The sequence below is a fragment of the Papaver somniferum genome, chromosome 3 (assembly GCF_003573695.1).
Source record: "Papaver somniferum cultivar HN1 chromosome 3, ASM357369v1, whole genome shotgun sequence".
NCBI lineage: Eukaryota > Viridiplantae > Streptophyta > Magnoliopsida > Ranunculales > Papaveraceae > Papaver > Papaver somniferum.
Genome location: NC_039360.1, coordinates 66,206,655 through 66,278,743, shown reverse-complemented (window position 1 = coordinate 66,278,743; position 72,089 = coordinate 66,206,655). Strand labels below are relative to the sequence as shown.

General features: G+C 35.7%; 1 protein-coding gene and 1 non-coding gene across 2 annotated transcripts; both read left to right on the top strand.

The window, feature by feature from the left end:
- Window positions 1–26,748: 26,748 nt before the first annotated feature.
- On the top strand, window positions 26,749–35,078 carry LOC113356367 (probable LRR receptor-like serine/threonine-protein kinase At1g53430). Its single transcript, XM_026599481.1, has 24 exons — window positions 26,749–27,073; window positions 28,357–28,531; window positions 28,624–28,695; window positions 29,186–29,254; window positions 29,350–29,421; window positions 29,513–29,584; window positions 29,748–29,819; window positions 29,916–29,987; window positions 30,078–30,149; window positions 30,268–30,342; window positions 30,460–30,534; window positions 30,854–30,925; window positions 31,042–31,107; window positions 31,198–31,257; window positions 31,353–31,391; window positions 31,478–31,527; window positions 31,645–32,006; window positions 32,168–32,363; window positions 32,447–32,590; window positions 33,004–33,125; window positions 33,206–33,416; window positions 33,641–33,878; window positions 34,131–34,281; window positions 34,446–35,078. The coding sequence occupies exons 1-24, from the start codon at window positions 26,965–26,967 to the stop codon at window positions 34,890–34,892; spliced, it is 3,093 nt and encodes a 1,030-aa protein (XP_026455266.1). The 5' UTR covers window positions 26,749–26,964; the 3' UTR covers window positions 34,893–35,078.
- Window positions 35,079–58,934: 23,856 nt separating this feature from the next.
- Window positions 58,935–59,007, top strand: TRNAD-AUC. The gene has a single exon. It is a non-coding gene; the product is annotated as a tRNA-Asp (tRNA).
- The last annotated feature ends 13,082 nt before the right edge of the window (window positions 59,008–72,089 follow it).

Genomic DNA, 72,089 nt, shown 5'->3' with positions numbered 1-72,089 from the left:
TATAATAATAATTTATGTGAAAAATTATTAAAATCAAGCTAAGATAACAATTATAAAGATAGATTATCAAAAAAAATAGTTGAATTTAGAGGACCTGATAAAGTATTTAAGGTTTTTATCTCCGGTTTTGGGTCCATCAATTTATGAACCGGACCCGGAACCGACTAATATTAGCGGTTCTGGTTCCGTGTAGTATATTACCCGGACTTGATAGGACCCGTTGACACTCTTACCATTGATAGCATCACTGTGTAAAATATACATGATTCCTACAAATAGATTAATCTATATCCATTAATCACTTTGAATCACGATATCTATCGGAAACTTGGAATATTGATCTTTGTTACAAATTTGTTGCCATTTTTGCACTATTTTTAGAAGTTGTGGAGAAAGTTTAATTCGAAATGGATGAAATGTATATTTATAGAGGATTCAAAGAGAGTCGTTGTCTCTAGCGTCGGACAACACAACTTGTATTAGGCAACTTACCCTTAACGACACAACTCGTGTTGCCGATAGAAATTTTGTTTCGTGATAAATCTTTTATCCTGGTGTTCAAACCCCAAAATTCAACAAGGCTGCTAATGAGGGTACCATATTGCTTGGATGTACCAATATGCATATAGGACAAAAAATCAATTGCCTTTGGGTTGGTAGTACCTCCAAGCAAAATGGTACCCCCATTAGCAGTCTTGCAAATTTAAGAGTTTGGCCAACCGATTTAGCCATTTGTGGATCAAGGGAGTAAAAAACTCATACTCAACTCGGTGATTTATGAAAAAGATAAATTTCAGTATTTTGGGACCAAAATGTCCTTAAACCTAACTCATCAGATGTTTATGCGAACTCATACAATTTTTGTTATAGAGAGGAGTTCTTATTTAGGGAGCTGAAGAATCAGAATTAACTAAGTACCCTTAATACTCCCATTTCTGATTCAAAATTAAGAAAACTCAATTTGCTAATCTCTATCATCAAATGTACGTAAGTTACGGAAACAGAGAATGACCCATTTTCATGAGCATGATTCTTCCTTGGTCAGTGTTGTTGTATTTATGTGGTTCCAAACCAATGCAATGAAGTGTACTGAGATATTTTTAGTTCAAGTACTGTTTCTCTACAATTGGAGTTGTTAAGTTCTCGTTGTTTTGCCTTCCTGCTTCTCTTTTGTTCCTTTTTTCATTTCATTAGGTAACCTCATAAGGGGGGTCTTATGTGTGCATAGCTATCTGATGCAGAACTAAGATTTTAGGCAGTATATGGTATGTTAGCTGCTAAATGAATAAAATCAGTATGTATGACCTTAGTTCAGCCGAACCAGAGGTGGTGAAATAAAGCATTGGCGTTCACATCTCGGAAAGGGAACACTTAGTTTCTCTACTAGAGAAGTCGCGGTGAAAACCAACGGTTCATTTTCACTAAGAGCTTCTCCAATGAAATGTATGTGAAGGTAGATGTGTAAGCTCACATAGGATAGACATTCATTTTTCCTAAAATTCTTCTCCAACCCCAATTTCTTAACCAATGTGAAGATGACATGGCTTAACTTTTATTAGACATTGTCAAGATGAGTGTCAAGTTTTAGACATTCACATTGACAATGTTGAGGTATCCTAGTAAGTTTTTGCTTACTAAAATTAATTCTAATATATTAAATAACCTTTTTTAGTTTTAGTAAAATCTAAAAATTTCTAAAAATAAAAAATGCATTTAATTCATAAAAATTCACAGACAACATCATTGGAGATAAACTATTTTCCCCCCCTAAATTTAAGAAAAAAATGGTATGAAGATGTCTTGTTTGTGTTGCCACATAGGAAACACACACAATCACCATTGGAGAAGCTCTAAGGTAAGGTGAAATACGACATTTCCCTTCCACTCAACTGATGGTGAAATACAATATTTCATTACACATTTTTGTTGTTTTTTTAGTTTTGGTGGATTAGTCTTACTAATTTTACATTTAATATGAATGTTAAGGTTGTTCCATTTACAACTCTCACTCGCAAAAAATAAACTCATCCTATGCCCTGCAGCCAATTGCATTGCCAAGCTAGCGCGATCAACGTTCAAAAGACGAAAGTACCAGCAGCCGAAAAAAAGACGGAAAGAGACTTTGACAATTCATAGTGTTGTTAAATGACTTTTGTTTATAAAGAGTAAGATCAGTTATGGTGTTGTATTGTTGCGATTGAAGATTTAAACCCTTAAATTGCTGAAGTAATTTATAGTTGTAGTTTAATTCTCAGTAATACGACACTGATTAATAGAGTGGTAGTGAGATTTTGTATTTCACCATCACCTACGTAATAGAGAAATATGATATTCACGTTCCTTACTGTAAAGGTGATTGCTTCTTTCTCTTTTACTGGTACGAAGGAACCAATGTTTTATAAATTGATTTTTTTTTATAAAGATAAATAGAAAAAAAGAAGAGAGAATCATGATATAATCACTCGGGTGCTTAGGATTTTTCGTTTCCAGCAAACTCTTCTTTATATTTGAAACCACATATTCATAAAATGTTTCATTTGATTTTCCTGTCTTTGAAAGTTGATCCCAACCTTCATAGTCTAGACAGATATTCACCCATGAATTGTTATCGTTGTACCTTTTTGGAAGATATAATTTGTATAGATGATATTTAATTGGGTTTTAGGGTTTATAAGTGTTGTTCACATGTAACAGGAAGAAGAAGTACTGAAGTCTCGTGTTTTGAAACACAGGTTTTGTGTAAGGGTAGTTTAACCAGACTCATAGGAAAATACTGAATAGGTAAAATTAGGGAGTCATACACGAATTTTCCACTCCCTTGATCCGAAAGCCCTCTCCATATAACAAAAGTGTTGTTGATTCCCGACTCAAAATTGACGAAATCCCACACTTGCCGATGCCATCCGAATTGCCCTTCCAATTAGATGTACATACAATGGATTACTTGAGAGCTTTGGAGTTCAGGGTCCTACGACACCTATTATGACATCCTGGTGGTTCACGGGCGACATAAGCCCACAGTACGCATGGCTTTTTCTTTTTTTCTTTTCTTTTCCTAAAAAGCAATAGGGGATAGACCCCTACTTTTCAACATTGTACATAACCAGATTTACGCAAGTGTGTTCAGGTAAAGTGTATCTTGTGCCTATGACGTAGTTCAGTGACTTCTTGTGGCTCGGTTCGTGACGCCATAAGAATTTTATTAGTTACCTTTGGCAGGTTATAAAGAACGTTTACAGTAACTTTGAATAATTAACGGCTTCAAATGCTTTTAGATCATCGTTCAAAATAGATGAAACAAGAAAAGGAAAATTCTAATCAATAGTCTTATTGTTAAGAAAACGTGGAGCCACCTTTAAGAATCGTTGCACTTTTTACTGTGCTACTAACGAGCCGTGTAAGAATTGTTCGTGTGTTCTTCTGCGAAGCTTTGTAACTGTAGATTTTGTCCATTTTAACTTAGTGGCAAAATTTACACGGTACCAGCCCCTGATCTTCGTCAAAGTAGGTTTCTTTATAAAATTTTTAGATGTTTGACCACGAAATCCAGGAAATCTGCAGACAAAATCTACTTTTTGCACAATAATGCTTGGTGTACCTGGAGTGAATCCCCAAGCCACCACCGTGTGAGAGAAAAAAAATGGTGGCCCCCACCTTAAATCCCATCCCGTACAAATCTTCCTCAGGGCTCCCCCTTTTCCAGCCGTTGGATCATCCTGCGGGATTTCTCACGGTTTTTTTGACGTCAACGTAGCACTACTCCTTTTTGCATGGGTTCTGTGTAGAGCTGGCAAACAAGCCAAAATCCGCAGGTTTGCCCGTCCCGGGCCGTAAAAAAACCCGCACCCGGCTCGACTGGTGTCTAAACAAGCCGAGTTAGGGTTGGAGAAATGCCGGCTTGTGAGTAAACGGGTTAACCCGTCCCGGCCCGTAAAACCGCGGGTACAACCCCTGAGCCCGTTAACCTCCCACACATGTCCCTCCAAAATCCAAATACCCCCACTTGTCTCTTCGTCTCTTATTTTCTTTCATTACAGTACCAGTCAAATATTTAATGAAGTAAGAAAGGAGAAAGAGACGAGTTTGTTCAGAGATTTTAAGAAAAAGAAGAAAGGTGCAACTGTGTAATTTATTTCTCACAAGTTTAGGTCTTCTCTATGTGAACCAAGTCTCAATACCGGCGAAAGCAATGGGTCTGTTTGAATTGATTTTCACCTGATGCAATTGTTGATCTGAGAGAAGGGTTACAGGGAAGAAGATGAGAGAGCTGTATATACTCAAAACAAGTTACAGGGAATTGATTTCATCTGATGCTACTCAAAACAAGAAAGTAAAATCGAACCCACCTTGTTTTTGCCAAAATTACATGTTTAATTGTGTTAATTTTGATATCGGAAGGCAATTTTATTTCTAGGGTTCATAAGATATAGGGGTTTTTCTGTTTTGTATATTAATTAGGGTTTATAATCCAAATTGAAGATTTTGAATGATTAATTTGATGTGGCAATGGTTCAATTAGGGTATACCGAGATTGGGTATTTCTTCCTGATTGAGTGAAATTGATGAGTTAACATGATATGAATTATAATTACATCGTGAATGAACCAAAATTGATGCCTCTGTATGAACTCAGTTGTTGGTGGCGGTGGTTTGCAGTGATGTTTGTGTACTTGTGTTGTTGGTGTTTGAACTCAGGATTTGATGGATGATGGTTGATGTTGAAGAAGATAGGAGAGAAATAGATGAGTTATTCAGATAAGAAGAGATGGGGGTTTGATTTGAATGGGTTTATGTCGGTGTTACCAGCCAGAAATGGAGGAGGAAATAAAGGTTAAGATTGGGTTTGTGCTGAATTGGGATTTCGCAACAGAGTGTATGGTGGTTCTTGTAAGGGTTTAGAACGAAAGATATTGTCGAGATTTGGATGATTGGTGGAGGTGGAGGTGGAGATGCTATGTATTCCGGTGGTGTGTGTAGTCGAGATTACCAAGGGGTTTTGGTGATGTGAATCTGAGAAGCCGAGATGGGAAAATGGTGGTGTTGCAGGTGATTATTGTTGGTTAAATCTTAAACATGAATCCTTGTAAATTTGTCATAAATTAAGTAAATTAATTTTTAGTTAAACAAGCCGGGTAACCCGTAAACCCGCAAGCTTTATCCGTTACGGGCGCGGATTGAAGAAATGACGACCCGTGAAGAAAATCAACCCGCAAGCTTTGGCCCGTGTTAACCCGTACCCGTATAACCCGTAACAAGCCAGCCCCGGCCCGCCCGTTTGCCAGCTCTAGTTCTGTGGATCTAAGACCGATTTAAAGTAGATTTCTAAGCATAAGTAAGATTTGCGTTCCATTTAATTTTAATTTGCACACCAAGAAAGTCTTGTAATTTGCGAAGGGAATAATCTGGCTTTGCAACATTTTTGTTTTTTCCTTTTAAAAAAACAAAAGTAAACTAGATTATTGTTGCAGCAGTGAAGGCCGACGATGAAAGGAACTGCTTTTTAATAAAACGATACTGAAATTGATCGATTTCAATCGATCTGCTGGCTATTTTAAAGAAATTTGAACTGTGAATCTGTTTGTTTAATGGTGTTTGACTGAAATCTGTAATCAATTTGATTGATGACCCCAAGTTTGAGCTTAATTTCATGAAATTGTGATTTTCAAAAAGCCAATTTCAGCTTCTCTGCACAAACATTGTGACGGACAAACTCACCATTTTTTCATCACTAAAGGACTCCTCCCTTTGGTCGTCGTCCAAATAGTCAATGTTGTCATGGTGCCTGTGTCCAAGAACTGTTTTAATTATTTTTGAACTTTACATGGTGACGTCTAGTCTCTTTTCCTGGCCAAATAGTTGTTGTGAGTCTTGCGAAAGAGCGGTAGGGTCGACGTTGAATTCAATCCTTTCACCCATGACCCATCCATTGCTGTTGGCACTCTCTGCTGTCATGTACGGATCCTTGAATGATTTTTGTCTAGAAAGGAAATTTTGGCCAAGACTTTTCTCCTTTTCATTTCGAGCTGAAAAATTCTTATCCAAACCACATTATGCATGTAGGGCAACTACGAACCTTGGTAAAAAAAGAAACTCTTTTGAGGAGAAGATAAAATTTAGAACATGTCGGTCCTATCGAGCCTCTGGTGTACATTCAATTCATTACAGTTCTCGATCTGTCTCCAAATGTCCTTGAATCCTTCGCTTTCCTTAGGGTCTGGATAATAGCATATGGTAGGGGAGAGTCGGAGACTATATCTCTCCATTTCTTCCCCTAAACCCGATTGATTTTCAGGATTTATAGCGCGTTTGGATACAAATTTGTTTCTAGCTTCTGCTTCTCTAAAAGTAGAAGTCAGAAGCAGAACTATTTTGCTTAACAAAAAGTTGACTTTTCTGTTTCTAAAAGTTATTCTGAAATATTATTGTCAAACTGACTTTTGACCTTTTGACTTCCAGAAATTGAAAAGTAACTTCTGAATGTGCATCCAAACGCGCTATTAAGTTGGGAGTGAAGAATTTATGCATGCACCCCAAATTTTCGAAAGCCTCAAAATTGTTTAGGTTAGTGAATTGGCGACTGCATACTGAATTTGTTGAAAAAGATGAAATCGAGAACATTATTTAACTTAGCACCAAACTCCTTTACCGTTCAACCTTTTGAACATACATTCACGTAAAAGCCCCCCTTAATCAGCAGCCTTGGCTGAAATGATTGAAGGGACTTCATTTACGTGCATGGTATGAATGAAAATCATTTCTTCCTAATTGCCTTTTCCTTGTTTTGATTAAGTCCAATTTATTGATTAGACTAATGGAGACAAAAGGTGTTTCCCACTGTATTTTTTCCAAACCACTATATTTATAACAAAGTTCTGGTTGAGCGATTTGACCAAAGTGGATACAAGCACCATTTAGCTAAAGCGATTGCTTTAAAGCATCACCCTACTATTTATAACGATTTTGTTGAAAAATGTATCCATGCTGAACTGTTCATACTAACAACTTGGCTATATTGCCATCCCAAGCTACTACTACATTTTCCCGTTTTAGATGCATGACAAATGACAATCGATACATGTAACTAGGCGTGAGGATGTTGAAAAGGGTTTTTCAAAACTGCTTTTCTTGTCCAGTACAGAGTACAGACATCGAATCTCTTCTTCGTCAATACCGATATTGGAATGGGTATGAATGATTGTGCCTAGTTGGACTCATTTTTTACACCGGTTTCAACTTTCAAGCTTAATTTCAAACCGTGTACCATAACCGTAACACAAAATTGGTTAAAAAGATCAAAATTAATAATTTATGGGTGAAAACGACATATAAAATTTGATACTGTTTAAATGGATGAGAATGTAAAAATAGCAAGGATGTAGGCTTAGTTTGGTATTGCTGCAGCTTTTGTGAAAGTACTTTTCTGTTGTGCGTTGTTGTGTTGTGCTGTGAGAAAAAAACAGTTAGATGTTTGGTAAAAAAATTAATAAAATTAAAGCTGATTAAAAAAAAATATTCAAAGTGTGTTTGGTAAAATATGAGATTCAACCATTGTTGTTGTAGCAAATGACATAAACAGACATTTCACTGAAAATAGTTTTATTCAATTTTATTTGGTTTAAAAATAATTAATTTTTAACTATTAAATATAAATATATATAATGTCAAATTTACTAATTGTCACTATTATTATGATTGTTAAAAAAATAGTTTATTTAACCCACTTTTTAATATATATATATATATAATTTTCAAACAAAAAACCAAACTAAAATAAAATGATTATTTAATATTTGTCTTCATTTTTATTATTGACAAATTAAATGAAATGGTATATAAAACAGTTTGAAAATAAATATAATAATATTTATAAAAATTATAATAAATAAAAAATTGATTGTATATAAATTTAAGGGTAACTTTTGCCATTTAAAAATAAGGTAGGGATAAAAAAGATAAATCAAGTATTAAGTTTAGGTGGGACCAAAGCTTATGCTTTTAAAAGCTCCTCCTCCCCAGCTTTTAAAAGTTGAGGGATTTAGGAAGTGCTTTGGATAAAAAACGCTTTTAATTTTTTTTATCAAACACTAATTTCAAAAAATATTGACATATATAGATTTTGAAAGTGCTTTTGGAAAAATAAAAGCATTACCAAACCCAGTCGTAAACAGTTTCATCCTACCCATTTTCAAATACTTTTTCTTATTTTTAATTTACATCAGGATGCATCCAGTTTCATCCTCACTCTTTTTTAAGTTTAAGTCAGGATGAATCCAGTTTCATTCTTGCTATTTTTTTGGTGTCCATTTCACCCATATTAATTTTTACTCGTCCATTAGAACCATGTTTTAAAATACTAGATTTGTGCCCGTGCTACGCACCCGGCATTCTATTTCTTTTAATTTGATGTGCGTGAGGCTTCGCCCCGCCCAGTTTCGTGGGGATGCATATTTGATTTGGTGTCAGCAAGGATTCGCCTCGTCCCGTGGAGATGCATTTTTGATTTGGGGTGCGCGGGGCTTGGCCCTGCCCCGCCCCGCCCCGTGGGGATGCATTTTAAATTTTGAGTGCGCGGGGATTCGCCCCGCCCCGTGGAGATGCATTTTTTAATTTGGTGTGCGCGGGGCTTCGCCTTGCCCCGCGGAGATGCATTTTTGATTCGGTGTGTGCGGGTTTTCGCCCCGCCCCGTGGAGATGCATTTTTGATTTGGTGTGTGCGGGGCTTCGCCCCGTCCCGTGGGGATGCATTTTTGATTTAGTGTGTGCGGGGCTTTGCTGCCCTGTGGGAATGCATTTTTGATTTGGTGTGCGCGGAGCTTCTCCCATCCTCGTGACGATGTATTTTTGATTTGGTGTTGCGGGAAAACACGTTAAATAGGTGGAGAATATGTGTATATGTATATTTTATTTATTTATTCATTTTATTTTCGCAGAAAATATGTGGATTTTTTCCCATTTATATATTAATTTGAAAAAAAGAGTCCTTATACGGTAGATACTCGATTTCCAAATTGAATTTGTACTTCCATAAAATTCCAAACACGGTAGGTTAGGTTTTTCTTTTGAGTTTGTAATTTTTAAACCAATCATACGTTGCCAAGTGTCCTCGCGAATTCTAAATTGAATTTGGTTTCCTTTTTATTTATCTTTTCCTATTTTTTTTAAATCAATCATACGTTGTCAAATGTCCTTATCAAAACACTCGTTTCACAAAACTAAAAAAGACCTATTTCCACCAATAGAAAGTGAGGGTTTCTTCACCATTCAACATGTGAGCTTTATTTGTCTAGACCTTTAAGCCTTTAGATTTGGACAAATGATCCATTTTGCGTAACCATAACATACGAGTACTACTTATTGTCCAAGTCTGAGACTGAGTAAACGCGCACAACGAATATGAACCAATATCTCTCGTGCACAATTTTACTTATACAAGTTGGGCTTGCCGCAAGGAGGACAAGCTGTTTGTGCCGTTTTTTTTTGTTTGTTTGATTGTAATAAGTATGTATTAAGCACAAACTAAGTGAGCCTGGGTGTGGCACATTTTTAAAGAGCCACCAAATGTTCCAATTTACTTTTGCCGGAAGAAAATAGGAAATACTGCTCCTACAGAAACGATTTTAAATATATCAAAAAAGTGCATGACAGCATAATACTAATAAGCAATTTTGTTTAGCGGGAAATGTCAAACTAGATTAAAATAATAAGGCATTGCATTAAGAATTTAAAGCTTCTAACGAGTCAAAATTACACCCTAGTGGAGCCATTTAATATGGAGATATGTGGGACTCTCCTAATATTGGATTTATTTACTGCAAGTTTATGATGAATACAATAAGGTGCGGATAGTTCTCGGTCTTTTATTGTTTATTTCCCAGTTGAATAAGGTATGAAGTGTTTTCAGATACACTTCAGTAAGTTATTTTCGACTTGATCAAATCTAAAAACCAGAAATTAGTTTAGAAATACAATTTCATAATAAGTTTAAAAGTAAAAATTTTAACTTTTTTACCAAGCAAATTGGTTTTTCTTTAAAATCTAGGATTAATTTCTGCTTCAGGAAAAACGAAAGCATTCCTGCTCACGATATTCAAACACCTTCTCAACAACAGTAATACCTGGCCTATGGTTCTCCTTTTACTAGCAAACTTACGTTAGTTCTTTCCTTTCACAAGTTGCACCAGATAACATTTTCCAAATACACTCTTAACCTTTTATTGTTATTTTTTTTGTTTCATCCCGAAAATTAGACTTCTCAATTATAATATTATGAAGTTGATGTTAATAGACTAGTTTTTAGTCCAAAATACAAAATAAGAAGATGAATACCTATACATGGACTACATTGATTGAACAATTACAAATATTAACAATTATTAGTGACCGGTAAAAAATCTTCTTAGTTAAACCGATTGATTTAAGTTTACTCTCCAAACCCGGTAAAGAAATTGATGCTAGCGAGTTTCGAACTCAAATCATTGGTATCATCACCTAGTGACTTTACCAATGTGAAAAGGCAGGGGTACAACAACCACACCCAATATTTCGCTTAACAATCTGTACGGACAAACTCCAATATACTTTTAAGAGAATCAATAAGACTCAATTTATAAAAAGTATATCAAAGAGTTTTATCTCTCTTTCTTGATTCAATTCTTTCTCAAGCAAACAGAAATCTGCGAGTCTAATTGAATACAAGAGAAATCACTTGAACGGTACCAAAGACCAATGTTCAAGGATCAATCAATTTCAATCAACAACCAAAGGTCGGATTTCCAATTGATTGATTCAAACGCACAACCTGTGATATTTCAATTATATAACAAAATATAATGCGGAATAAAAATAACACAGACACCAGAATTTTGTTAACGAGGAAACCGCAAATGCAGAAAAACCCTGGGACCTAGTCCAGATTGAACACCACACTGTATTAAGCCGCTACAGACACTAACCTACTACAAACTAACTTCGGTCTGGACTGTAGTTGAACCCCAATCAATATCACACTGATTCAACGTACAGTTTCACTCCATACGTCTCTGATCCCAGCAGGATACTACGCACTTAATTCCCTTAGCTGATCTCACCCACAACTAAGAGTTGTTACGACCCAAAGTCGAAGACTTTAATAAACAAATCTGTATCACACAGAAAAGTCTACAAAATAGATAAATCTGTCTCTCATAGATAAACTTACAAGTTTTGTTCCATCTTTTGATAAATCAAGGTGAACAGGAACCAATTGATAAACCGAACTTATATTCTCGAAGAAAAGCCTAGTATTATCAATCACCTCACAATAATCTTAATCGATGCGGCGAAAGAAGATATTGTGGAATCACAAACGATGTGACGAAGATGTTTGTGACTACTTTTATATCTTGCTTATCGGAGATATAGATCTCAAGCCAATCGTTATGATTGTACTCAAAACGATAGAATCAGCAAGATCAGATCACACAACTACGAGAAAGTAGTATCGTCCTGGCTTCAAAATCCCAATGAAGTCTTTAAATCGTTAACCTAGTTTAAGAAGAAAACCTAAGGTTAAAGGAGAAGCGACTCTAGATAATACAACTAGTATCACACGAAAGGTGTGGGAATTAGGTTTCCCAGTTGCAAGAGTTCTCCCTTATATAGTCTTTCAAATCAGGGTTTGCAATCAATGTTAGCTTGGTAACAAAGCATTCAATATTCACCGTTAGATGAAAACTTAGCTTGTTACACACAAATAAAATGTACTATTTTGGGTTTATGTAACCGTACCCAAACATGAACATTTGTTGGTTCAACAATAGTTAACCAAATGGTTATCCATACGAGCACTTTCATATCAACCATGTTCTTCTTCACCATAACTAGTTCAAATGACTCAAATGAACTAGTTAAAGAGTTGTTCAATTGCAAGGAAATCTTATGTACTACGCAAGACACAATCGAAGCAAAAATGATTTGATTCACTCGAATAGGTTTATGAACTATATAGCCACGGTTTGCATTTAGCATTCCTTAAATAGTATGAATAAGTTCACAAACAATCGTTTTTAGATATAATCAACTCAAGTTCTCAAACTTAGTTCGCAGACTTAAGTTCCCGGAAGGAGTTCTCAAACTCCAGCAGAAATTCTCGGGTCGAGAATTTCCGCCAGTTCGCGGACTGGGTTCGCGGACTTAGCTCACGCCACTTATTCCGGTTCTCTTGATCAACAAAGTTCGCAAACTTCGGCTCAAGGAAAAAGGACTTATACATATATGTGTTACCACACAATGCTTATATCCATCATTGGTTATATAATCTAAACTCTCATTTCAATCATTGAAACATTCTTAGAGGACGTTATATAGTTGTTATTCAGAAACCATTTTTCGTCAAAGCAATTTTCAAAGTGATTGAAACATAACACGACTTTCGTCACTAGGTAAAGATGAACTTGGCCAAAGCAAAAGTTTACCAACACATATTTCAAGAAATAGATAAGCGAGATAAACTCGGCTCGAAATAGCAAATGTGTATAATCAAAATCTATATAGCAAAACGACTTTTGTCTCAGAATAGGAGATAGAGTAGATAGACTTTTGAGTGATAGATAAGTTCAAGTCTCCACATACCTTTTAGTCGATGAAGATCCACCAGTTCCTTGAGTAGTCCTTCATCTTGTATGATGATTACCATGGAGTTCTAGAGCTCAACTACACTTTCTATCCTAGTCCAAGACTTAGCTATAGTAGACTAGAAATCAAGACTTATAGTTTTGATCACTAACATTGACAAACATGCTTGAGATAGCAACACATGCGAGTTCGACCGAGCAATGTTCTAACAATGTCCCCCTTTGTCAATTTTAGTGACAAAACTATCAATACATATGGAATACAAAAATAAATGAAATAACTTTTATAACTCCTATTCCACATGCCTAATCTTCAACATTACTCGAAATCTTCGTCACTTCCAAGTACTCCAATGATCCCAAAGGTTGTAAGTTCAGCCTCATCGTTGTTGAAAATCCGTAGCTATAACAACGAGAAAACAAGAGTTCTCAATCATTATTATACAGTGTCATAGTATCATTATATAGTATCAAAGTTCAATTGTATCACAACTTCGACAACAATACTATGGTGATATGTATTACTCCCCCTTATTCAATACTCCATCTCACATGGAAACCACTCCCCCTTACATAATGATCCGAAAACCATATGTATTTGTAGTGTGAACTACATATTAATTCTCCCCCTTTTTGTCAATAAAATTGGCAAAGGTACGAAAACGAGATCCTAATAAAATTTCTGGAAGAGAAATTTCATGACCAAAAGAAAGCACATATCATCTTATTTAGATGCAATCATATAGCCGAATCTAAATGCATTCATCAAGGAGTTTATAAAGATACAAGATTCCGGACAAAGATTTGGCAATTAAGCACAAGTTCAATTAAGAACTCTCCCCCATAATATGTCATTCCCGAAAGAACAACAAGAGCGACCTTAGTTTCAAAAGAAAAGAAGAATTTCTTTGGACGTAACAAATCACATACAAGTATGAATTTGAATCCAAAAAACTCAATTAAATTAACCACAAGAGGACCCCATGATTAATTTAATCGGAAACGCTCAACATAAGGGAACTTATGGAGACTTCAAAAGTACATAATTAGATTAATCACAAGACAACCCATAATTAATCTAATCAAAATACACAACCAAATTAATCACAAAAAGTAATCAATTTAATTGGTCATGCTCGACATAAGAGAACTTACAGAGCAACAACTAAATAACCAAACGAGAATGATTAATTTAGTTGAACATGCTTAACATAAAGTACCTCACGGAGCAACAACTAAGCTAAAAATAAATCAGTCGATTGTGCTCAACATAAGACACTTTATGGAACAACACAGTATGGACACAAAAATTATGGATCGGAGATCGACCTTATACCTTGGAATAAGCAAGGATTCATTCTATTTTCCATCACCATTTGCACAATGACATACAATAGACATAATCCTTGAAAACAAAAGATTTTAACCTATCTTCCATCTATAATTGACATAATAGGCTTAACTTTTGTAATTGTCAAAAGTTCATTCCTTCTTTTATCAACACATGCATATCGACATACAAAGGACTTAACTTTCGACAAGGTATGGGACAATCACAGTTCACGGACGCAAACACACATATCCCATAATAATTTGCAATATATAAAATCATAAAGATTAATACTGCAAAAATCATCTTCCAAACAATTTTAGAATTTAAACCAATAAATCTAAAACACATGAAGATGAAAACGTTGGACATAGTTATGTGTAATCACAATAATGGCTATTCCAAACTCTAGTTATTCTTCTAAACAAAACAGGAAGGTAGAAGATTTACTGGACAAAATAAACTCCTATAAAGCAATTCACTTACTTTGAATACTCTTCTCATATTCTCTGTATTCATCAAGCTCATCTTCAATCAGATCAATTCCAGACTCCAGATGATCCATCTTTTCTTCAAGTTTCTTGGAAGAGGTTTCAAGTTCACTTTTTAGGGCACGAACTTGTTCCAAAACGAGATTCATGGTTAAAGAGAGCTTATCAAAATGAGAAACAGAGATGTTCCCGTCCAGAGAAGAGCCGTGAAGATCAGGGCTCATCGCATTATCAGAAGAATCAAACCGTATCTTCTTAGATGGAAAGAGAACAGTCCAAACATCACTTTCTTTGCTTGAAAGACTTGAAGAGGACATGATCGAAGAGATAGATGAAATGTTTACGCAAAGGAGAAAAACTTCATTTTAAGAGGAACTGAGGATAAGGGATAAATATTCAAAATAACCTTTGACCAAAACCGTAAGGCCTTGTTTGGTAAAATTTATGATTATCTATTTATGATTATAGATAATCATAAATTGATAAATGATTTTGATATAATCATTTTAAAAATAAATTTTTCCAAGCATTTTGATATAATCATTTTAAAAGGAGAGGAAAGAACAATGATCTAGGATATTCTTTTAGTCCTATGTTGTTTTTTTGTCTCTCTCTTGATAGTTTAGAGAAAATAAGAAGAAAAAAATTCAATTTGAGTTCCTTAGAAAAATAATTGATTATAATAAATTTTCAAAACAACTTTTTCCAGTTTATAATGGATTTTTTTCAATTATGACTAAAATAAGCAATTATTATAATGGTTACCAAACGCATATAGAATCCATTATAATCTGCTCAATGGATTATAAGCCGATAATCCATTAAAATAATGGTCACCAAACAGCCCCTAAAAGGGTTATCCTCAAAATAGGTGTTAAGAAGAAAACTGTTTGAAAACAAAGGAAAACAGCTCCAGACTAAAACAATAACAGAAATAACACAACCCTCTTGAAGATTATGATTTTTGTCTAAGAGGGATAGACAAGAATCATTAAAACAGTTTTACAAACTGTAGTTGTTCCAATCCTCTGTAGGACTGGGAACCTTCTTTCGAGGGGATAAAGTATTTGTTATACTTTGTTTCTGTCTTGTCTTTAAGAAAGAAGAGTTAAGTACATCATTCTTTCTTTCTTTTAGCACATATTTGAATACCTTGATTGTTGATTTTCGTAAACTATGCATTCTTTTTGAAATCTCTTTTACAAAAGATGAGGATTTTGTATGAGATTTCTTTTTCTTCTTCTCCAAACAACGTTTGACAGAGGAGAACTTTTCCTGTTTCAAAGTGCCACGGGTTTTAGGATGATCCTGATGATCACATGAGGAAATCTTGAGATTAGATAAATCCTTGTGATCTTCTATATGATTCTTGTCGTCAAGATGACTTACGAATGATAAAGAATCAGGATAAATTTGCTGGCAATACAAGGATGTCTTGTAAGAATCACGATTAATTATCTCCAATTTTAAGTTATACAGTTGTCATTCCAGGTTTTCAATCCTTTTAGTTAAGACTTCCTTTTCCAGTTGAAGTAATATGAGGAAGTAAGATTGTTTATCATGGAATGATCATGACTGTTAGGAGGACACACGTGATTATCAACAAATAGATTAAGAGAACCATCATAGATTTCATCCTCAGGACAGTAGTCAAGAGTAGCCATCCATGCTTTAGTTATCTCGCTTGTCTCCGTATCAGGACAAATAGAAGTATTGTGAACACTTCTATATCACTTGAAACTAGAATTGTTGACATGGTTTTTTTGAACCTTGTTATTGATTGACTGAGCTTTCTTTTGAGACTTTCTTTTTCTCTGTCTAAGAGATTTCTTGAGTTGTTGTATAAACAGATCTAAGATTGAATTAAAGCAATTCTCATTTCTATTGTCAGTCAATTTAGAACGTCGAGACTTACAATCAGATGCAGCGGCAAGATTGTTATCCAGATGATGTTTCTCTCTTTGTTCAAGTTCAAGATCGAAAATTTTCAAATTTCCAGCAAGGGAACTTCTGGAAAGTGTATCAAGGTTATTTCCCTCAACGATGGCATGCTTCTTAGAATCGTATCTAGATGGCAGCGATCTGAGAATTTTTATCACAATGTGCTTTTCAGAAATAGTCTTACCTAATGCAAAAGATGCTTTAACAATTTCAGACACTTTGTGATTAAACTCATCAAATGTTTCTTCATCTTCCATACGAAGGTTTTCCCAGTCGGAGTTAAGGTTTTGAAGCCTAGCTTCCTTTTCACTGGTATTTTTTTCAAATACGGTTTCTAAGATATCCCAAGATTCTTTAGACTTAGTGCAATTTGACACATGGTGCTGAAGATTTGGGGTAATGGCATGTAAGATGGCATTCAAACTGACAGAATTTTGCTTTACAACAAGTATCTCGGCAGGAATGTATTCACCAATATTCTTGGGAACGTTTACATTTCCAACTTCCACAACGGGAGCATCATAGCCATTAACAACATATACCCATCATTGTAAATCACGTGCTTGAAGAAAAGCTCGCATATCAATTTTCCACCATAAGTAATTAGAGCCATCGAAGACTGGTGGTACGTTGATAGAGGTAGCACCTTTGTCCATAGAGTCAGATCGCTACAAACACAGACTTGTAAGGTCTTGAACGTGTTTGCCTGCTCTGATACCAATTGAAAAAGTGGGGGTACAACAACCACACCCAATAGCTATCTGTACGGACAAACTCCAATATACTTTTAAGAGAATCAACAAGACTCAATCTATAAAAAGTATATCAAAGAGTTTTATATCTCTTTCTTGATTCAATTCTTTCTCAAGCAAATAGAAATATGCGAGTCTAATTGAATACAAGAGAAATCACTTGAACGGTACCAAATACCAATATTCAAGGATCAATCAATTTCAATCAACAACCAAAGGTCGGATTTCCAATTGATTGATTCAAACGCACAACCTGTGATATTTCAATTATATAACAAAATATAATGCGAAATAGAAATAACACAGACACCAGAATTTTGTTAATGAGGAAATCGCAAATGCAGAAAAACCCCGGGACATAGTCCAGATTGGACACCACACTGTATTAAGACGCTACAGACATTATCCTACTACAAACTAATTTCGGTCTGGACTGTAGTTGAACCCAAATCAATCTCACACTGATTCAAGGTACAGTTATGCTCCTACGTCTCTGATCCTAGCAGGATACTACGCACTTGATTCCCTTAGCTGATCTCACCCATAACTAAGAGTTGCTATGACCCAAAGTCGAAGACTTTAATAAACAAATCTGTATCACACAAAAAAAACTACAAAATAGATAAATCTGTCTCCCACAGATAAACCTACAAGTTTTGTTCCGTCTTTTGATAAATCAAGGAGAACATGAACCAATTGATAACCCGGACTTATATTCCCGAAGAAAAGCCTAGTATTATCAATCACCTCACAATAATCTTAATCGACGCGGCGAAAGAAGATATTGTGGAATCACAAACGATGAGACGAAGATGTTTGTGACTACTTTTATATCTTGCCTATCGGAGATATAGATCTCAATCCAATCGTTACGATTGTACTCAAAACGATAGAATCAACAAGATCAGATCACACAACTACGAGAAAGTAGTATCGGTCTGGCTTCACAATCCCAATGAAGTCTTTAAGTCGTTAACCTGGTTTAAGAAGAAAACCTAAGGTTAAATGAGAATCGACTCTAGCTAATACAACTAGTATCACACGGAAGGTGTGGGCATTAGGTTTCCCAGTTGCTAGAGTTCTCCCTTATATAGTCTTTCAAATCAGGGTTTGCAATCAATGTTAGCTTGGTAACAAAGCATTCAATATTCACCGTTAGATGAAAACCTGATTAGATTCAAGCTAATATCTATCAACCGTTAGATCGAAAACTTAGCTTGTTACACACAAATGAAATGTACTATTTTGGGTTTATGTAACCGTACCCAAACATGAACATTTGTTGGTTCAACAATAGTTAACCAAATAGTTAGCCATATAAGCACTTTCATGTCAACCATGTTCTTCTTTACCATAACTAGTTCAAATGACTCAAATGAACTAGTTAGAGAGTTGTTCAATTGCAAGGAAATCTTATGTACTACACAAGACACAATCGAAGCAAAAACGATTTGATTCACTCGAATCGGTTCATGAACTATATAGCCACGGTTTGCATTTAGCATTCCTTAGGTAATATGAATAAGTTCACAAACAATCGTTTTTAGATATAACCAACTCAAGTTCGCAAACTTAGTTCGCGGACTTAAGTTCCCGGAAGGAGTTCTCAAACTCCAGCAGATATTCTCGGGTCGAGAACTTCCGCCAGTTCACGGACTGGGTTCGCGGACTTAGCTCACGCCACTTATTCCGGTTCTCTTGATCAACAAATTTCACAAACTTCGGTTCAAGGAAAAAAGGACTTATACATATATGTGTTACCACACAATGCTTATATCCATCATTGGTTATATAAACAATCATTGAAACATTCTTAGAGGACGTTATATAATTGTTATTCACAAACCATTTTTCGTCAAAACAATTTTCAAAGTGATTGAAACATAACATGACTTTCGTCACTAGATAAAGATGAACTTGGCCAAAGGAAAATCTTACCAACACATATTTCGAGAAATAGATAGGCGAGATAAACTCGGCTCGAAATAGAAAATGTGTATAATCAAAATCTATATAGCAAAACGACTTTTGTCTCAGAATAGGAGATAAAGTAGATAGACTTTTGAGTGATAGATAAGTTCAAGTCTCCACATACCTTTTAGTCGATGAAGATCCACCAGTTCCTTGAGTAGTCCTTCGTCTTGTATGATGATTTCCATGGAGTTATAGAGCTCAACTACACTTTCTATCCTAGTCCAATACTTAGCTATAGTAGACTAGAAATCAAGACTTATAGTTTTGATCACTAACATTGACAAACATGCTTGAGATAGCAACGCATGCGAGTTCGACCGAGCAATGCTCTAACACAATGTACTACAGTGGCACCGACCTTTCCAAGCTACATTATAATTGTAACGATATGATTTTTCCAAAGTGGTTATATATTTCTGTTTTCATCAAAATTTAAAAATCAAATTCGACATCATAATCTGACTAGGGAAGATGATTACTGATAATGAACTACGTCGGTTGAACAATTACAAAATCAATAATTACTAGCTAGTGTGTAAGCAATATGTGCACTAGTTTAACAGTTGATTTTGATTTTAGTCTCTTAATTGCAATGTAGCCACACGAGTTTTAAAAGCCTATTTCATATTTAAAAAAGTTAAAATCAAATTAATATGTCGTGGTAATCTAAAACAACTCTCAACACTCGAAAATCTAGTTTATGAATCAAAATACAAATCGTTGCCAACATGTGATCCAAAATTTATATTTATGACCTGAAATTTACTTCATGATCCAAGATGTTTGTTAACTTATAAGGGTTCATAACATTACGAAATTTCAGAATCTCTCACCAAGCCCAAAATCTACAATTATAACCAACAATCTATTTATATAACCAAAATACCTCCCTATCCAAATTTTACTAGGTGAGTCAATTTATGTCTTGATGTAAAATTTGCTTTGTAACCTCAAATCTGTGTAATTTATAATGTAAGCCGAAATCAAAATCAGCTTATAACCCAGATTTGTTTGGTAACCTGAAATCCTCACGGTTGTCCAGAATATACCACTTAGACATAAAATGTATACCATGCCCAAAAATTTGTAGGATAACCCAGAATATGTCTCATGACTTGAATTTTCCTAAAGATTTTTGACGAAAAAACATAAATTGCTCCCAAAATCGAGATCTAAAAACATTCCCCTTGACCTCGAATCTACTTTGTGACCATAACTTAACATGTGAAGGAGTACCTCATTAACCAAATGAATCCCTCGACCTAATATCTGCTTTAGAACCCCAAAATCACTCTTAAACCCCAAAATTATCACATGCCCCAACATTGTCGATTATAAGATGTTTCGTGGCTCTCGTAGTCCAAAATTTGTACCATGATCTTAAACTTTTTACTGTGACTATAACAGTGACGAATTTAGATGAGATGAAAATAAATATGTTTCCCGGCTAGTTTTTAAATTATAAATCAAAAAATTTAGTTAGTGGACTAGACGGCTAACACGGGCTTGAGCCTGGTTCAACCCATTCATAGGTCCGTCGTTAAACTAGAGTATGGCGCGTGATCTAAATTTTGCTTAGTAACTCAAAGTTTATTATTTTGTTACAAACCTAAAACTTGTCAACATGATTGAAAATTTTCCATATGACCTAGAATTTGTTAAGTGAGAAAATTTTTCTTAGTGACCTGAAATTTGCATGTATAAACTAACTTTCGAAGCATCATATCTCTTGGCATAGAAATTCATCTATTACCCAAAATTAAAATGTGTTCCAAAATCTACATTGTAAGCCAGAATGTGCAACTGCGACATATTTTTTTTTTGTGACCAATAGTCTTCCACCATTACACAAGATATGCCTTGATATCCCAAATTTGTTATTATGACCCAATATCTCTAGGAAATATAAGAGTTGAGCATCCTGCTTTAAGACCTAGCTAGGGTATTGAAGCAAGTTTGCATCGTGACCGAAATCTCAACATTATCTCAAAATCTAACGACAACTCAAAATTGACAACATGACACAAAATTTGATGTAATACATGTGATCCAATATTGCAGTCTACTAATATGTCCCATAAGTTTCTTGGGAATATAAATTTGCTAAATAACATCTAATATCATTCATAATGTGCTACCTTATCCAAAGTTTACATCTTAACTCAAAAACATTGAGATCGAGTACCACCTCGTGAACCACATCTTTCCATTACAATTTAAATACACCTCATGATCTAAAATCTGATTAGAATAAAAAAGAAACATGTTATGCGAATTATAGCACCGACTATCTAGATGATCAACATTTGTAGGATTCAATTTGAGATATTTTTTCTTTTTGAGGTATAAATGAATTAAATTTTTATAAAATTTATAAAGTTGTGCTCCTTTAGTTTTTTAAATGTATATTAGAAAAGAAAAGTATTACTTTTTTAAAAGAGAATTTTGGTAGTTATCAGTGTCGTAACAAGTCAAAATTAATTAAGTTTCCGGCTTCACAAATATGGATTAAAATATAGTTGTATGGACAAGTTTATTCTTCAGGGGATATAGGTTATAAACTATATTCGACCACTTATGTCACCGGGGTCATTGTTTTTGTTTTAAGCTAAATTATACTAAAGCAGAAAAGTTATGTAAACAAGCAGAAAAGGTGTATTAAAGAGAGGGTATTGGTTAGAGGTTTCATTTTCCATCGTTAAAAATGTTATCAATCATAACTATACCGACATTCATATCTTCATATTGATAACCCTAGGGGATCCTCTCGCGAGATTACTCAGGTAAAAATTCATAATATCATCAAGGGTACGTGCAAGAGCCATTACTACTCGAATCATTTACACTGAATAACTTGGCGCAAGAGCAACTCCAGTTTAACCCAGTGAGATCAATGGTTATTGTGAATTGATGTTATTCTAAGCAAACTGGCGGAAGAGTCATATAGTTTTAATTTACACATAATTACATGACAATACCACGTTGTCCATTATTATTATTTGCTAGTCGTGACTAGATTTTTGATAATTCTAGATTTCAAAGTTTAGTTAAGTGATACATATGAACGCGTGTTCACTTAATTGGTTACTTAACTAAACAAACATTCAATCATACATGGCGATCATAAACATTACGATTATATAACTTTAATTAATAAGCAGTCCGAGACTTTAAGTTACATCCCTAACCAATATGGTGAATTTAACTCGTACTAGATACATTAGAATTCATAAAAAATTGTACAATAAAAAACAATGCAAACACTTAGTAGGAAATAGTGAAAACCTCGAAAAATAAGCCCTCGGTCCTTGTTGTCTGCGTATACTTCTGTAAAATTTCTCTTCAGAATATATGTAAAGAGGTGTCCTTGCACGAGTTCATGTATCGAAACTTTTGGTACCACAACTAGGGAAAAATCTCGTCCATATATATACAACAACTAACTCAATAGAATTTCATTAAGTTTATTATTCAATAGGTCACGCGTAGATGAAACACACATCTCGGCTTCCCGTTGCACAATTGTCACTCTTAACGAATTGACTAGCACACCTCCTTCATGGGCTCATATGGGACTGAACAGTTCATCCCAGTTTCCTTCGTTGGCATGTCGGACGCAAAGAGATGATAGACCCAATATCTCTTCCACTTCAGGATTCACTTGAATGGAAATCCCATGAAGCCCGTGTTTAGCTAGATGAGCTCATTTGTGAAATCTCGACAACGCGAGTATGCAAGATCGGTCTACCTAGTCGGAGACCATATTATACTCGCTTTTCTTCATTTTGCGAACTCTAACTTGTTTTATTTGGTTTTAGGTCGGTTCACACTTGTAGTACTTCACTTTCTTAGAAATTTATATTCATATTATTTTAGTGATCTAACATAATGTTAAGAGTCGCTCCAATGTTATGAGTGTGAAGAAAAAAGTCTTAATCCACATAAGATACACAACCATATTTATAATAAAAAGATCATCTTCAACCCATTGATGTGGAAAAAAAAGTTAGATATCCTCTAGGCGTACTTCTAGGTCTAAAGATTCACCTAGAGGGTGTCTTCACACTTTTATTACTAAAAATCATTTAAAAACAAAAATGAAAATAATTTTAACCAATTGAATACCTACAAATAAGTAAAAGAATGATTTAAAACTTTATGGGTTGGAGGTAAAAAATCCGCACCCCCCCCACCCCCCAACATTTTGGATTTTATACCTAAAGGATGTCTTAAAAGTGATGCTACGTATGAAAAATCCCCATTCACCATTGGAAAAGCTCTATATGTAAAAGAAAACAAACAATGATATAATGCGCAATTTACGGAAAAACCAACAAACAAATTTTTAATACGAAAACAAGGTAAATTATGTGCTTATCATATATTATTTATGATTATAAAACCTAATTTTGGAGTCCTTTATGTCGAATAATTTGTTAAAACAGTTACATTGTCGTATGTCATCGAGGGTGTTATTCGTATCATTCTCAAGCTGCTTTGTAGATATTAGAATCCTATCGTCAGTTGATTAATAAGTTAAAAAGATCATCAATCAACAATAATAACTTTCCCTAAAATATCAATTTCTCTTCAGAAACTTAAAATAACAAGAGAGAAAGAGAGAGGTTGTTATAAGTTCTTCATTTTTCTTCTCTTCAGGTGAAGTAAGTTCTGAATAGTCATAAAGAAGCAGTAACAAACGTAAATCTTAAGAGCATCTTCAGTGGTTAAAAGAATGTCTTGGTTTTAATTTCCAAATATGATCCAACACCCCGTATTTGTAAAATTTTATATCTCCAATGCTATATTCTTAAGTTTAGGAGTGATAGTATGTTTTAAAAAAAGTCTAACAGAAAGTCTTGACTAGACTTTTGGGTTTCGACCACCATGTCATTTTTTTCTTTCATATTTTAAGTTTAATAATTATTAAAAGCAAGATAACAAATTGACACATAACAAAAAATTTATTTATATCCACCTATAATTTTCTTTTTAAACTAAACTGTGCACCAATCAAGATGGCTTATTACCCAAAAGGATCTAACATTGCCACATGTGCAAACACTTGTAAATTAAGGGCTAAATAAGACCTCCATGTAGGAATTTGAGACCCACAGTTGAAGAGATACTCTAATCTACATAACCTAAAGGAATATCAAGAATGCATGAGAATTATTTACTTTGACCAGTCTAGTAGCACTTAAAGCTTGAGCAATTGAAGAAATAAACTCAACTAGCTTGATCCAACACTGAATCCGTGGTAAATCTTCTTCATAATCTTTGTAGTGTTTTTTTTTTCGTACTTCTTTAGTACCAAATTAAATTAAATCTTTTTAATCGAGTAGGTTTGACTCTCAAAAACTAGAATTTATTTGGTCCAAGTCGTAGACCAAGTCTCCGATAGTGAAAAAGGAACGTGAGGCGAAGACCCTTTTCTTTGTATTGTTACTTTCCAATTTTTACTACATTGTTTTTGACAAATTTTATTTCTTATATCAATAATATTTCTAAACAAATTATCCCCACAAAGTTTATAATAATTGTCCAAAACGAGTCCGACTTTGTGCACCCGTGGGTGCACATTCCTCCCCACATGATTGGTTGGATTTAACAGAGGTTTCACTCAGTTTAGAAATTTATATTCTTTCGAATTTTTTTTTGTATACTTCGTATGTGTAGTTAGAAAAAGGAAATACACAATTGTGGAGAATATATCCTCTCTTTTCTTTGTTTTTTCTCTTTCTTCTTCGTCTTCAATACTTCTCAGTTTCTCTCTATCCCAATCTCCAGTGAACCTTCTTCATTGACAATGAAGAACTGAATATCACAATTCACAGATTTTGATCAGAACTAAATGGGAAAAACATATACAACTAATATTGATATGATAATTTCCATTCCTGCGTTAATTTTCTGTATTTATCAGTTCTATGGATTCTGATCATCTTCTGACAATTTGTTATTGGTTTTGATCATGTATTCACCAGTCAACGCGATTTAGTTCAACTATTTGATATCATTCAAAGGTTAGAGAATGCATGAGAATATATATATATATATATATCAGTGGTCCTACCGATGATGCATACATAATAGCAATGACATCCATATAACATATACCACAACACTTTAGAAAGAGATGATTCTGTTATTTTAAGATATCGACAAGCAAAAAATTTGTGGATGATTAATCTGAAGGTGTAACTCTTTGGATTCCAATTCATATTTCTTTACCCTATTGAATCTTCTCAACCCATGTTTATTATCTGGAGTCTTACACAATATCTCCTATCAATTTTTCACAGAATCATATCGCTATTTCATTTTTCTCAACACCCACTCGCCCATAAATTATAATATCAATGATAGGCGCTGAGAATTTCAGAGAATCATACATTATTAGGAATATGTTAAATCCTAATCATTATTTGATTAAGTTTACATCCGTATCAAAAGTTTGTGATTTAGTGACAATACTTGCATCTTTGACAACTGTCATTCTCGGTCACAGAGGTTTTGAGTTTGTAAGTTGTGATTTAGTTTTCGAATTTCGATTCTTCTAAGATTTTAATACACTCATTGAATTCCTTAATCAAAAAATCGCATGAGTTTACTCTTGGATGCGTTTAAAGTATCTATGATGAGGAAAATGGACGATGGTTGAAATTTTTAAAACCAGACCTTAGACAAACAAGATATCGAAAATAAAAATATATCAAAAATTAAAACAAAATGGCAATATAAATTCCATCAATTGAGGCATCTTATCAAGAAAGGAGGAATGTGCGCTCCGGTTAAAGCTGGGTGCACAAAGTCGGACTCGTCCAAAACTTTACATGCAAAATATTTTGGTCGGCCACGATAGTTTTTATGTGGATCAATAACTCCCAGTGGGTTCGTCATCTCAATTCATTGGGGGTTCCAACTTTCGAGAGAGCTTGGGGGTGGTTTGTCTAGAAAGAATGCCCTAGAAAGTGTTGGATATTTATGTCAACGTTTGAAAACATAATTCAGTTTACCAGAGAATATTACAAACTTGTCTCTTTCCATAAGGTGTTTCTTCCGTGAGACACTACTATTGGATGTATTTCGAAGGCGTTTGTTGTAGATGATAAATTGGAGATGCTTTTTCCCATTTCAACACATCAAAATCTCTGATTTTTTTTTCTCTCCAAGCATCACCAAAATCTGATATGTGTGTGTTATTGGTTGGGTCAAAGGAGATTGCATATGCTTTTTCCCATTAATGCTGTTATGGCTTCATTTTATCCTGAAAACATTGTTTCATTGATCGATTTTATTCCCCAAATTATTCAGGAAAGGTCTAAATATTGCTTAAATGAATCACATGGCCTTTTACAACATTTTTTTTTCTTATGTTCTTTAACTTTTTTCATCATCTGATACCCAAATTTCAACGGAGAAATCCCTCTTAATATAACCAGTAGAAAGTAAAATGATAACATGCATTGAAAAGAAAAGAAGGTAAAATGATAAGCCCTTTTGTAAATGAGGAAAAGAATCATGTGGTGGGGGGTGCCCACCGTTGTTCAATAATTCTGATCCTTTATTACCGAGAGTTAGCTAAAATCAAAATGTACTTCCTGCGCTTTATTAACTTTAATTTTAGCTAGATGTATTTAAGACTACGCGTTTGACAAAATCAAAACAGGAGATGCAGACAGAGCAAGAGAAAAGGATAGATATATTGAACTGTAATTCTTATTAGCCAAAGCCAGCAGCAGCCAACCACGATTCTCTTACTCTTTCAAGTTTCGAATGCTGCAATCCGCACCACTTAATTTCTCTTGCCTAAGTTAATTAGAACAGAAAGAAATAGTTTACTACTGTTTTTGAAGGACAAAATGGAATTAGCAGTTCCAAAAATCTCAGCTCTTCTAGTTCTTCTGTTTCTTTTGTTAAATTTCTATGGAGAATTCGGATCTGAAGCTCAAGTAATTCCTGATGATGAAGGTAACGTAGTCATTACTAATTTCCTTGTTGTTTTTGATTAATTAACCATTTCCCATATCGACTGCTAGTGCCTCGGTTCAATGAAAACATAACTAAAATATTTAGAAAATCAGAGCTTTATTCTTCTTCTTATTACCACATTAATTTCAATAATTGACAACTTCACAAAGAAAATCAGGGGCACTCATGACTGTATCTTGTGATAATTTTTTTCTTTCAAAATTTTGATGTTTGCTTTTGAGATGGCAAACTTAATTAGCTGTACGTTCAGTCCCGTTGGGTCTTAGATATCAGGATAGGAGGTTGAGATTGAGAGTTGAGTTTTCAGCTCAACCTTTCTCTGTTTTTGTATCATGCTTTGATCAATCCAATTCTTTTCTTTGTTGGAAAAAAACTTAGCAGTTCAGATTTTCAGAGGTTCTGATACCACAGTAGCATAATACAGTATGTTCCGAGTCAAAGACAGTAGTGATACTAGTAGTTAGTTAGTACGTCATCTATCCATGCCTTAATTAGTTGAATATAGGGTTTAAGTATAATAAGATAATGTTATCATCTTCATCTGATTCAGAGATTGTGGGTCCCACAGAAACTCCGTAAAAACATTGGATGAACAAGAAAGAACAAAAGATATCAGTTCATCGGTAGTGGTACAAGCATCAGTTCTGAAGAACAGACACGTTTGGTCTTCTAGCTAGATCCCATCATATGAACTGTGGCTGTCGAGCAATTTGCTATCTTTGAATTTTTGGTACACGTCGCTATTCTCATTTTTCTTTTGGGCAATAGAGAAGAGAGATAGAAAAGATTTCTACGCTGGTATTTCTTCTTTTTCGGTGCATTTAAGAATTTCCTATTGATCGAGCGACCGAGCACAAGAAAATCAATAATTTTATAGCCCTGAAAATATTAAAATTTCAAAATACAGTTGGAGGTTAGAGTTGCTAAGTGGATGTTGAACAACTGTAGATGGCTACGTTGCCTCCTCTGACCTTTGACTTGCATTGAATCTCCTCAGCTAAGAATCGATGGTTTCTACAGTAGAATCTTTGACCGACCTTTATTCCCCCCACTCCCCATGTGTTAGGTAGGTTTGTGTATGTAACTATTTAGAGCAAGCAGCACCGTTTAATGATGGCTTTCAAAGTTTGAAAGTCGTTATACCCTTGGTAAATAATGACTTAGTAAAAAAAAAGGTTTGCTTTACCTAACCGAATGTTAAAAGAAACCTAATACTAACTTTTATCAATATTGTGTTGCTAACCCAAAAACTTCAATTGCAGTGCAAGCACTAAAGAATATCTCTACAAAGATAAACGTTACATATTGGAAGAATGTCAACAAAAATTCATGCACTCGAAGTGGAGTTCTTAATGTGACCTTTACTAAAGATATCTTAAGTAATGTTACCTGCAATTGTAGTTACAACTCTTCTTCAATTTGCCATATCACAAACATGTAATATCCCTTTGCCTCGTGACTCAACTCTTCATCTCTTTATAATTATTATTGTGTATAATTTCTGAAAGGGGTCTTCTTTTCATTTCAAGTCAACTCAAAGGTCTCGACTTAACTGGAATTCTACCTCAAGAATTCGGCAATCTTCCTTTTCTCCAGGAAATGTAAGTTGTGACACTATAAGTGTCTATTTTTTTCATGCACAAGAACTGTTTGATGAGATGCCTCATAAAGACTGTTTGCTCTCAAGGTGGATGTTATGATAGAGCGTACCTTTAGTTCACTCAAATGCTTTGCGAACGAAGTTTGCCTAATGAAGTTTGTTCATGGATAATGTGCTGCGGCTTGGTTGGTAAATTGCCGTCCGTCTGAGCCAACTGCACCTATGTCAGTGCAAATCTGTGATTCTTGTAGAGAACATGGAGTTCAGACCTGTCTCCACTTCAGTTCAAAATCCTCTCAGAAAAAAATATCGCATACGCAGTAGCTCTCGTAATCCTAGGCATAGTAATAAACTGTAACTTGATTAAACTCAGTTCCAAATTTTCAATCATATAGTGGGTTATCATTTTTTTTCCATTGCCATGATCATCTCTCTTTCTGTGTCTTGTTGATGTCAGTGACTAATATGGTTCATTTCTCTCTGTTTAACAGCGATTTAAGTCGTAACTATCTGAATGGAACCATTCCCAAGAGTTGGTCTACCCTTCCTCTCACAATCGTGTAAGATTTTAATGTATTACATTGTTTGGATTCTTCACTTACTCTGGATACTAATCATTTATATTTATACATCCTAAACTATTTGTTGGTTGCAGGTCTCTATTGGCAAACAGCATTAGTGGATCAATTCCGAAGGAAATTGGTGACATTATCACACTGCATGAGCTGTAAGATGTGATTAAATTTTGATTGTATTCGGAAATTAAATATTTATTTTTATTTTTATAATTTGTACTTAACAAGATTTGTCTGCAATAGGAACTTACAAGATAATCAGCTTGATGGACCTCTTCCTCCAGCTCTTAGCAATCTGAAAAGTTTGCGAAGATTGTAAGAGTACTTTCGTTCACTTACAACATTGATCATAAATTCTAGAAGTTACAGTCTCATTTACCTATTTGATTAGTTATGTTGCTCCAAATAGTCGAGCTAATTAGAGTAGTTACACCTTTAAATGTTGAACTCACTTGGTATGCTCTTCGTATTTCCGCAGACTTTTATCGGGGAACAATTTCACGGGAACCTTACCACAAAAATTTGGTGATTTGAAGAACTTGAGAGATTTGTATGTAAACTCAATTGACATATAGAGTTTTATGGGTTTGTTTAAGCTGTATCTTTCATTTAAATTAAGTACATTGAATTCAGTTGCTTTTTGCAGTAGGATAGATGGGACTAGTATCTCTGGCAATATACCTGAGTTTATTGGGAATTGGACACAACTCAGCCGGCTGTGAGTATAATACTTACGAATTATGTTTTGATTCGTAAAAGCAAAAGCTCCTAGCTTGAAGTCTGATTTGATTTATGATAAGCTTTCCAGAGAAATGCAAGGCACATCCATGGAGGGACCCATTCCTTCTGCCGTATCCCTTTTGAAGAACTTAACTATACTGTAAGCCCACTTTCACCCTTTTAAGACTTCCAAATGTTTACTCAAATGATCTTCCTTTTGACTGTCGAATTCAAGAATGATGAGCTCATCCTTTTAAGTCGATGCAAATTTATTTCAGGAGAATCTCTGATTTGAAGGGACCCAGTACGCAAAAATTCCCAGATTTGAAGGATTTGACAGTCATGAGAGATTTGTGAGTTTAATTGTGGTTAACGCAGATGCTTCACTGCATGTCTTTATCGTTTATACTAACCAATCTTTTGTAGTTTCAGCGAATTAAAATAAAAAAACTTTTTCAAATGAATGACAGGGTCTTGAGAAATTGCTTGATTAGTGGTTCTATCCCACAATATATTGGACTGATGATGACAAATCTCGACAACATGTAAGTTTCTTTGGCAGTTCGGAATTTTGGATAGAATACCAATTATTCATATTTCACTTCAAAATATCTGTATTAGATTTTTCTTTACACCTTGATTTAACAAAAACATCAAAGATTTCTCTCATATCTCCCAGTTTTGAGTGATCACGCATTAAGACATGATTTTATATGTACCGACTGTGTCTTTTATTATATCAATTACCTTCCTTTTTTGTGATTATTTTCACCTAATATCTGAAAAAAGTAATCAGTTTCTGGTTGGGGTAGGAAGTTGAATATCTTGTCTGCCATCGTCACTATAGAGAGTTTCATATTACAGGGATTTGAGCTTTAACAGATTGGATGGCACTATCCCTGACAATCTTCAACAGCTTGAAAAACTGCGGTTCGTGTAAGTAAATTTGCTCTAAGAAATCCTTCCAAAAAAATCTTATACTCAATAAAGTCGACTCAAATTTTGGGTCCTTATGATTGGTGAGTTGAAAATGATATTGTTCTTGAATGTAGGTATCTCACCAATAACTCACTGACTGGACCCATACCGTCGTGGATAGTTAACACAAAGAGGAACTTGTATGTATTTATCTGCTCCTAATCTGTGTGTGCGGTAAAACATTTTGTGCACTTCATAAATACGACTGGGTGTGTCAATCTGTCTTGCAGTGATATATCTTACAACAATTTCACAGGATCTGCTCAATCCAGCTGTCAGGAATCGAACTTGTAAGTCCAATTTCAATTAATTATTTGTCACTGGAAAGTTAGTTTTGTATAAAATATTAAAATGTAATACCATTCTTTATTTGATGATCTAACAGGAATAAAATATCTAGTTTTTCATCACGGCAAGACAAGTCGTAAGTTTTTTGACTACACATGGTTCTTGTTTTTGTACATACTTACTAACCAGAAGAAATAAAATAACCAAATCTTTATTTCGCAGAACTCCTTGGTGCTTGAAGAAGGATCTACCCTGTTCCTTAAAACCCAAATGTAGGTAGATAAGCTTGTTACTAATGTCTGACTGATCTGAGCTCTTCGAAAAAAGAAAAGCGTTATGTTTTTCCACATCAACACATGCAAATTATCACATTATCATTATCCTTGCAGATTTTTCATTGTTCATCAATTGTGGTGGACCAGCTGTGAATTTTGAAGGCAACGAATATGAAGCAGACTTATCAACAATGGGTCCATCAACATTTTTCTGGTCTAATGGTAAATGGGCTTCTAGCACTATGGGGAACTACATAGGAAATGAGACGGCAATATATTCTGCTCAATCTAGCCCAAACATGACAGCAGCAGACTTGTATACGACAGCTCGCCTTGCCCCTGTCTCTCTGAAGTACTACGGCTTGTGTTTGCGCCCAGGAAATTATAATGTGACACTTCACTTTGCTGAAATAATGTTCCCTGCTAACCAACCAAATAACATTCCTGGGAAACGCATTTTTGATGTATCAATCCAAGTGAGTGTTGGCAAGTCTGCGTCATTCTTTTGAATGGATCATCCTTTTATCACTGGATCAAATTCTTTGCTGAGACTGTTTGACAATTGGTTCCAAATCAATCCTTTTTTTGATTGTTCAATCGGGCTTTACGAGACATTGTTTTGATATACTACTTGTAGGGAAAAAGTTTCTTGAAGGACTTTAATATTGCAGAGGAGGCTAAAGGGGTCGGTAAGAGAGTAACTAAAGAACTTAACATTGATGTTACTAATGGCACTCTTGAGATTCACTTATTCTGGAGAGGGAAAGGAACTTCTTCCATTCCATTCAGAAGTGTTTATGGACCTTTAATTTCAGCAATAACAGTCAAACCAAGTAAGTTAATCCAGAAATTTGGCTCTGTCCTCCATATTCTTTGTTATCTTGGATCAATACTTGATGGTTTCTTCTTTTGTTAGACTTCGATCCCGGAACGGACACAGGTCGCATGTCTATTGGAGTTATTCTTGGCATTGTAGCTGCTGCGTGTGTACTAGTGTTACTAATATTGGCAGCTCTCCGGAAGAAAGGTTACCTAGGAGGAAAGGACCTTGAGAACAAAGGTTAGTGAAAATGATAAAGAACTTATTCGTTCACTATACCTTCACTTGTATGAAAATTTCAAGGTTGCAGTTGAGTTGTTCTAGTTTTTTTTTTCCTGCTTAGTGTGGCGCTAGTTTGCGTTATACAAGATATTTGAAGTTGAAATAGAATGAATACTGTGAAAGTTTATGCGGTCGCCTTCAATTGTATGAAGATAGTCTTCACTTTAGTATAACATTGTATAATTTATCTGGGGACAGTAACAAACAGGAAGATTATATATTGCTTTAAAAGAGAAAAACAAAAGTTTTTTTCCTTTTTCTACTTTTTCCTGTAACTGTGGTCTGATATACAGATTAGAATGGTATTAAGAAATAGAGATGCTAGGTTCTTGGCTAAATTGTATTTCATTCTCTTTTTTCTCATCTGGCAGAACTCAGAGCAGGAATAGAATCACAAACGGGTTACTTCAGTTTAAGACAGATTAAAGCAGCAACTGGCAACTTTGACCCAGCTAACAAAATAGGTGAAGGTGGATTTGGCCCGGTTTATAAGGTAATTAAGAATTTTATTTCCAGGTTCTACGTTGCTGTTTTGTCAAAGAATCTTATCAAAACTCATTTTTCTTATATCAGGGTCAATTGCATGATGGTTCAATAATTGCTGTGAAGCAGCTTTCTTCTAAATCCAAGCAAGGCAATCGCGAGTTTATCAATGAGATTGGCATGATTTCTGCTTTACAACACCAGAACCTTGTGAAGCTTTTTGGATGTTGTATTGAAGGAAACCAGCTATTGCTAATTTATGAGTACATGGAAAATAATAGCCTTGCACGTGCACTATTTGGTAAGCACCTTGACTCCCTATTTTAATACCGTAGTAAAAACACTTTTCAGAGTCGGTACCATGTTCAACCATTAACATGTGCTCATTGCTGATGTCCATTTATGCCTTTTTAGGCGGTTTCTACAACATAATGTTCAAAGGGGCATTACAAAACAGTCTCTGGATTTCCAGAATGTCCATACCACAATTTATAACCTAATTTATTAGAAATGTCACCATCTTAGGTAAAGAAGAACAGCGACTGAATTTGAACTGGCCAACAAGGCATAAGATTTGCCTGGAGATAGCAAAAGGTTTAGCTTATCTTCATGAAGAATCAAGACTGAAGATAGTTCACAGGGACATAAAGGCAACAAACGTGCTGCTTGATAAAGATCTCACTGCTAAAATATCTGACTTTGGTTTGGCTAAACTTGACGAGGACGAGAACACTCATATCAGTACACGAATAGCAGGAACTATGTAAGTCGATTTTCCCTCCCCCTACCTTTCTTTTTTATCCTATGTTAGTTATCGTTAGTTCATTTAGTGTGTCTGTTGTTTGTTAGAGTGGTCATTAGCTTGAATATGAAAAAAAAATGGGTCGTAAAAGTTTGAACTTCAGGAGGTAGAAATGAGGGGGTAATTTGCCTCATCATTACAGGCCAAGAGTTGGACTGCTTAATTCACCTATAATCTACTCATCATGTGATTTATGCTGTCTATTACTTGTAGAGGTTATATGGCTCCAGAATATGCAATGAGGGGTTACTTGACGTACAAAGCAGATGTATACAGCTTTGGAATCATTGCTTTAGAAATCGTCAGTGGGAAGAGCAACACAAATTACAGGCCAAAGGAGGAGTTCGTCTATCTTCTTGACTGGGTAAGATTATATATGCGTTATAGCACTTGCATGTCATGAAAGCATTAAAGATTTTAGGGCTATTGTTATTTCAACTATTTTAATCATAATCCTTAGCATAGACAAATAGAATGATGACAGGAAAGTGACAGCGAAATTAACCATCTTCTCTTGGATATTTGCAGGCTTATGTACTACAAGAGCAGGGAAATCTACTCGACCTTGTAGACCCGGTTCTGGGATCAAAGTACTCGAAAAAAGAGGCTCTGAAAATGTTGAACATAGCTTTGTTATGCACCAACCCATCCCCAAGTCTTCGGCCTCTTATGTCTTCCGTTGTAAGCATGCTGGAAGGCCGTATTCCAGTCCAAGCACCAATAGTGGGGCGAAACTCAAAGGCTGACGAAATGAGACTAAGGGCATTTGAGAGGCGCTCATATGATAGCGAGACACAAGCTTCAAGTGCTTCTCAAGAGACTCATACAGAGAGTAGATCCAATGATGGTCCGTTGGTTAATTCCTCATTGTTATACAACCAAGACGAAGAAGATGACGAAGATGATGAATATGATGGTGATGACGATGATACTAGAGAATATTCCTCCCAAGGCAAACTTCTCCCTGATCCATGAGACGAAAACTGAAGTAATTGATAGAGTCTATAGCACAGAATATTAGGAAAATCTGTTAGTAACAAAGAAGATATATAAAGCCATATGTGTGTTTTGGTTTTGCCGGTTATGAAGTGTTATTTTGACCACATTATTGTACCCTGTTTTGGTTTGTAAATGATCCAATGTCGAATGACATTTTCTATATAGGGAGCGTGAAATTCCCTATGAAAAGTCCCACTATTATCAGCACAAAAATAGACTGAAAAAGAAGTTTTCTGCAAAATGCTGGAATTGACATTGTCAGCACGACGAAATGACTGGCCTAGCTAAGGTGTATAAGGGCTGTCCAGCTGCATGTAAATGACCAAGTTACCCTTATATAGTTTAAGGTACAAAAACGTCCTTCTGTTAAATCAAAAATATAAACTTAAAATGGTCAAAACCAAAACCAAAAACAAAATCAGCCGATAGGAAGAAAATAATTCCGTTGTCGATCAATCGTTCAGTGACAAATTTTTGATCGTCGATTAAAATCACAACTATAGAATGATGAGTAGAACGAAGCTTTGCGTTAGAAATTTACTTCATGATCCACATGTTTGAATCCAATTCAATCAAGCAAGTAATCAAGCAAGTGAATCCCAAATCAAAGTGAGCGACGTTGGAGAGCGAAATGCAAATCCCGATTGCTCGAGAATTTATATTAGAAGGTATTTCTAACAAACCCTTCTTGTTTTTATTTTGTTTGATCGATAAAAATGGTATACATGGATGAAATTAAGGTTTTTATAGTGTGATTCGGCTCAGAATGTCACAAATAGTATATGCCGAACCTACCTTCGTTCTCATTATTTTATATATTTCAGAAGAACAACTCGGCTGATATAGAACATCAATTTGTCAATCGAACTTAGTTATTAGTGTAGAAGATCGTTAAATTAAATACATAATCTTCAACCGAAGTTTATGTATATAGGAATAAACTAAAGTTCACTGATTCAATTGTTGCTAAAGTTCAGCCGAACTTCTGACTTGAGTTTCATAAAAATACTAGGCATAGGTTTGTCCAATAACTGATCTCCCGTTATTAGTCGAACACTCTTCTGTTATTCACATATTAATTTAGGGTTATCAACCGAATCATGTAGGCGAACTTTTATCAATTGTTCATCTGAACCCTTGTTTTATTAGCCGAAGCTAGTTTTTTTGGCTGGATGTTTAATATTAATTACATTTTCTACTTTGTGTTATGAATCAAACCAAAGATGGAGGTAGAGTTGTAACTCAAAAGAGTAAGAAGAGGTTTATGAGAGTAACTCCTTTTAATGCTAAAACTCCCCAACCTCGAGCATGCCACAAAAAATTGGGTGTAGGTAACAAGGGGACCACAACCTCCGACACAGAGAACAGAGAGACAAAGATACAAAGAGAAGGAGAAGGTCAAGGAAATGAAGGTAACAAGGGAAATACTTCTGCTGTTAGAGCACTGCTCGGTCGAACTCGCAAGCGTTGCTATCTCAAGCTTGTTTGTCAATGTTAGTGATCAAAACTATAAGTTTTGATTTATAATCTACTAATAGTAATGTCTCGGACTAGGATAGATTGTGTAATTGAGCATTAGACTTCACGGCGTTCATCAATTGAAGATGAAGGACTACTAAGGAGAGCTTGTGGAACTTCAGAAACAAAAGGTATGTGGAGACTAAAACTCATCTATCACTTGAAAAGTCTATTTCTACTCTATCTCCTATATTGAAACAAAATTCGTATTACTATATAGTATTCGATTATGCACATTTGAGATTTCGAGTTGAGTTTAACTCGCTTACATATTTCTCGAAATATGTGTTGGTAAGATTTCGCTTCAACCAAGTTCATCTTATATTCTTGACGAAAGTCAAAGGATGATCATGTGAAAATCGTCGAGTAACATCTTACATGGTTTGTGTGATACAATCATTTGGTGTAGACTTGGAATGTTTCGTTATGATTATTTCAATAACTTGAAAATTGCTTTGATGCTAATAGTGTGTGAAAACGGCTATTGTCATCCTCTAAGAAAGTTTCAATGATTGAAATAGAGTTTAGAACTATTGGATTATGAACATAGTATGCCTTTTTGCATGTATGTAATCCATGACCGGAACTATAGTATGCATACTCGTATGCATACTTGTAGTTGTGCAATTTCGGGTACCAAGTACACGTACCGGTACGCATACTTGCGTAAGGTATATGTACGGGAATTTCTGCTGGGTTTTGGAAGTGTACTAAGGTATGCATTCCCGTTCGCATACTGGGGAACTCAAACTCAGACTGACTACTTAGGTATGCATACCCGTATGCATACTTGAGTGGTTGAAGTTCTAAAATCGGTTTGTTCATGAACTAATACATTTATATATTACGGAATGCATTCTTTGCAAACCGTGGCTATAATGTTCATGAATTGATTCGAGTGAATCAAACCGATTTTGCTTCAATTGTGTTCTTGTATACTTCTATGAGAATATAACAATTGAACAACTCTTTAACTATTTTCATTAAGCGCAAGTTCAAGTTAGAACTCTCCCACATTGTGTTGTCATCCTCTCGCAAGGACAAAAGAACAACAACAAAAGCAATCTTTACCAGAGAAAGGTTCAATCGGTTTTAACTAATGCGTGTCAATATCAAAAGTTGGAAACCCGAAACACATATGCTTTTATGTTAAACAAAAATCGTTTCAACATATTGTGACTTCTTTACATATGAGTTACAATCGGAACACCTTATGATCCTTTGATAAAGCCTACCAACATGGGCTAGAACTTAATCCCGCTAAATCAAAAAGCCACACAAACCATAAGGGTTAACACATCATATGAGATCGAATATTTAGGTTAAGAAAACCGAAATCAAACATCCTATAAACACATAGCAATAATATAAAGCATTCAAGCACATGCTATGTAATCGAAAAACTATCACAAGAAAAATTATAAAATAATAATTTATTCATAAATAATACTAGATAGTTTTATTCATAAATAGACCTTACACAATAATTGAAATAATCAAAAACTGATGTTTATTTTGTTGGATTGATCTTCAAACAGATTTTTCAAAGATCATCTTCAATTTCCTCAAATTTTTCAGGATCTTCATCAACAACATCTCAACTGATTTCTCGGATTCTGCATAAAGTACCTTGATTATGCTCACGGGCTAAAGCATTAACCTTACGATTAATATTCCGAGCATACTCCCTATTACCGATTCCAAGTTTGATCAGCTTTCTTTGGTTACGGATAACAGTTCTTAGTAATGCTGCCTGTCTATGATGTGTTTCAATAGTACTAAGGAGGACTTGTCGTAGATTGAGAATATCAATCTTAGCATCCAAACTGTTTTGGACAAGGAGATGAGTCACATCTTCCTTTTCTTTTTCTTCACACCCAGATTTCTTGAAGGAATCATCAAGATTAATAGTTTCATAAGAAGCCATTTCACTCAAAGCTTTTAGCATTTTAGCTTGAGATCTGGTTCGAGGATACATTCTTTAGTATAAGTTCTCAAACAGGATGAGTACATATACTTGAGAATTCTTTAACACAAAACAAACATAGGTGCCAGCCTTAAATAAATTATTTTGACCAGATTTGAAAAGATTTTCGCATCTAATGTGTTATTGCATTTCAAAGATTCATTGGAAGGAATCGATCTTCTAGATCAAGTATCAGAAGATACTTTAGACGAGTAAACTTATCCTGTTTACACAAGTTGTTGTAAGACAAATTCTCTACACACGAAGACAATAAAATATCTTTAGGTAGATTGTGTAAACTCTCTATGTTGAATAAAAGATATTTACAGGATACACGATGCCCAGGTACTTGTGCTTCCTTACATCAAAAGATCGGGCATTGTAAGGATGCACTTTCCAACACAATTAAGCGTTGGGGTGAGAAGCACTTTTCTCGCCGAGTACCTTTTGAGGAACTTCTCCCTTCTTGTATTTAGGAACATGATCATGTTTCATTTTGTGGGTTTCGGATTCAACCTCTTTATCAGGAATATCGTGATGATATATCCTTGATAATATCTTGGGCGCAAGATGGTAAGTTCTTTGAATTCAAACCCGTGTGATCTTCATCTGCTATTAAACAGATTGCAGATGTCTTTTGTTCAAGACATTCTATATGTCCCTTTAAGGTATCCATTCCCTGTTAAAAATGTTTTTCTAAACACTTATCAAGGTATACCTTTTGACATGTCTCTGTAAGAAGATCTTCTATAAGGATTTTGTTCCTTATTTGTGAATGCTCCAGCGATTGAGTAAGAATTTCACACTCTGAAGTTTGTTGATATACTTCATTGCACAAGTCCAATTTTTGTTCCAAATAATCTGCTAGATTACTTTGAAGACTGAGTGTTTCTCGCTTTCCTTCACAGATTCTTACATTTAGTTGAATAATAAGTTCTAGGACATCATCTAGACTGTCAACGGTTTTTCCTTCTTCTGAATAGTTTTCAACATGTTTGAAAAATATTTCCAACATTTTACGAAATTCAGAACTTGGACAAACCAATGAATCAAATCTCTTTTCTCTTTTAGAAACAAAAGATTTTCCACTAGTGATTGAAGTCGGATCCAAAACATGTTCCTTTGTTTTTGGATTCACTTTTCTGATCAGGCCGCTGATTCTTAATCAAGTTATCAGTCTTGGACTTTCTTCTTGATTTTCGAAAAGACTTACGAGGCCAATTTCCATTGACCTTTTCTGAGACCTTATTCTCAACATCTTGTTGTACGTTAACTGAGTTCTTCATAAGTTTAGATTTGCTTTTCTTATTTTAACTCATATCTTATAGGTTGGGTCACACCAAACACAGATTGTTAGATTTTTTCGTGTTTGCCTGCTCTGATACCAATTGAAAAGACGAGGGTACCCAAATATACCACAATCTTAAACTTTTCCACCTATAACTCCTCTTACTGAAAGTGATTGTCTATGGACTGAGTCGAGACAATACAAGGAATCAGTATTCACACTTTGTGTAATCGTCTATGGATACGAGATTGAGACAATATAACAATCAAAGTGTGATTACTTGATAATAGGTTCGGACTTAACCAAACTTTATAGGATCACTATCAAGTAATACGGAGTTAACATTTGTGTAATTTACTTTAAATTATAATAACAACAATTATAATTGCGAAAAACAAAAATAAATGACACAACAAGATTTTGTTAACGAGGAAACCGCAAATGCAAAAAAAACCCCGAGACCTAGTCCAGAATTGAATACTCTCAGAATTAAGCCGCTATACAAAATCAAACCAACTTCGTATAGTTGAGACCAAGAAACTAAACCTATAGTTTACCTAGTTTCTTCAGTATCCCTGCGCTTCTGACATTCAATAAGTGCACGCACTGCAAATTCCTTTGGATCTTATTCCAAACAGTAAAGGAACAACAAATCTGTTCAGTAACAACTTTATTCAATCTCAGTGATATGAGTTAGACAAAGGCCCTTCTGTTTAATCCAATAAACGCCTTTGTCGGGTATAGCTCTATCTATCCAACAACTACCAAAGTAACAGAGTTTAGATTTTGCAGTCAAATATAGAATCTACCAAGATGCTATATAGTGATGCCGATCTACGAAACTAATCAATCAAATCTATAAAAGATAAACCGATTATAGTTGGATCCCAGCCGATCAAGTTTTGTGCACACCAAAGATTATGAAACCAATAAGAAATCTTCTTTGTCTTCAAATCTTCTTTAATCTTCAATAAACACCTGCACACCACAACTTGAATCTCTTGTGATCAATCACGCACATAACGGAGTCTGTTAACAATAGATTATCACAAGAGGTCTTTAGATCTATAAACAGTTCTAAAGATTCCGTCGACACTTCGATCTAGTTTGAGTGAATCTTATATCAGAAGAGAAGATTCTCAAGCATAAAAAAACTAGGTGCAATCAAAGTGTTAGAGCATTGCTCGGTCGAACTCGCATGCGTTGCTGTCTCAAGCATGTTTGTCAATGTTAGTGATCAAAATTATAAGTCTTGATTTCTAGTCTACTATAGATAAGTCTCGGACTAGGATAGAAAGTGTAATTGAGCTCAAGAACTCCACGACGATCATCATACAAGACGAAGGACTACTCAAGGAACTGGTGGAACTTCATCGACTAAAAGGTATGTGGAGACTTGAACTTATCTATCACTCAAAAGTCATCTACTCTTTCTCCTATCTTGAGACAAAAGTCGTTTTATTATACAAACTTTGATTATACACATTTGCTATTTCGAGCCGAGTTTATCTCGCATATCTATTTCTCGAAATATGTGTTGGTAAGCTTTCACTTTGGCCAAGTTCATCTTTACCTAGTGACGAAATTCATGTTATGTTTCAATCACTTTGAAAATGGCTTTGACGAAAAATGGTTTGTGAATAACAACTATATAACGTCCTCTAAGAATGTTTCAATGATTGAAATGAGAGTTTAGATTATATAACCAAGGATGGATATAAGCATTGTGTGGCAACACATATATGTATAAGTCATTTTTCCTTGAACCGAAGTTTGCGAACTTTGTTGATCAAGAGAACCGGAACTCAGTCTGCGAACTCAGTCCACGAACCCAATCCGCGAACTGGCGGAAGTTCTAAACCCGAGAAAATCTGCTGGAGTTTGAGAACTCCTTCCGGGAAATTAAGTCCGCGAACTAAGTCTGCGAACTTAAGCTGGTTATATCTAAAGGCGATTGTTTGTGAACTTATTTAACTAAGGAATGCAAATTGCAAACCGTGTCTATAAAGTTCATGAACCGATTCGAGTGAATCAAATCGCTTTTGCTTCGATTGTGTCTTGTGTAGTTACATAAGATTTCCTTGCATTTGAACAACTCTCTACCTAGTTCATTTGAGTCATTTGAACTAGTTATGGTGAAGAAGAATATGGTTGATATGAAAGTGCTCATATAGCTAACCATTTGGTTAACTATTGTTGAACCAACAAATGTACATGTTTGGGTATGGTTACACAAACCTAAAATCGTGCATTAAATTTGTGTGTAACAAGCTAAGTTTTCAATCCAACGGTTGAAAGATATTAGCTTTAATCTAATCAGGTTTTCATCTAACGGTGAATATTGAATGCTTTGTTACCAAGCTAACATTGATTGCAAACCCTGATTTGAAAGACTATATAAGGGAGAACTCTAGCAACTGGTAAACCTAATACCCACACCTCATGTGTGATACTAGTTGTATTAGCTAGAGTCGATTCTCCTTTAACCTTTGGTTTCTTCTTAAAAACCAGGTTAACGACTTAAAGACTTCATTGGGATTGTGAAGCCAGACCGATACTACTTTCTCGTAGTTGTGTAATCTGATCTTGATGATTCTATCGTTTTGAGTACAATCGTAACGATTGGCTTGAGATTTATATCTCTGATAGGCAAGATAGAAAAGTAGTCACAAACATCTTCGTCTCATCGTTTATGATTCCACAATATATTCTTTCGCCGCGTCGATTAAGATTATTGTGAGGTGATTGATAATACTAGGCTGTTCTTCGGGAATATAAGTCTGGATTATCAATTAGTTCATGTTCACCTTGATTTATCAAAAGACGGAACAAAACTTGTAAGTTTATCTGTGGGAGACAGATTTATCTATTTTATAGACTTTTCTATGTGATACAGATTTGTTCATTAAAGTCTTCGACTTTGGGTCGTAGAAACTCTTAGTTGTGGGTGAGATCACCTAAGGGAATCAAGTGCGTAGTATCCTGCTGGGATCAGAGACGTAAGGAGCGCAAATGTACCTTGAATCAGTGTGAGATTGATTGGGGTTCAACTACAGTCCAGAACGAAGTTAGTTTGTAGTAGGCTAGTGTCTGTAGCGGCTTAATATAGTGTGGTGTTCAATCTGGACTAGGTCCCGGGTTTTTTTTTTGCATTTGCGGTTCCTCGTTAACAAAATTCTGGTGTCTGTGTTATTTCTATTCCGCATTATATTTTGTTATATAATTGAAATATCACAGGTTGTACGTTTGAATCAATCAATTGGAATTTGACCTGTGGTTGTTGATTGAAATTGATTGATCCTTGAACATTGGTCTTTGGTACCGTTCAAATGATTTCTCTTGTATTCAACTAGACTCGCAGATTTCTATTTGCTTGAGAAAAATTGAATTAAGAAAAAGAGATATAACTCTTTGATATACTTTATTAAGATTGAGTCTAGTTGATTCTCTTGAAAGTATATTGGAGTTTGTCCATACAGATTGCTAATCGAAATATTGGGTGAGGTTATTAGACCCCCGCTTTTTCAATTGGTATCAGAGCAGGAAAACACGTTTTAAGACCTTACAAGTATGTGTTTGTGGCAATATGAGTCTGAGGATAAAATCTCTTCTCTAGCATTTACGCATACCAAGATGTCTCCTAAAGCTTTTAATTATACCAAGTGTCTTGGAAACACCTCAAAGGATTACTCCTTAGTTGATTCTTCCGAATCCCTAGGTAGAAAGATTGTTCCATTAGATGTAGACATCTCTCCCACCCATGAGGCATGTGACACTATGGCAAAAGCTGAAATGGAGCTCACCATAATCTCAAAAATTCTACCGAGACTATTTATTTTCAAAATCATGCTCAGCTTATTGATGAATTTGAAATTTCTCTTGATCGAGAACGTGAACTCTATAACATCATTGAGTCTTTCTCTAACAATATTGAAAAACTTCTCCAAGAAACTACTCTACAGCGTGAAAAGATTAGTGTTCTTGAGGATATTTTCAAGGAAGACTCAATTAGAGAAAAACGTATGATCGAGACGCATTCATCAGATCTAAACAGACTTTGTGTCGTAAAAGAGAGACTAAGTGCATCTCTTTTTCTAGCTCATGAACAGTGCAGATCCTTGGAAAAGGAAAACTCTGTCATAAGGAGAATTTCTTCTGCACCAACTAATTCTCATGAATTACCGCACGTGAATAAATGCTCTCCAGAAGAAGGTTGTGTCAAGAAGGGTTTGCATGACTTACAATCCTCTCATAGGGCTATGAAGTTAAAACAGGTGCCAGTTTTTGTTTCTCCTCCACGAACCTGTACTTTCTGTGGAAAAAGGAATCACTATGTTATCCATTGCCTTGCCAGAAGGAAGCAAATCTCGAATCTTCATAATTTGCTTCTTTCTACTGTCAATGGAGTAAATAGTCTGTCGACTTCTGCAGTGAATCTCGTACCCGTAGAAAACCAGAAACCTTATAAAATTAATTTCTATTCTAGAAATCATCACAAGGAACAAGTTCATCTCAATGGTATAAACTCTTGTGCCACTAATGAACACATTCCTTGTGTTTATAAGAATGAGTCTGGTAAATCAAAGTCTAGAAAATGGATCCCTATCTATTCTGATCCTCTTGAACCAATTGCAAGAGGTTCTAGATTTAGTCCTCAGAGAAAGCCTTCTGACGGATATGTTAAACACGCCATGTCTTACTCTTCTGAGATGAATGTCAACCGAGGAAAGGCGAAAAACACAAAGATCAAACTATCAGATGATATATACAACTCCTATCTCAATGATAATAGTGGGGTTAATTTCCACTCTACTACCTGACTCCATGTATTCTTTTCATTGTGTCTAGCTTGAGAGGTGCAAGGATAATGGTTGAGAAATTCTCAAGTATGTTATATATTATTTTCTGTTTATGTGTTGTGCTAACCGGTCCACAAACGTTCATGTCCTCCTCTTATGAGTTCATAGGGTTTCCAAAGCAAGAGTTACCTTATCCTGTTTATACACATATATACTTATTGTGTATTTCCATTCCTAACAAAAATTTTTTTATGGAGAACTCTGCAAAATCTCAAGAGATTGTGCATCTTGATATGGAGGGAGACAATCAGGAACGTGAGTCAATTCAGGAGCTGGTTCTAAAGAAGATGCTTGAAAGAAAGGATCACAACTCCTGGATTGATGATTCTGTCAAGGATTTAACTCGTGTTCAGAACGATTCAAAGGTCGAGTTTGCAAATCTTCAATTGAAAATAAACCAACTCCTAGATGGTCAGGCCAGAATCTTTGTTAATCATAATATTCTGATACGAAATCAAAAGAAACTCATCATGGACTGCGTCAAAGCTAGACAACTTGCTCGGGTTGTTGACCGCAAAGTTAGTGTTCTAACTCACAAACATGGTGTGTCTACGGTCAAGAGAATAAAGGAAATCAGTGATACCTTCTTTGATGGATTCATTGAAAGATATGAGGTTCTCAATGAACTCTGATTTTCCTTTAGTATGCCTAGTAAATCTTATATTTTCTTGTTTTGATTAGAAGAATAACTAGAGTTTGGAATAGCCATTATTGTGATTACACATAGCTATGTCCAACGTTTTCAATTTCATGTTTTTAGATTTATTGGTTTAAATTCTAAAATTGTTTGGAAGATGATTTTTGCAGTATTAATCTTTATGGTTTTATATATTGCAATTTTTTATGGGATATATGTGTTTGCGTCCGTGAACTGTGATTGTCCCATACCTTGTCAAAAGTTAAGTCCGTTGTATGTCGATATGCATGTGTTGATAAAAGAAGGAATGAACTTTTGACAAATACAAAAGTTAAGCCTATTATGTCAATTATTGATGGAAGATAGCTTAAAATATTTTGTTCACAAGGATTATGTCTATTGTATGTCATTTTGCAAATGGTGATGAAAAATAGAATGAATCCTTGATTATTCCACAGTATTTGGTCGACCTCTGGTATACAATTTTTTGTGCATATACTGTGTTGTTCCATAAAGTGTCTTATCTTGAGCACAATCGACTGAGTTATTCATAGCTTAGTTGATGCTCCGTGAGGTACTTTATGTCGAGCATGACCAATTAAGTTGATTACTCTTTGTGGTTAATTTGGTTGTGTATTCCGATTAGATTAATTATGGGTTCTTTTGTGATAAATCTAATTGAGTATTTTTGAGTCTCTATAAGTTCACTTATGTTGAGCATTTCCGATTAAATTAATCATGGATTCTCTTGCGGTTAATTTAATTGAGTTTTTTATTTTGATTCAAATTCATACTTGTATGTGATTTGTTATGTCCAAAGAAATCCTTCTTTTCTTTTGAAATTAAGTTCGCTCTTGTTGTACTTTCGGGAATGACATTATATCGGGGAGAGTTCTTAATTGAACTTGTGCTTAATTACCAAATCTTTGTGGGGAGTGCGGCTGTGGAATATTATAGGGGTTATCTTGTATCTTTATAAACTCCTTAATGAATGCATCTAAATAAGATGATATGTGATAGGTGTTTAAAAACACCTCTCTAAGTATCGATTGGTTATGCTTTCTTAGTTAGTTTTCTTGCGAATTTGCATTATTAGCTTTGTTTTAAATTTTATGGGAATTTTGGAGCTTATTCCCGAAAAGAACAAGAAATCGTCCAATTTGCCAAAAGAGAGGCGGAATTATCATTGCATGAGAAACTACTATACAGGCAGTTGGGCGGGTGTCAAGAAGAAACCAGCGCAGCCATATGGTTCTGATCACAATTACTAAAGGCACCCACCTTAGTTGCTCAGGACACCTCATCTTCTTTAACACACGACAAAAATACAGGGAAGCTCCGGCAATTTCGAGTGACGTTTATGGTTATGGATTTATGGGAATGGAGATGTGGTTTTGTAAGGATATATACAGGGAGAACTAGTCGAGCATGAGTTGAACAGAGAAGGAAGGTTCCCTGCTGCCATTTCCGGTGAAGATGAGGAAGTAGTTATGGAGTCATGACCGGTGGAAGAAGGTCTGAGATGGAAGATATGATTTGGTATGGTGGTTGATAAGGAATTTACAGTTAACGGGTTTGGCTGTAAGGAGATCAAGTTCTTTATGCCAGCGTGAAAAAGTATAAACTCGGTGGTGTTGAATGGTGGAGTTGTACTGTTTGAATGTTGTTGCAGTGGGTGATATCTATGATGGGGGAGATGGAGCTTGAGTCTGCTGCCAATAAAGGAGCTGTATGGTTTAGAGGGATCGGAGATGGATCGATATGGAGTTTGCTGATTGAGAAAGGCTCGAACGAATTGATGATTATGATCGATGGCTGTTGTGTAGAAGAGTTGAGAATGTAGCTACGAGTTTGAAGTTTTGAATGGAGTTTGAATGAGTTTCAGGGAGGAGATGCCATTGAAGATGGAGTTGAATATGAAGCGGAGTATAGCCAGATGATGTGGCCATTCATTGGCAGTGATCGCTGGAAGGAGTTGGTTGATAATGGTGTTGCTGCCATGATCGGTAAAGGAGGATTGGGAGTTGTTGGTGATCTGTGATGGTGGAACTCGCTGTGTATGATGGCAGTGATTGGACATAGTCGCGATAATAGGTAGTGTTGTTGCCAATGGTTGATGCTCGAAGGTCAGAGAAGAGATGCAGTCACTAAGAAGATGGAATGGTTTCGCTGTGTGTGAAGAAATGGAAGCTTGAGCTCGAGTTTGGTGGGACTCGGAAATTTCAGAGAGGAGTCAGGGAGGAACGAGTTCGAGTTGGATTGGTAGGAACGGACAGAGATACGGCAGTGATTATGAACTGGTGGTGCGGTGGCTGGTTAAGATGATGTAAATGGGTTGTCAGTTTCATAAAACTGACAAGACAAGACCGACAGTTGAACGAGTTTTAATGGGATGGACTTCTACATGAGCCCAATTGCTGGTTAGCATTCTATTCACGACTTCAGGTTCGGCCCTGACTTTGGTGACCTACTTCGTCCGGGGTTTGATGCACGAGACACAATTAAGGAGGTGCAGTTTCCTATCTTAACTAGGTTTCCTAATTTTCTTCAAGAAGAGGCTACAAAACTCTATATGTAGAGAAGCCTAGATACAATTTGATATATCTTCTATTCACCGTTTTTCTACCCCTAAGGGGGGAGAACTATCTCTTTTCTTATTCTTTTTATTGTTAAGGATGAATTCAAAGTTCTAATTGTGAAGCTCAATTATTTAAAAGTTTGTTTCAAGTTTTAAAGTGAAACTAGATTAGTCTATTAATCATTCTAATGCTAGTAGAGAATTGGGCGATCCATAATCGTCGTTTATCTCCTACACAAGTAGAAATCGCAAGACCTTGCGAAAGGAATTCTTTGGAGCAATTGCGAGTAAAGGCAACACCAGTAACTGGACCGAGCATACCGAGTTTAATTGCTGGGATCAAACCTAAATTCATAAATCTTAATGCGTTCGGGGAATACATCTTGTAAGCGAACCTCAAGGTGGTTCTTTTGAATAGAATCCGGTAGTCGAGCGCTTCCATATCCGGTGACACAAGGATTTTGGGGATAGCTAAGCGTTGTAGATGGTGGATTTTCAACAAAGGGCAAAACCGTAAAATCATGAGGCATGTTTTTTGACACGGCTTTCAGGCATGCAACGATTCATATTTTATGAATCCATGATGAATATGTTTTCGAAAAGCCTCCACTAGCTTAGCGTTCGATCTCTGGCATTTCATCATGGCCTCTATGTAGAATAATGTAATTGGGCGGTTCTCCGTAAGATTGAGAGCTTAATGCCTTCAGGATGTCGGTGACACTCATTGTTCCCTAACTACATAGAGGAATTCACCTCTATATAGAAGAATGATTGGGAGGTTCTCCTTAAGATTGAGAGCAATAACGCCTTCAGGAGGCCGGTGACACTCAATGTTCCCTGACTATGTAGAGTGTCCGTGTATAGACTCAGGGGGTTCTCCATACATGAAATGTTGAGAGCGCAAAACGTCTTCGGGACATTGGCAACACTCGCTGATTCACCGACTATACGCAAGAGATTAATTTCTATGTCATATTCGCCACAGAATTCCTAGAAAATAATCTATCTTATCTTATTACTCCTATTTCATGATCGAAATGGTAATAGATAAATGTATTACTCCGATTTCATGATCGAATCCACAGCTGATCTCATGAAATGGTAATAGATATTACTCTGATTTCATGGTCGAACCCACGGCTGGTCTCATGAAATGGTAATATCACCACTTGTTTTATTACTCTGATTTCATGGTCGAATTTACGATCCCATGAAATGGTAATACATATTTTATTATTCCGAATTCATGGTCGAATCCACGGCTGATCCTATGAATTGATAATAAAAACTACTAATTTTATTACTCAGTTTCATGAATTATTCTCCATTGAATTCCATGAATTAGTAATAAATATTCAACAACTGGGCATCTGGACCATCACTGAGTAAGCCCCACAAAAATGGTGCAAGTGTACTCGACAATGATGCACGACTGAGCACCCAGATGCACGAACGAGCATCCAAAAATGTGAAACAATGGGGAATACTTCACAAAATAGGAGAGAGAAAATAATAATAATAAAATAATGGGAAAGCGCCCATGGGACGGACCTACCGGTCGGCCGGTCCCATGCTTCCTCCATTATTTTTCCCTTATTTTTGTAGTTTTCATAAACTCATGAAGACTTCTCCATCTTAATTCCTTATTTGTGCAAAACTCGTGAATTCTCCACAACTTCGTGGGTTCACCAAATCACTGTAATAAAAAAAGGTGGTGTTTGTCTCCTTGATCAAAAGTGATTGTAGTTGTAGTGGTAAAAAGGGGTTTTTTCAGACTTGTGAAGGAAACAATTTTCAAATTTAAATTAAACAAGCAAATAAATAATTCAAAGCTTTAGAGAAAAATACCAAGACTAGGATTCCACCATTGACCAAATAAATAGTAAACTCTAAATAATATTCATGCAATTCTATCTTTAAAAATAATTATACTATTTGCCTCAAATATATTTTTGAAGTAATAATTGTAATCAAAGAGTACAAAACATCAAAAGTTTTTAAAACCCAGCATGCTTCATCAAATTAATTCACAACTATTCAATAAAAACTATTATTTCAATTCCAATTCCATCCAAATAATCAAATAATAATATTGCAAATAAATAGTAAAATTAGAATTATACCAATTAATGTGGAACAATGGCTTCCTCCGTCGCCTTGGCTAATGGGTTTAGCTCTTCATCCCGAAAACACACTCACAAGATGTATTCATGGCTAAATAAGTGTTTTTATTGATGAAAATAATTGATAATTGAAGTTTGTAACGCTGTAATAATGTTACAGCGTCACTGTTACAAAAGGGTAAGTGCTGAAAATAATCGATACAACACAAGTGCTGTATAAAAACGACACAGCGAGTTCGCTGTTTGCACTGTTGAAGAACGACACTTCGGTACTGCTGTAATGAAGAACACGGATACTGCTGTTTAAGACTGTTGAAGAACGACTGACTCTGCGAGTCTGTTCTTCGTGTTCTTGAAGCTCTTCAATGGCAGCAGCAGCAGCAGCACTGTCTTCTCTGTAATCGCTTCTCCTCGGCTCTCCTGGACTCTAAACTCTCTCCTAAAGGTTTCTAAAACTTTCTAAACTTTTCTTTGATGTAAACCAACACTTATATAGCCCAACAGATCCATAAATCTCGACTAAATATGCGATTATTCTTTTTCTTCTTCTCATGCAGTTGAAACGATAATCGCTTCTGTTGAGCTTTTTCACGTGTTGTTGGCTATAAAATAGCTACCAAACTCTTCCATAATCTTGAATAGGACCATGTACATGTTAATCCAGCGTCAAAGTCCTCCAGAAATCTCTCAAAAATTTTCTAAAAACCCAACAGAGAACACGTACTCTGTTTTCCCTTTCTTTGCTTCTCACGGGTATTCCAGCCCAATTTTCCGGGTCCAATTGATTGTACTGGGCTTGTAATATCTTCTAGAGTCCGTAGGTACCAAATATGCCCATTGAATCTCCTCCTAAGTCGCTCAAATCTCTGCTCAAAAACTGCTGTCTTTTTTCCCCGCCAATATCTGTTTTGAATTTTGAAGATGACCTCCCCCTATCCAGTTCCGGTCTCCCTTTAGCAGATGCCTGGAAATGGGTCACCCCTTAGTAATTAGGTTACCCCTTATCCAAAGTGAGAGTCCGTATAGTTATTTTTTCCACGAGCGCAAAAACCACTTTTTAGCCAATTTCGCCACAAAGCCTTATTCTTCCAAAAACACCTACAAATAAATAAAATAACCAAATAAGTACGATATCGAGCACTAACAATATATACAAATGAGATATATTAGACACATAAATGCGTCTATCAACCAAATCACTGTAATAAAAAAAGGTGGTGTTTGTCTCCTTGATCAAAGAGTCAAGAGTGGACAGGATTGGCCGGAGAGGGTCATCTCGCGGTCGGGATCATCCGGATTTCGTTTGACTTGGACGGCTGGGAATGATAGGGGGCCACACTTATTTAAAACGATGGGAGAAAAAAAATCAAAAAAATCAATCTTCTCTCTCCTCTTTCTCTTCTTTCTTTCATCTTTCTCGGTCTGTTCCTCTCTATCTCTGCCTCAACCAAAACCATTTTTCTTAAAAAAATTCCAAATCAAAGTGTAATAAACATGAAATTGAAATACGTAAAGTAGTGATGATAGTCATGGCGTTGGATCTGATCTTCCGGCGTTGTTAAGAACTAAAACACAAAGTTTGAAGCAAGACCTGGGATTTGTTTGATTTTCTCTTAAATCTGTATAGGTTAACTTTTTTGTCGTTTCAATTTCAGATATTCTTTGATTTTTTTCTTTTTAATTTCAGATAATCTTTGATCTCGTTTAGGGTTCTTTGCTCAACTCTTATCAAAATTCCCAAATCAAAATCTAACAGGGAATGATTTGGGAGTTGTTCAGACCTAAAACACAAAGATTGAAGCAAGATGCATGGTGTACTTGATCTTATCTTAAATTAATATATGTTAACCTTTTTGTTGTTGTTTATTTGGTTTTATCACAGGTCGATAATGATTATTTCATAGTTCTGAACGATTTCAGTGTGTATTATGCAGATTTCACCATATAAAAGGCCTAAATATGGGTTTCCATCAGTTTTTCCACAACAACTCAAATCATTGACGTCAAGGAACTGGAATGATTCGTACCTTTAGTGCAATTGAGTGATAGATTACTGGATTTCATCTTCTGGATTGTTAAATTTTTGATTTATTGATGTGCAGTTGGTGGCTTGCTTTGGATGCCACCACTGCAAAGGCACCCTTAAGGTAATATAAACACACACACATAATGATCTTCAATTGAAAAATGTGTTTCGCCTTAAGGTATTATTGATTTGCTATTCTGCCATTAATTTTATGGGATCGTAGGACATTTGATTTATATCAGTAAAGAGAGCGCATCCTAGGATACCTTAAAATATTTTCTTCTCTTTCGGAATTCAATGATATTATTAGTTTTGTGAATTGAACCCGGTAGGTGCAATATTCTATTAAGCATTGTTAATTTTAATCATCAAGTTGTCTCATTTTGTTTCAAATTTTAATCTGAATTGCTTCTTTTTGTGTTATATGTAGCTTGGCAACTTCAATTCCTCTGAAGGAGGAGTGCTTTACTGCAGGCCTCACTTTGATCGAATCTTCAAACGAACTGGTAATCTCGAGTCTCGACAAGAGTTTCGAAGGTAAAAGAACTGTATTGACCTTATACAGTACATATTCCCATATTCTATGTCGCAATTCCCATCTTATTCATTTTTTTCCCCACAATCTCTTTTAGGAACTACAAAACTAGCTATAATCATCGCCGTCAATGAGTTCTGTGCTCCTTTCAAAAATTCCGTCGAAGATAAGAGATGTGAAGAATTAATATGAGAAGAAAGATCGAGACTAGGTTAGTAAGCACAAATTCTAGGGTTTTCTTTTTAATTTTTATCTATCTCCTGTTCTTATTTGGTGTTTTATTGTTTTCTTCTTATCAATCCCTAACTAATCAAACACATATGTATTTTTGAAGGAATCCTAGATTATTTCTTCTCTTTGGATGTTTGGTTGTATATTTAACATAGAAGCGGGGTATTTTGCATCCTTATTCTGCACCCGGTTTCAGTATGACACTGCCCTTCCATAAGTAGGAAGAATTGAACCTACATACGTTTTGTGTACAAATTGACGTATCTTTACTTCATCTGTTATGGGATATTTTTGCAGAACAACTGATCAGTCAATTCCTGCAACATCTTTGTATTCTCGCCTTTTTGCGTTCATCCATCCACTCGAGATTAATAAGAAGAATCAGAAGACTCTGCATTGAAAATGAGAAGAAAGGTGACATTTCTCCTTGAATTTGGTCTGTCATCAATTTTTTATGTTGATTTCATGAATTTTGGATTGTGTTGATTTCACGTCTTCCCTGTATATACCATGCAATAAAATAATTGTTGAAATCCAAACCATTCATCATATTGAAATTTAAGTATCTAAACTATTGAATAATGGAGCATATGGAACTGAACAAATCTAGATAAAGGTTCAGTAATTCCAGTTGGTTAAATTAGAATGTACTAATCTATACAATTCGATTTGTTAAATTATAGTTTTCTGAGCGGTCATCGATTGCAACGTATTACTGGCAAAACATTAATGTCTTATTATCTGACTCTATCACTGATTTATATAATAATAATAGTTATAAAAAAAGGTGGTGTTTGACTCCTTGATCAAAGAGTCAAAGAATGGACAGGATTCGCCGAAAATTGTTATCTCGCGGTCGGGAGCGTCTGGATTTCATTTGACTTGGACGACTGGGAATGATAGGGGGACACATTTATTTAAAACGATGGGAGAAAAAAAAGCAAATAAAACGAGATTTTCCATCGTCGATTTTCTCTTTCCAGTTTTTATTGGGTTTTCTTTCTACCTCTGCGTTTCAGTTTCTCTCTTCACAGAAACCCTAGAATTGCGTTTGATTGGTTGATTTTTGTAGGTGGAAAGAGCATAGAAACAAGTGACAAACGCTTGCTTGCACTGATAAATCAAACTTTTTTTTTCCATCGTTCCCACTTCCAAAGCCTTTAGGACCCAGAGAAAGAATTGCAAGACGACATCGTATTCTTCTCCATCTTTTCAAATTTTTTCATAGAGGGATTTGATTTCTTCGAACACAGCTGGGGTTTGAACTCATCACTTCAAATAATAAAAGGTATTAATGATTTCTCTTTTCCTGTATTGGACCAATTTAGATTCTTATTATATTATAGGGAAGAGAAGCAGATTGGATTGGTGGTTAATCTTACCAGGCAGTTTCACTCATTGCTTAATAAGGTATGACTTATGTTAATCCGTCTTTTTTCTCCCTCTCTATATTACTGGGAACTGCACTAGGGAAAATCTGAATTCAATTTCCAGTAAATCCAGTTTGTATCACTTTTGATATAACCAATCTTGATAAATATTCCCCAATTTCTATTGCTATAACAAATTTATGCCATTCTATTTTAAGCTTAGGATGTTATTGCTTCGTCTCATGTAAAATTTTTATGGGTGTTTCAGTTCCAGATAAGTTGGTATCTGGATGGTTGGTTTTTAATCTATGCAATCAAATTCGTATGTGAAACTCATCAGTGGACTATACAACAGATGTTCAGACTAATCCAATTTGGTATGCAAAAGAATCTACAGTAGCTTCACTCTGCTTATATTGTGGAATAACACTTCCGTTCAGGATAGCTTTTGCAGCTATCACTGTCATGGCCAGCATGAAGCCCTTAGGTTTATTAAAACTGACTTATAGAAAAATTTGGTATGAACAGAGGCTGTTCGAAAGTATCTATCATTTATCTTAGGACAACTTTTGACTCACGACTCTTACTGGCACAGGGATCGAGATGACTTTTTTCAAGATAAGGCATTAATGCTTTATCGATATGAAGATTGCAGCAAAACCTTCCGGATATGCTTTTCTGAGGAAATCTTGAATTCTTTTTAATTGGTTTAGCTTTGAGGTATATGATTGCTCCATTAGGTTCTTTATTTCTTGGTAGTGATTCATAATCTGTGAAGTATATGATTGCTTCCTTCATAAGTTCCTACTTTTAGTCCAAGGTTTTAAAACTCATTTGCCACTAAAAATGATTGAAGAATTGCCTTATTAAGTTCACAGATAATATTCCTGAATTTGTCGACTTCACTATTACCTGCATGAATGAAATTGCCCCTGGAGATTCATGAACTTGAAAATTTAAGAAGTGTTAATTACCATTTTCTTCTTAGATTACTGAATCACCCGCTAGATACATTGTCCTAAATGTTGAAAAAGTAGTTTAACTGTTCTAGATATAAATAACGGAGACCAAGCCAACCCTCTTTGTTTCTTGATGTCAAAACTAGAATAGAATTTAGTAAGTTTCAAACTACTTGACCATCTGTTTACAGTTTGTTTTCAGAATGCTGATTATTGGGTAAGCTGTAGGGATTTGATTTCCCATTCAAGAGATTTATAAAGGCACTACGAAATAGCTAATTTCTGTTTTTCTGTGTACGGCTATGGTCCAGACAAGAACAAATTGCTTATCAAGAAAAAGTAGTCGGCGTGGAAGCTAGAGCAAAATCAGCAATTCGTGTAGGCGCAAACATCATTAAACAAAGGGTTTCTTCAGTAACTGAGAGGTAAGTAAATTTAGCTGCTATACTGACATCCTTCTCGGGTTTGGAGGCTACACACACACACACATATATATATTGTGATGACTAATAAATTAGGGAACACTGAAATTTTATGAAGGGGTAACTTACGCTTGTTGGATTTTTTGTTAAGCTGGGGTGTTTTTGGTTTTATGCATTTTTTGGAGGATGGTCAATTTTAATAACTTCATTGATTAATTTTTAAGTTCTGGATATATCAATTCAATATGTAATATTATGTTCTGATCAGTTGTTTATATTTGAATATATCAATTGTGTAACATACTCAACAATATTCTTTCATCATTCAATGATTTTAGCTAGAAAGATTCATAGGATACAAATTTGTTTGTACAAACAACGGTTCTATTCTAAACATCAGATATTGAAAATTTTGAGAGACAGGTGGTTGGAGACTTTCTTACGGAGCATCTCTATAGCAGCTATTTTTATTTTGTGACTAAATTAGGAACTTCTTCCTTTGAAGTGAGACTATTTGTTATTCACATTTTGTTTATGGTGATTTGAATATATAAGAGGTTCCATTTCAGGTAAGTTTAAAAATGGTGATTCATATGTAGGGTTAGATCAATATGTTGTCGTTGATGAAAGCAGGCCCTTGATAAGTTTTGTTATTATTCAGATAAGGACTACACTGTTGTACATTTGAGGCATGGTGACTGACCCAAGTTGTTGTGTCATGTGCATTTGAGGCGTGGTGACTTATCAGGTTTGTCTGTTAGGATTTTTATATAACCAACTATGAATCAGAACCATCTCATTTTCCTTCTTGAATTTAAGTATTTACAATAATAGTTTATTAGTTATTGTGGCATTATATACTTTGGTAGTAATAAGTTATACCTCAAGGATGGAATATTCAACGGAGGGAGAAACAGAGCTGTGAATTGGGAACTGAAGAAGATTTTACACCTCAAGACTGGAATATTCAAGTTTGAGACCAGCAGGTTGGTCAAGATACTTAATGAACATTCAATCTTCAACCAATGCAACCTCTTAATAGTTATAAGACTACTCTTTTTGCAATTCATGTTAAATATAAGGTACAATATATTACATTTATCTTCTGCAGCTGCCTGATTGACTTTCTAAGACTTACCAATCGGATGTTTGCTTCATAAATCCCCATTTGTCATAGTCATCTGTTTGTTTTCAGTAGTTAGAAATTTTGCCAACATGGTGTTTGAGTTGCGTCAAGGTAATATCTCAATTCTATTTTAATTGTGCATGCTTATTATGTAATGTGAATTTTAAAGGGAACATTGGACCTTCCATGTGTACTGGAGGTGTGAACATTTTAGGACTTGGTTATACTGAATATTACGGGCACAATATTAGGTGTTTCATGCTAGGTAATGTTGGACAGTCTGAAACTGGACTCTTGGAGTTTGCAAATTGCTTCACAAAATTACACAAGCTTAAAATCAGGTGTGGCTACTTCGAACTAGCAGTATCTCTCAGTGCAACCCAACTGCCTTCTATTAGGTTGATTTATTAAAATATACTGCTTCTGCCTTCTGCTACTTTTTCTATGTTTTAGTTACTTCCTTTTTCTTACGTTAGTAATCATTCACCAATAATTACTTTTGTTGTTTTGGTTTTAGGATATTGGATTGTTGATTGTTGATCTGTGTGTGTGTATATGTCTGTCTGTATTTTGCTATGATTTTTTTTATATCTTGCATAAGATCTAAACTTGATCATATGTCAGGTGTTTGTTTATTTGTACTGACACTTTTGTTCTGCATTGGTTGGTGATCATGTATGTAAAACGTGAACCTAATTTTTTACATCTTACCTATGGTCAGTTTAATCCCAGGCATTACTGCTAAATTTTTACCAATGTTGCTATGACTGAAGAAGGCCTTGGAAATGTGCGTGTCTCCATAATCAAATACATGTTCTTATCCTTTTAATCTCATTTTATGCAATCCCAGTTGTTTCTTTTGGGTGATCTGTTGCATGGTAAATTGTAATTTACTTGATGGAGTGTACCTATGAAGGCTTACCCAATTGCGATTTCTTTTGGGTGATCTGAAAATTCTTAGAGGGTAAATTTTTCTTAAGGTTCAACACTTCAGATGCGGTGGATATTAAGTTTTCTCAAAGCCTAATACATCGTTTGGAGGAACATAAAATCATCACGACCTTTTTTATCGAGGTAGTTCTTCTTAATCCTAATGCATGGATACTCAGTTCTGCATACGTCCCAATGCATGGCTTAGACCAACATAAACATAATGTGTAAGTAGGTAAGAAATAAGACTCATGTACCAGTTTTGGTACCTAACAGTCTCTGTTATTATTTTGTATTTCAATTTTAGATACTTGGACAATGCGCTTCCAAATATAATTATTTGTGTGCTACCATATGCTACCATCATCAAAAAGCAGCTTTTTAATATGTTGTCTAACTACTATATGAAACCTCCCTGAATAGTTATTGCTGGATTACGTAAAGAAATCTTAATTTAGTGTTGAGCAACTGCATAAACTCTTTGAGTCTGGACAAGGTCTTAACGAGTATTGCAACATTAGAGTTCTCACCAGGTACCTAACTATTCATAATTAAAATGTTCATATATATGGCTGATGTGGTATATTGTTATTCTAGCTAATTAACACTATGGAGTATTCATAACGTCTCAAACTATTCATATGTTTGTATTCCGTATATATACATATCACTGATTTGGAAAACTGTTAATGTGAATATTTTTATTTGAACTAGATCTTTTGGAATTATCAGGATTTAATGAATGATAGAATGAAACACTACATAAGCCATGTAGCTGAAGATACAAAGGAATGTTCATATATGTTTACGTTTGGTGAGCATTTTCATAGTATGCTTTTATAAGTTGGGTTGTACAAATTTTGACTGATTGACAACCGTTAATCTCTTGCAAAAGATAATTTCGGTATACCCTGTATTTTGACCTCAAGCCTTACTCCAGGACCATTGAACTAAGTTTGCAATGTGCCTGTAATTTTTCAGGTGATTGTTACTATTGTTGGTTACAATGAATTGAAGACTTTTCTCTTACAACATTTTCTTTTCTCTTGAGTAGGACTGGAAAGTTTAAAGTTTTGGTTGCAGATTGATTAGCCTACGAATTTACTAATGCAATTTAGTGTTGATGGTATATAATCAGTTGCAGATTGATAACCGGAGGTGAGCTCCTGATCGAGTTTACATGTGCCAAATGAGTAATTTCACTGTTCCCTGCTAATGTCATCATGCCTGTTTCAGCATAATGCTTGCTTTGATAACTCTCAAGAGAAAACTACCACATGTGTTTTCACGTTTAACCAAAGTAGACAAAAGCATTGTGCTTTTGCACAAGTTGTGAATAGGAACTCATCTTATTTGATACAGAATATATAATCAAACATTTGTGGCATGAAATGTATAATGTATTCATGATGGCATTGTGGTATGTACCACTAAGTATGAAAAATAAACTGCTGTCTTAGCTCAACTGGTAGAGCACATGGTTATCATACATGTAGTTGTGGGTTCGACTCCCACAGATGGCACTGTAATTTAAGTTGTCAATGCCATATTATAAAGTTATTTACAATTTGGTTTCATCTTATATTTGACTTGCAATGTTCATTATGGATTTGGTGCTAGCCGACCTCTAATCAAGGTGTATTAAGAAGGCATTGGGGAGAACGTCATACTGATCGAAAAACTAGGTTTGCTTCGAGCGTAATAAATTAATATCAATCGAGTTAATCCCACCATGAAATTCTATGCTAGCGGGTGACATAGTGATGGATGGATACCTCTATAGCGATTTGTGGGTGATTAGGTATGCTGAGTTTTTTTTTCCATTCTCAGAGTTTAAATTTTGTTAATCCATTATTTAATCGTATTTCAGGACTAATGAACACATAGAAACTCATCGAAAAATCATTATGGGTGAGTTAAAAGAAAATTTAATGCTGTGTATCAAGAGAAACCTCAAAAAGAACCCCCTACAGAGGATAATTGAGAAATCCAATGTAAGTGCAATATGAAACTTTTTTCAGAGCTTGAAATATTTCCCTTGCTTTTTGTTTTTTCTACCCCAGTAAGTTATCAGTTCAGGATCAGCACCACCAAAAACAATTTGGCCGAGTTTTGAGTAAAATCGTTAGAGGTTGAAAATGCGTTTTTACATTTAGGTTCCCTGAATTTTATTGAAATTCGTGTGAAAGAGTGTACGCACGTAATTAAATTTCTATGCTAAGGTAAACCTTGATGGAAGCAAAGATCAATGCTGCACAAAAAAGGATATGACCTACAAAAATTTAAACAATATAAAATACTGAAAAAAGAAAGTAGAGTGGTACCACATTTTTTAAGATTTTGTTGCATGATTTTGATCAGGTTAAGAACTCTGATAGATGCATTGTACCATTGGCATTTTACTATCACATGATAGTAAGATGTTGTGGGCTTATTTGAAGAATGAAAATTTCATCGAAGACGAGGAAGACAACCGTGATTTAACATTCATGGAAATCGACAAGGATATGATTGCATTTTTTTCGGAGATTGGGACATAGAAAAGGTGTGTAAATAACGAGCATCATTGATCTTTTCACTAAAGGTGGGTCTGAACAGGAAATTTGCAAATATATGATATTCGTCCATGACAATATGCAGAAATTAAAATCAAAACAAAAATATAGACAACGACAATTTTTTTGTTTTTTTTTTGTTTTGATGCTACGGCATAGGCCCGTCCTGCCCCTGGCAGCATAGCCACCGGCTTACTCCCCAAGGAGCAAACTCAAACTCGGCCCATCTGAAACCATGTTAAAGTTAGTATAATTACGTTTGAGCGGAGAATCGAACTGCTGACCTCCTATTTGAGAGTCAGACTCCTGGCCAACTGGGCTAACCCCTGATGGTTATAGACAACGACAATTTAAACAACGTCTAGAACGGATAATCCTATCCGACGTACAAAATAATCTGGACTCGAGAAAGAATACAACTATGCACAACAGTTGAATGTCAAAAGAGTGAATCTCGAAATTCATGGACATGTCAAAAACATATTCATTCACTTTTGGAAGTAGTATTTGTCGGATCTAAATTCTTTTGTCATCTTAATCCATTTACATTTCTGGCAAGGTATGTTACAACTTCGGTTTATATTAGTCATATTATCGTGTCGTTCATCAGATTTTTGGTTGAGTCAACTGCTTGGACATCTCCAATAGATTTTGTATTATTCTTCTAATTATCTACCCTATTTTTTTTAATCGATAAAGAATTTGATGCTGGCGAGATTCGAATTCAGATAGACGGTACCATCACGCAACCATTTTAATAATGTACTACAATAACATTGGTATCATTTACCTAATTATTGTTTTGGTAACTTAAATACTTATCTAGATCAGGCCGTTTTATTCTACATAATAGATATCCTGGATTGTTTTTTAAAATGTAGACTTATTGCTTTCAAACCATGCTTAAGCTTGCATGTTCTAATTTATTAGATAGAAACGCCCAACATCATCCGCCTAATTCATATTATACTTTCATTGACATGTTTCACATGTAATATTCAATTTTAATCCATTATCACCATTTAATTATCCTGGAATCAACAAATAAAGAGACCACCAAAATTATCTTTTTTTAGGAAATCACCAATGAGATACTTAGATAACATAAACCGAGTTATATTAATTAGGATACTTGGATAACATAAGCATTATTAATGATATTCTAAAGTATTCCCACGGAACTTACCAAGCTCCCGATGTCGGATTACATGACAACATAAAACTAACCAGAGGTTGAGCCGGGGCCGTACGTCCCTGGTGATACCTAGTAAAATTATAAAATAAGGAGAGAGTGTGGGACCGGGCAACCTAGCCGGCCGACTATGCCAAAGCCGTGGCCGGTCCCACACCTCACAATCCTTAGCTTTTTATAATTATTATTCCATAATCTGTTGAAACTCCTTGTTTCAACAAACACTCATGGATTCTCCATATCTTCAAGGACTCTCCATAACTTCAAGGATCCACGAAAAATAATATTATAAAACAGGGAAAGGTGTGCGGGACCGGGCAACATGGCCGGCCGGCCAGGCCCTAGCCGTGGTCGGTCCCACACCTTGCAATCCTTAATCTTTCATAATTATTATTTTTCTCAACTCGTGAAACTCCCAGATTTGGGTAAAATTCATGATTTCTCCATATTTTCTCAAATATTGCTCGAATCACGAAAACCCAAAAGAGAACATGGTCACACGACCGGGTAGCCTCTCACGAAAATTTTAAATATTAAAATATTTTTATTTTAATATTTTCAAAATATTGATGAATTGAGCATACATGCTCATTCCACCAAAAAATCGAGAATTCTCGGTCAAGATGAAACTCTTCCGAAAATTCACGATATTGCTCAAACGCGCATCAGAAAATACTGGAACTCTCAGTATGGAGACATGGACATCATGGCAACACGTGCATGCCTCCATGACCGACGAGGTCGTTCCTAGGGCTTGCACGAAGCCGGTCCCACACGTTTTCACAATTCTGACCTAATTTGCTCAATTGCTCATACTGGGCCCGAGCTCTCTCCAACCAACTGAAGAATCCTCCAAACGACCAACAATTGGTCACGTGACCACTAAGGGCCGGTCCCATACCCCTTGGTCGGTCCCATCTCTCATACCTAGGTTTTATACCTAATGCTGAACCCAACAATATTTTCAGTAAATGGTGAATCCACCATTTATTCAAGATTTTTCACCAACTCTCAAACTGAGAATCCTGGTGCGTGCTCACTTTAGCACTGGGCATCACATGGGCGCTCATCATCCCATGTGGTCGGTCCCTCATCACTCATGGTCAATTTTTAGCAATTCCCCAATGGATGGATGGAGGATTGACCAAAAATTAGGGTTTTGAACAAACACTCTGTGAAACCATCATTCTGAGCACCCTTCAAACACTAATAAAATTATGTTGATCCAGCAATCAACATCTAAATTAATTATGCAATATTCGGTAATCTACCAATATTTTAATTGATATTTTATTGGGTCACATCACCAGTAAATAATTCGCCGAATCGAGCAATACTTGCTCAATTGCCCGAATATTGACCAATATTCAGCAATTCATCATAATTTGTTGAATTGAGAAATACTTGCTCAGTTGCACGTCAGATTACCAAAAATCATTAATTTGGTGAATTGAGCAATACTTGCTCAGTTGCTCATCAAATCCTTAATTTGGTGAATTGAGCAATACTTGCTCAGTTGCTCATCAAATCCTCAAACTTAGTGATAATAACGTAAAAACCTCGAAAACTTGCTCGCGTCTTCAAACTTGCCAAGGCGAGCAAAATTCATTATTTAAAGTCAACACCTGACTTTTCACAAAACTATGAATAATTCACATAACCTTTCATGTGAACATTCACTGATTTTCTACATATGTGCATACACTATAAAATCGCCAAACTCGTACATACATTATTTCATCACTTATACAATTGTTTGCTTTCAGCAATTGCTCAAAATTATAAATTTATTTTTATAAAACCGTGAACAACCCACGTAAAGTTTTACTGAGTGAACGTCCACTGGTTTTTCAAAAAATTGGACATACGTCCATTCTACAATTGCGAAAACTCACACACAGATATTACTTCACCAGTTGCTCAAAATCAAAACATTGATTTTACAAAAATATATAACATGAAGCCCACGTAACTTTGAAAATATATGTATATATTTTTGCTCCCTCTCATGAGCATCCCCCTTTGTATCATTAGACTCGGGTCTATTTGGTTCGTGTCTTAAACTAACGAACGAACCTCTGTTCTTAAAACAAGGATTTCCTTTTTGGGTCGAGCCCGTAAACGCTAAACTGACCATGACTAGGCTTCCAAACACCCAAATCAGCAGTGCCTCATCTCTCCACGCTTACGAGATGACACTCTACCTTACTATCAGAGTCCTCATCTGTGCATTGGTTCGTACGTGACACCATTGGGTTAAATCGAGGATTCTGAAACTACCTTTGTAGACTGAGTTCAATCACAGACCTCGTCGACTGAAAATCACCATTTTATGCATACTGCGGAACATGACTGTTCCCCACTAAGCAGGGGACTTAATGTAGATGGTGGATTTTCAACAAAAGGAAAAACCGTAAAATCATGAGGCATGTTTTTGACACGGCTTTCAGGCATGCAACGATTCATATTTTACGAAGCCATGATGAATATGTTTTCGAAAAGCCTCCACTAGCTGAGCGTTCGATCCCTGGCATTTCATCATGGCCTCTATGTAGAATAATGTAATTGGGCGGTTCTCCGTAAGATTGAGATCTTAACGCCTTCAGGATGTCGGTGACACTCACTGTTCCCTGACTACATAGAGGAATTCACCTCTACATAGAATAATGATTGGGCGGTTCTCCATAAGATTGAGAGCAATAACGCCTCCAGGAGGCCGGTGACACTCACTGTTCCCTGACTATGTAGAGTGTCCGTGTATAGACTCAGGCGGTTCTCCATACATGAAATGTTGAGAGGGCAAAACGTCTTCGGGACATTGGAAACACTCGCTGATTCACTGACTATACGCAAGAGATTAATTTCTATGTCATATTCGCCACACAATTCCTAGAAAATAATCTATCTTATCTTATTACTCTTATTTCATGATCGAAATGGTAATAGATAAATGTATTACTCCGACTTGATGATCGAATCCACGACTGATCTCATGAAATGGTAATAGATATTACTCCGATTTCATGGTCGAACCCACGGCTGGTCTCATGAAATGGTAATATCACCACTTGTTTTATTACTCCGATTTCATGATCGAATCTACGATCCCATGAAATGGTAATACCTATTTTATTATTCCGAATTCATGGTCGAATCCACGGCTGATCCTATGAATTGATAATAAAAACTACTCATTTTATTACTCAGTTTCATGAATTATTCTCCACTGAATTCCATGAATTAGTAATAAATATTCAACAACTGGGCATCTGTACCATCACTGAGTAAGCCCCACAAAAATGGTGCAAGTGTACTCGACAATGATGCACGACTGAGCACCCAGATGCACGAACGAGCATCCAAAAATGTGAAACAATGGGGAATCCTTCACAAAATAGGAGAGAGAAAATAATAATAATAAAATAATGGGGGAAGCGCCCATGGGCCGGACCCACCGTCCGGCCGGCGTGCCCTAGTCGTGGCCGGTCCCATGCTTCCTCCATTATTTTTCCCTTATTTTTGTAGTTTTCATAAACTCATGAAGACTTCTCCATCTTAATTCATTATTTTTGCAAAACTCGTGAATTCTCCACAACTTCGTGGGTTCACCAAATAAAATTATAAAATAAGGAGAGAGTGTGGGACCGGGCAACCTAGCCGGCCGGCCATGCCAGATCTGTGGCCGGTCCCACACCTCACAATCCTTAGCTTTTTATAATTATTATTCCCTAATCTGGTGAAACTCCTTGTTTCAACAAAAACTCATGGATTCTCCATATCTTCAAGGACTCTCCATAATTTCAAGGATCCACGAAAAATAATATTATAAAATAGAAAAAGGTGTGCGGGACTGGGCAACATGGCCGGCAGGCCATGGCCTAGCCGTGGTCGGTCCCACACCTTGCAATCCCTAATCTTTCATAATTATTATTTTTCTCAACTCGTGAAACTCCCAGATTTGGGTAAAATTCGTGATTTCTCCATATTTTCTCAAATATTGCTCGAATCACGAAAAACCAAAAGCCAACATGGTCACACGGCCGACTAGCCTCTCATGAAAATTTTAAATATTAAAATATTTTTATTTTAATATTTTCAAAATATTTATGAATTGAGCATACATGCTAATTCCACCAAAAAATCGAGAATTCTCGGTCAAGATGAAACTCTTCAGAAAATTCACGATATTGCTCAAACGCGCATCAGAAAATACTGGAACTCTCAGTATGGAGACACGGACATCATGGAAACACGTGCATGCCTCCATGACCGACCAGGTCGTTCCTAGGGCTTGCACGAAGCCGGTCCCACACGTTTTCGCAATTCTGACCTAATTTGCTCAATTGCTCATACTGGGCCAGAACTCTCTCCAACCAACTGGAGAATCCTCCAAACGGCCAAAAATTGGTCACGTGACCACCAAGGGCCGGTCCCATGCCCCCTTGGACGGTCCCATCTCTCATACCTAGGTTTTACACCTAATGCTGAACCCAGCAATATTTTCAGTAAATGGTGAATCCACCATTTATTCATGATTTTCACCAACTCTCAAACTGAGAATCCTGGTGCGTGCTCACTTGAGCACTGGGCATCACATGGGCGCTCATCATCCCATGTGGTCGGTCCCTCATCACTCATGGTCAATTTTCAGCAATTCCCCAATGGATGGTTGGAGGATTGACCAAAAATTAGGGTTTTGAACAAACACTCTGTGAAACCATCATTCTGAGCACCCTTCAAACACTAATAAAATTATGTTGATCCAGCAATCAACATCTAAATTAATTATGCAATATTCGGTAATCTACCAATATTTTAATTGATATTTTATTGGGTCACGTCACCAGTAAATAATTCGCCGAATTGAGAAATACTCGCTCAATTGCCCGAATATTGACAAATATTCAGCAATTCATCATAATTTGTCGAATTGAGCAATACTTGCTCAGTTGCACGTCAGATTACCAAAAATCATTAATTTGGTGAATTGAGCAATACTTGCTCAGTTGCTCATCAAATCCTTAATTTGGTGAATTGAGCAATACTTTCTCAGTTGCTCATCAAATCCTTAACTTGGTGAATTGAGCAATACTTGCTCATCAAATCCTTAATTTGGTGAATTAAGCAATATGTTCTCAGTTTCTCATCAAATCCTCAATATTCAGCAATTCGCATAATTGAGCAATACTTGCTCAATTTCTCAACTAGTCGGTAATCCATCGTACTGACATCCCTCAGAGAACTACATGTTCAACTTATGAATCGCTGAGCATTCACCATTCATGCTCGATTCACCAAAACTTAGACTCATTGTCTTCAGTCAAAAATTGACTTATCAAAACACGTCTACCATGCAGACTCCACGATTTGTGAGACATCAATCACGTCACAAATGGGGGGATATCACTTAGGGTTTTGGTCTGGCGGTCTACGACACGTGGATTCATCCACAACGAGAAATGTGCGTAAGTCGTGTAAACGGTTGAAGGAGTCAGCAAAGTAGTGGGTGCACGATCAGTCAAGTCTCCACACGGCATGGAACTGACTTTACCACGATCTCCCACTTTCCCACTCTTTCACTCAAGAAACCGTCACACTTACAGGGATCAGTGGTGTTAATATTTTGACAGTATAAATAAGTCTCTGAATCCATGATTGAAAAACAACATTGACAACATTCGAACACTCGAATACACGTTTAACAAGAATTCTACGAGTAGTCACTCTCAAGAATTCATCAATCACCCAGAGCTTATTCGAACTCAACAGTTCACCAATACTGCAAAAACCTTCAACACACCCACAATTCTCGATCATCACCGATCCCACACAATTCTCAGCTTCCCTCCTACAGATCAACCCATCTCCCTCTTTGCGACCGAATTGACTCTGGAACGGCCATTGTCTTGGTTTAGGCCGGAGTCATACGGATTGATTTCCCGAATCTAAGCACCCCCTTTGCAGCGGTGCATATGTGTGAGGATTAACACTTTGCCCGGCTGAGGAGTCTCGACAGCACGCTCGACTCTCCATTTTCCCAAAAAACCGGCGACCTGTTTTTCCCCATCCACAAGTGTACCTGCTATTCTACGGTTGGTGACAATTGATTCTAACAAGAGATAAACGGGTACAATGTTGAGTTAACGGTTAGTAACGGCGAAGGATTTCTTCATACTCTTTATCTTATTATCCTTTTTATCCTTCTTTTATATTCTCGCTAATTTAGATAACATATCAATTGCATTACTCCTCATGGGAACGATCCTTACTACCACTTTATTACTTGTTAATTAGTGGGAAACATCTTATTATTTTGTTGAGTAAACGACACTCATCAATATGTGCTTTCTTTTGGTCATGAAATGTCTCATTCGGAAATTTCATTAGGATCCCGTTTTCATACCTTTGCCAATTTTATTGACAAAAAGGGGGAGAATTAGTATGTAGTTCACACTACAAATACATATGGTTTTCGGATCATTATGTAAGGGGGGGTGGTTTCCATGTGAGATGGAGTATTGACTAAGTGGGAGTGATACATATCACCATAGTATTGTTGTCGAAGTTGTGATACAATTGAACTTTGATATAATGATACTATAACATTGTATAACAATGATTGAGAACTCTTGTTTTCTCGTTGTTATAGCTACGGATTTTCAACAACGATGATGCTGAACTTACAACCTTTGGGATCATTGGAGTACTCGGAAGTGACGAAGATTTCGAGTAATGTTGAAGATTAGGCATGTGGGATAGGAGCTACAAATGTTAATTCATTTATTTTTTGTATTCCATATGTATTGATAGTTTTGTCACTAAAATTGACAAAGGGGGAGATTATTAGAGCATTGCTCGGTCGAACTCGCATGCGTTGCTATCTCAAGCATGTTTGTCAATGTTAGTGATCAAAACTATAAGTCTTGATTTCTAGTCTACTATAGCTAAGTCTCGGGACTAGGATAGAAAGTGTAGTTGAGATCAAGAAATCCATGGATATTATCATACAAGACGAAGGACTACTCAAGGAACTTGTGGAACTTCATCGACTAAAAGGTATGTGGAGACTTGAACTTATCTATCACTCAAAAGCCTATCTACTCTATCTCCTATCTTGAGACAAAAGTCGTTTTGATATATAGACTTTGATTATACACATTTGCTATTTCGAGACGAGTTTATCTTGCCTATCTATTTCTCGAAATATGTGTTGGTAAGCTTTCACTTTGGCCAAGTTCATCTTTACCTAGTGACGAAAGTCATGTTATGTTTCAATCACTTTGAAAATGGCTTTGACGAAAAATGGTTTGTGAATAACAACTATATAACGTCCTCTAAGAATGTTTCAATGATTAAAATGAGAGTTTAGATTATATAACCAACGATGGATATAAGCATTGTGTGGCAACACATATATGTATAAGTCCTTTTTCCTTGAACCGAAGTTTGCGAACTTTGTTGATCAAGAGAACCGGAACAAGAGTCGTGAACTCAGTCCGTGAACCCAGTCCGCGAACCGACGGAAGTTCTCGACCCGAGAAAATCGGCTGGAGTTTGAGAACTCCTTCCGGGAACTTAAGTCCGCGAACTAAGTCTGCAAACTTAAGCTGGTTATATCTAAAGACCATTGTTTGTGAACTTATTTAACTAAGGAATGCAAATTGCAAACCGTGGCTATAAAGTTCATGAACCAATTCGAGTGAATCAAATCGTTTTTGCTTCAATTGTGTCTTGTGTAGTTACATAAGATTTCCTTGCAATTGAACAACTCTCTAACTAGTTCATTTGAGTCATTTGAACTAGTTATGGTGAAGAAGAATATGGTTGATATGAAAGTGCTCATATGGCTAACCATTTGGTTAACTATTGTTGAACCAACAAATGTACATGTTTGGGTACGGTTACATAAACCTAAAATCTTGCATTACATTTGTGTGTAACAAACTAAGTTTTCGATCCAACGGTTGAAAGATATTAGCTTGAATCTAATCAGTTTTTCATCTAACGGTGAATATTGAATGCTTTGTTATCAAGCTAACATTGATTGCAAACCCTGATTTGAGAGACTATATAAGGGAGAACTCTAGCAACTGGGAAACCTAATCCCCGCACTTCCTCTGTGATACTAGTTGTATTAGCTAGAGTCGATTCTCCTTTAACCTTTGGTTTCTTCTTAAAAACCAGGTCAACGACTTAAAGACTTCATTGGGATTGTGAAGCCAGACCGATACTACTTTCTCGTAGTTGTGTGATCTGATCTTGCTGATTCTATCGTTTTGAGTACAATTGTAACGATCGTCTTGAGATTTATATCTCCGATAGGCAAGATAAAAAAGTAGTCACAAACATCTTCGTCTCATCGTTTGTGATTCCACAATATCTTCTTTCGCCGCGTCGATTAAGATTATTGTGAGGTGATTGATAATACTAGGTTGTTCTTCGGGAATATAAGTCCGGATTATCAATTGGTTCTTGTTCACCTTGATTTATCAAAAGACGGAACAAAACTTGTAGGTTTATCTGTGGGAGACAGATTTATCTATTCTATAGACTTTTGTGTGTGATACAGAATTTTTTACTAAAGTCTTCGACTTTGGGTTGTAGCAACTCTTAGTTGTGGGTGAGATCAACTAAGGGAATCAAGTGCGTAGTATCATGATGGGATTAGAGACGTAAGGAGCGCAACTGTACCTTGAATCAGTGTGAGATTGATTGGGATTCAACTACAGTCCAGAACGAAGTTAGTTTGTAGTAGGCTAGTGTCTGTAGCAGCTTAATATAGTGTGATGTTCAATCTGGACTAGGTCCCGGGGTTTTTCTGCATTTGCGATTTCCTCGTTAACAAAATTTTGGTGTCTGTGTTATTTCTATTCTGCATTATATTTTGTTATATAATTGAAATATCACAGGTTGTGCATTTGAATCAATCAATTGGAAATCCTACCTTTGGTTGTTGATTGAAATTGATTGATCCTTGAACATTGGTCTTTAGTACTGTTCAAGTGATTTCTCTTGTATTCGATTAGATTCTCGGATTTCTATTTGCTTGAGAAAGAATTGAATCAACAAAGAGAGGTATAACTCTTTGATATACTTTATTAAGATTGAGTCTAGTTGATTCTCTTGAAAGTATATTGGAGTTTGTCCATACAGATTGCTAATCGAAATATTGGGTGAGGTTGTTAGACCCCCGCTTCTTCACAAAGTTCAACAACCGTTAGTCAATCAAATCAAATAAAAACTAATAATACTGCAATTATCTAGTTTCCCACCAACGGTACTCGTAGAGCTTCTTGATCCCACAGAAGTCTTTAAACGAGCGGTCGTAAGAGATCTCGCCTAATTAGGGTACTTTCCTCTCCGAATAGACGGCTCCACCAGTAACAACACAACAAGATAGTTTTGCTGGTTCTTAAGATAGTTTGCTCGAAATGCAAACTTGGGTATTTATAGACCAAGGAAGTTTGGACCCTAAGGAATTTCCAAAACCGAAATATTCTTAAGATATGCAATAAATGTCCAAATCGGTTTTCATAATTTCTGGAAATGCTCTGTCCAATATTAACCGAAATCTCACTAGAAAATCTCCAATTAGTAAATGCACATTACCAATTTTTATTTTCCAGAGATATGCATTTTAATTGCTGGTAATTAAAAGCATATAAAATTAACAACCTTAATTAAAAGATTCTCAACTTATTTCGGTCCGAGATCCCTTGAGTTATTAAGGAATATATTTGAACAATAAAAGATAAGAGTTATTGAACATGTTCAAAGTATGTCGACATCTGATTTCTTTGCAAATCCTTTTTCATATTTACAATCTTGGAACCGATTATACCACACTTCCAAACAAGTTTAGAATTGGTTCATCTGATTTTAAAGAACTATGTGATTGATATCAATACACTAATCATGGGTTTACGGTTCTATCAAACACAAGGATCGGTTCTACCTTAATATGGTTACCGGGGCTGGTTACGTCAGTTACCAGGATCGGTTACGTCAATTACCAGGACCGGTTACCATATTCTCATGGTATTACTTGTGATCTATTACACTAGTCAATAGGATCAGTTACACCAATTACCAGGACCGGTTACGCCAATTACAAGGATCGATTACAACTATTTTGTGATCGGTCATACCAATTACTAGGATCGGTTACACCAATTACACATATCGATCATACCATCTAAGGTGATTACTTAGGATCGGCTACACTAATAAAAGTCATACCAATGCATAAGTCAGGCATTTTGACTAGTTTTACAAAGATATATAACAAGTTATAATCGGTTCTACTAACTCACACATATTGGTAATCCAAAGATATGCAATGAATAACAATACCAATAAGCGTAGCGATTTCCCTTTCGATTCATAAAACAAGTTCATGAATGTACTTCCTTTAAACAAATGTAAACATTGTTTCCTTGGATGAAATTTTCACCTTTACCCATACACATAATCACAATAGCATTCATACGATTCTGTCGATGTCTTATATACGAAGTTCAAAAAATAAGCGTTATACTTCGTATTCTAATTCCTTAACACTATGTCTACTAGAGTATAATAATTCACAGCTTCGCAGTTATGTTTTCAATATAGCACGACTTGAAAAATACATTAGGAATGAAACAGTCCAAGTCACGATATTACTAACTTCAAGAGGAAGGATGATGTCGTTGATGTAGCTTGTTACTTCTTAACATTCTTCAAGTCTTCGAGTAATACTTGTATGTCTCATAATCCTAATCTTTCTAGCCTAACCTATACGAAGTTGTCTCTAGTATATAATCAAGTGACTCTTTAATTGAGTTCTGATTTACTAAAATATGACAACCAAACCTAA

Coding starts and splice junctions, on each gene's coding strand:
- LOC113356367 (XM_026599481.1), top strand. CDS start 26,965: ATGGAATTAGCAGTTCCAAAAATCTCAGCTCTTCTAGTTCTTCTGTTT. Junction 30,926..31,041: donor CTTGAAAAACTGCGGTTCGT/GTAAGTAAATTT, acceptor TCTTGAATGTAG/GTATCTCACCAATAACTCAC. Junction 31,528..31,644: donor CTGTTCCTTAAAACCCAAAT/GTAGGTAGATAA, acceptor TTATCCTTGCAG/ATTTTTCATTGTTCATCAAT.